At 38.5% G+C, this 70,418-nt stretch overlaps 7 protein-coding genes and 2 pseudogenes across 17 annotated transcripts in view; 8 read left to right on the forward strand and 1 right to left on the reverse strand.

Moving 5' to 3' along the window:
- Nucleotides 1–3,825, forward strand: part of LOC115680810 (F-box/FBD/LRR-repeat protein At1g13570-like) — a 3,973-nt gene extending 148 nt beyond the window's left edge. The window contains exons 1-5 of one of the 2 annotated variants that reach the window (XM_056311800.1): nt 1–242; nt 893–934; nt 1,823–2,662; nt 3,014–3,169; nt 3,357–3,825. The exon at nt 1–242 is cut by the window's left edge and continues 148 nt beyond it. In XM_056311800.1, coding sequence (XP_056167775.1) covers nt 932–934; nt 1,823–2,662; nt 3,014–3,169; nt 3,357–3,635 — 1,278 coding nt within the window. In that variant the 5' untranslated portion in view covers nt 1–242; nt 893–931 and the 3' untranslated portion in view covers nt 3,636–3,825. Of the gene's footprint in view, nt 243–892; nt 935–1,798; nt 2,663–3,013; nt 3,170–3,356 lie in introns of both variants that reach the window. The other variant, XM_030604649.2, reaches the window with a different exon arrangement.
- Nucleotides 3,826–13,159: 9,334 nt separating this feature from the next.
- Nucleotides 13,160–16,025, forward strand: LOC115680815 (F-box/FBD/LRR-repeat protein At1g13570-like; annotated as a pseudogene).
- A 1,175-nt stretch (nt 16,026–17,200) lies between these two features.
- On the forward strand, nt 17,201–20,052 carry LOC115680809 (F-box/FBD/LRR-repeat protein At1g13570-like). Of its 4 annotated transcripts, none has more exons than XM_056312007.1 (4): nt 17,201–17,323; nt 17,931–18,780; nt 18,913–19,068; nt 19,658–20,052. In XM_056312007.1, the coding sequence occupies exons 2-4, from the start codon at nt 17,962–17,964 to the stop codon at nt 19,949–19,951; spliced, it is 1,269 nt and encodes a 422-aa protein (XP_056167982.1). In that variant the 5' UTR covers nt 17,201–17,323; nt 17,931–17,961; the 3' UTR covers nt 19,952–20,052. The 4 variants fall into 4 exon arrangements, with proteins under 4 accessions (XP_056167982.1, XP_056167981.1, XP_056167983.1 ...); XM_056312006.1 differs by having other exon boundaries at nt 17,206–17,323; nt 17,450–18,780; XM_056312008.1 differs by having other exon boundaries at nt 17,219–17,323; nt 17,950–18,780.
- A 3,399-nt stretch (nt 20,053–23,451) lies between these two features.
- LOC115680817 (F-box/FBD/LRR-repeat protein At1g13570-like) lies at nt 23,452–25,171 on the forward strand. Its single transcript, XM_056311309.1, is given in 3 exon segments — nt 23,452–23,736; nt 24,098–24,924; nt 25,055–25,171. Coding segments are annotated over 2 exon segments (933 nt in total). The 5' UTR covers nt 23,452–23,736; nt 24,098–24,108.
- Nucleotides 25,172–29,996: 4,825 nt separating this feature from the next.
- Nucleotides 29,997–31,596, forward strand: LOC130138313 (uncharacterized). 3 transcript variants are annotated; one of them, XM_056312016.1, is made up of 3 exons: nt 29,997–30,283; nt 30,681–30,759; nt 31,023–31,596. In XM_056312016.1, the coding sequence occupies exons 1-3, from the start codon at nt 30,028–30,030 to the stop codon at nt 31,030–31,032; spliced, it is 345 nt and encodes a 114-aa protein (XP_056167991.1). In that variant the 5' UTR covers nt 29,997–30,027; the 3' UTR covers nt 31,033–31,596. The 3 variants fall into 3 exon arrangements, with proteins under 3 accessions (XP_056167991.1, XP_056167988.1, XP_056167990.1); XM_056312013.1 differs by lacking the exon at nt 30,681–30,759 and having other exon boundaries at nt 29,997–30,289; XM_056312015.1 differs by lacking the exon at nt 30,681–30,759.
- A 4,418-nt stretch (nt 31,597–36,014) lies between these two features.
- Nucleotides 36,015–40,450, forward strand: LOC115680811 (F-box/FBD/LRR-repeat protein At1g13570-like). Of its 5 annotated transcripts, XM_056312009.1 has the most exons (7): nt 36,021–36,504; nt 36,574–36,653; nt 36,844–36,914; nt 37,523–37,642; nt 38,174–39,023; nt 39,157–39,312; nt 39,850–40,436. In XM_056312009.1, the coding sequence occupies exons 5-7, from the start codon at nt 38,205–38,207 to the stop codon at nt 40,126–40,128; spliced, it is 1,254 nt and encodes a 417-aa protein (XP_056167984.1). In that variant the 5' UTR covers nt 36,021–36,504; nt 36,574–36,653; nt 36,844–36,914; nt 37,523–37,642; nt 38,174–38,204; the 3' UTR covers nt 40,129–40,436. The 5 variants fall into 5 exon arrangements, with proteins under 5 accessions (XP_056167987.1, XP_056167986.1, XP_056167984.1 ...); XM_056312012.1 differs by having other exon boundaries at nt 36,015–36,653; nt 39,184–39,312; nt 39,850–40,450; XM_056312010.1 differs by having other exon boundaries at nt 36,021–36,653; nt 36,844–37,008.
- Nucleotides 40,451–43,821: 3,371 nt separating this feature from the next.
- LOC115680814 (F-box/FBD/LRR-repeat protein At1g13570-like) lies at nt 43,822–46,654 on the forward strand. The gene is given in 5 exon segments (XM_030604655.2): nt 43,822–43,931; nt 44,545–45,372; nt 45,535–45,648; nt 45,650–45,691; nt 46,266–46,654. Coding segments are annotated over 4 exon segments (1,290 nt in total). The 5' UTR covers nt 43,822–43,931; nt 44,545–44,556; the 3' UTR covers nt 46,584–46,654.
- Nucleotides 46,655–59,174: 12,520 nt separating this feature from the next.
- On the forward strand, nt 59,175–62,215 carry LOC115680813 (F-box/FBD/LRR-repeat protein At1g13570-like). Its single transcript, XM_030604654.2, has 4 exons — nt 59,175–59,343; nt 59,882–60,712; nt 60,845–61,000; nt 61,635–62,215. The coding sequence occupies exons 2-4, from the start codon at nt 59,894–59,896 to the stop codon at nt 61,911–61,913; spliced, it is 1,254 nt and encodes a 417-aa protein (XP_030460514.1). The 5' UTR covers nt 59,175–59,343; nt 59,882–59,893; the 3' UTR covers nt 61,914–62,215.
- A 988-nt stretch (nt 62,216–63,203) lies between these two features.
- On the reverse strand, nt 63,204–64,539 carry LOC115680819 ((-)-germacrene D synthase-like; annotated as a pseudogene).
- Nucleotides 64,540–70,418: the final 5,879 nt, after the last annotated feature.

Raw genomic sequence — 70,418 nt, forward strand, 5'->3', positions numbered from 1 at the left:
TGTACCCCTTTTCTCCTTCTCGGCTTCAGGTGCGAGACTGCAGAATTTCGGGGATTGGAACGGTAATTTCACCCCCTCTCTTCTTTGTCAAGGGCCTTTCGCAGTTGCTTGCTGGAGGGTGTGCGGGTCGCTTTCGGATGGCGTCTTCGACTTGAATCGGACTCAGCGGCCAAAATGAGTAAAGCTTGAATCGGACCTTGTCGAAATCCTCGACACCCCATTTCTTTTGCGCACCTCCCCAGGTAATTTGTGCCCATTTCTATGAGTCTGTCGATGGTCGCAAATTTTGGTTCAATTCCCTGTTTTGCTTGTCGAAATTTGTTCGTACCCTTAAAGAAGGACCACCTGAAATTCTTCTAGGGTTGCAGTGGCAGTTCATTATCCCGGTGAACACATTCTATCCGCTGATGGGTTTGTGATTGGTTGTTTTTTTTTTGTATGTACTTGACCCAAAATTTTCTTGGCATGTATGAGTTGTTATGTCCGAGGTTGAATTCACGGGTTTGTCAAACGGAAAAAAGAAAGTGTAATGACTGAGTTTTAGGTATACGGGTGAAATGAGGGTGCCCAATTTGTCCACAGTCGCCTTTTGCTGATGATTTTGAGCTTATGATGCTTCTGTTCATTTCAAATGTAAGCAGATGTTTTAGCCGGTGAAGTTGAATTCACGTGTTTGTCAAACGGAAAAAAGAAAGTGTAATGACTGAGTTTTAGGTCTACGGGTGAATTGAGGGTGCCCAATTTGTGCACTGTCGCCTTTTGCTGATGTTTTGAGCTTATGATGCTTCTGTTCATTTCAAATGTGAGCAGATGTTTTAGCCGGTGAAGTTGATTCATGAGAAAGATTCTTGCTTTATGTTTTTCACTTGTTTTTTTTTTTTTCCAATTTCAGGAAGGGCAAGGTTTTTGGAAATAGCTGGAAGAAAGCAAGATGGTAAGCTGGATTTTTTTTTCTGTAGCTGTCATTGTTCTTTTTCTTTTCCCTTTTTCATTCTGAAGTGATATAGATGTCATTTGTTTTTCCTTTTCATGGACCAAGTTGTGAATTGGTTTACGAATCATGTGAAATTCAACAGTTATATCTTTGCGAACTGGAATGCTCCATCAGATACTAGACTTGTTGATTGTTTGATGTAATTAAAGGCAGTCTGTTTGAGGTGCTCTAGTACACTCTTGACACTAGGAAAGTAAAATGGGTTAAATTCAAACGAATTGCATTCTTCTGCATGAAAAAGATTACTTCGGGGAAGAGGGAAAAGCAGATTCACTCCAGTGGTGCTTCTGAGTTCTGATCACGGCAATTAGTAGGAGGTATCTAGGGATGCCTCGAGGAGTGTTCTTGCAAAGTACAAGCCACAAGTGGTCATGCTTTTCATGCTGGCATGCGTGCGAGCAGCAGCTCAATGGCATGCGTACATGCACCATATATTCTTAAGAATGATATTCATTAGAAAGATTCTGATGTTGTAGAGGGATTATGTTCTATATGGTGAAAGCCGGAAAAAGGGGGCATTACTTTCTGACGAAGTTGGATATGTTATATTTTGGAGATGCTTTGCTTGTGTTCATACACTAACCTCTGTTTTCTTATATCGAGTAGTTTCATTGGTTCTCCTGTTGATCTTACATGTTCTATGATAGACTTAATAGACGACGTACTTCTAGAAGTAGTAGTGGAGATGTCTGCAATTTTTTATCTTGATCCATCATGCTACGTGTTCCCCCGTACTCTGACTTCCCGTGTGAGATGCACTTTGAGAAAATCTTACCTTTTCTTTCTTTTGATTTAAATTCTTAGTCAAATGATGGACGAATCTTGCAGCAGAGAAGAGAACCACCCAAAAGTCCTTGCCAGACGGAGATCGAACTGGATAGGTTCAGTAGCTTGCCAGGACATATTATAGATCAAATCTTGTCTCAGTTGTCAATAAGGGATGCCGTAAGAACAAGTGTTCTGTCAACAAAATGGCGGTTCAAGTGGGCCACACTTCCAAATCTTGTATTTGACAACCATTGTATTTCACTTACTTCCCAAGACCAGGCAGTCATCAAGAGTAAGCTCGTGAGCATTATTGACCATGTTCTCTTACTTCATACTGGTCCTGTGTACAAATTTAGGCTTTCTCATCGAGAGCTTGTTGGTGTCACTGATATCGACCGGTGGATTCTCCATCTGTCAAGGAGCCTTATCAGAGAATTTGTTCTTGAAATATGGAAGGGCCAAAGATACAAGCTGCATTCTTGTTTGTTTTCATGCCAGAACTTGACACACTTGGAGCTGTTCAATTGTTTGGTCAGACCTCCATCAACGTTCCATGGCTTTAATAATTTAAAGAGCCTTGACCTGCAACACATTACAATGGGGCAAGATGTGTTTGAACATCTCATAACAAGCTGTCCTCTTCTCGAAAGACTGACGTTGATGAACTTTGATGGTTTCTCACATCTTAACATTGATGCACCAGGCCTTTTGTTCTTTGACATTGGAGGTGTTTTTGATGATGTAAGTTTTAAAAATACGTTCCAGTTAGCTCTAGTTTCCATTGGCTTGTATGCCAAAGATAAGATCAGCAAACGGCCTGGTTGTAGCAGCAATTTGCTCAAGTTCTTTGCTCATTTGCCCCATATTCGAAGACTTGAGATACAGAGTTACTTTTTGAAGGTAATGGTTTTTCACGCCACTTAACAGGAGCTTATGTGTGTCTACAAAATGGATAATTATTGATGTAACGGATCTATATGACTTTGAAATATCTTTTTTTTCCTTTTCCATAATATCTTTAGCCTTTTTTTTCCCAGTGAGAAATTGAACTGTGAAATCATGAAGGGTTGTTCCTTACTTTCATAGTATACAGTATAGTGTGTACTAATTCCTCAATTTAAAAACCATTCTCTTGACTATTATACTTTTCCTTATCTTGATTCTATGTCCCATCTCATTGGCTTCCACACTACTCTATGCACATGTTCGCTGGTGATTAGTGGCTTTATTGTATTTATTCTTTTTATCCAGTATTTGGCTGTTGGGGATGTGCCATCAAAGTTGCCTAGCCCATGTGTTGATCTCGGTTACCTTTCCTTGCGCATAAACTTTGATGACTGGGAAGAGAATAAAGCTGCTTTATGCCTATTAAGAAGCTCCCCAAATTTACAAGAACTTGAGATATTGGTTAGTCTTCTGGACCCCTCCAACTCAGCTTAGTATTTCAAACGAATTAGCATTCTTGGTGCTGGCCTTTTACCTGTACATTCTGCTGATTTAAACATGCACTGTCCCCGGTAAATTAGCAACGCTTGACTTGTATTCTGGAATTGATGACTTCTGGGATATTTGATGTCATCAAAACTTGGTGTAGGCTCGGCCCGAAGAAGTTCCTACAGAGAGTTTTGTTAGCTTTTGGGAAGGCGAGCATTGGAGTTGCATGTTTGACCAACTGCGGCTGGTGAAAGTTTCTGGAATATCTGGAACAAGGCTTGAGCTGGGTTTCATAAGCTTCCTGCTTTTGGCTTCTCCTGCACTTGAGAGGATGACCTTGAAGCCTGCTTCAGCCAATGGACAATTGCTGATGTTGAAAGAGTTGCTGCGGTTTCGGCGAGCATCCGTCCGCGCAGAAATTGTCTATTTGGATCCATGACATCTTGGGATTCCGCAGCTGCATCCTCTGGCAAGTACTTTGGTTAGCAAAGTGACTCACCGTGTCAACACATGGATTCTCATGGTTTTTTGAGCATTTTTGTTTGGAGAGTTCACTTGATTCAATGTGTGCTTGAGCACTAAACTGCATGTATTGAGATCAGTGGAATTGGCCATGATATTGTGGACTATGCTTTATATATCCGTTTCGGGAATACTTACACATTGCGATATGGGTGTTTGACTACCAAAGTAGTTAGCTGGTTGAGAATCGTGGAGTATTCACAAGTTCTATTTTAGGGGATGTTCATTATCTTATCGCATGTAGTCATCTCCTAGAGGACATCATCGTGCTGTAAGTTAAGGTCTTGGTAGTAGTATAAGATGTACCATCTTGATTGTTAATAATGTAGAGAATTTTTATTTATGTGTACTCTCTACCTGTAGATGAGTATTGTTATGATGCACCAGAACTTTTTAAGTTCTGCTCGATTGTCTCTTTCGTGAGGTTAAATTGTACTGCGAAGGTCCTAGCTACTACTTTATCATATGAGATGGAAGCTTGAACTTTTGGTATTGGTGTTTAAAAATTGCTTTAAAGAGTCAAATTTGGAACAAAAGTATGTTTTCTTGATTATTAAATGTATTATTATATAGCTTATCCCTGGTTTTGCAAACCTTTTCAGATTCATTGCAAAAGATATTTAAGTCAAGAGAGTATTTTGCAGAGAGTCCCTAGTTGCTTTCCTCGTTAATCAAGCTTGATCTGTTAATTACTTAATTTTCTATAAAGGTCTCAAATAAAAGAATATATCTCCCATTTAGTAATCGGCCATTTTCTTTTAATATTGGGTTAATACCGCGAAAAACTCCAAACTGGTACATTTGTGACAAATTTACTCAGAACTAATTTTTTGACCACTAAAAATTTTAAGTTGATACACCCGTGACAAATTTACCAAAAACTAATTTTTTGACCATAAAAAATCTCAAACTAGTAGACATGTGATAAATTTATCCCAAACTAATTTTTCGAACATAAAAATCTCAAATTGGTAATTTTGTGATAAATTTACCCTTAGTTAGCGGACCAATTTGGGATTTTTTTTGTGGTATTTACCCTATATATTTCCATATGGACTTGCCATGTCACCATACCATATCACCATGTGTCATCCACGTCAGTAAATTTAACTGGAAAATTCGACGGAAGTTAACGGAGGGTAAATTTGTCATAGGTGTATCAGTTTGGGGTTTTGCATGGTCAAAAAATTAGTTTAAGGTGTACCAGTTTGAGATTTTTCGTGGTCAAAAAATTTATTTTGGGTAAATTTATCACAAGTGTACCAGTTTTGAGTTTTCGTGGTATTAACCATTTAATATTACCCATTAAATTCATGAAAGATTTTCCTTATCATGGTACGGTATGAGGGGTTTGTTATCAAGTTAAAGAATAGATGCAATCGACATGTTTATCTTATGACACATTTGACATCACTGGTTATCAAAGTTTCATTGGCAATGCAATTCATTGCATTCTTTGATGATTGTCTTATTCAGGTTTTTGAATGAGTGGAGGAATTATCTGCTTGATGGAATGTCTTACAATATTTGTTGAATATTGAAAGAGTTTTATTTATTTATTTCAGTACTCACTTCATTAGTCTGTAAATTCAAGTTATTTATTATTTTTCCATGCGCCAAATATATATGCTGACTTATACGTTTTTCCAAGTACAGGCTAGCAATTTTAACTATTTTTTGACGTTTCATAATTAATTCCATCTCGAAGGCACTAAAAGACAATTGAAATAAGGTTTGGCTTATTTTCTTTTAGGCTCCTTTAGTTTCATGAAAAATGAATAATTTGAATTTTTTTGTTTAGAAATGATTATTTGTATTACTTAAAGTAAGGATAAGTACACTAGAAGTCCTGAAACTTGTCGCGAAAGTGCTGAAACCTAAAAATTTCAAAAAATCAAATCAAATCCTTCCGCTAACACCATCAATTTGGCTAATAGATAATGCTATCGTGGCATATTTTCTCTCTCCCACATGGCCTTTTTTTTTTCTTCTCGAAATCTTATTTAAATTAGATTAAAAAACTAAAAAAAGCTAAAATTTTATTTTAAAAAAATGAAATTGGGAAAAAAAAAAAAAGAATGGCAAGGGGCCTCACCGGTGGGGTGTTGTTGCTACCCACTGACAGTGGGGTTGGCAGAGGTCGCTGGCCTAGGCAAGGGCGATTGGCTCGCCAGCCTTGGGGAGGGTCCCCAGACTGGTGAGGCCTTGTGTGGGGCTGGCAAGGGTCGCCGATCCCAGTCGAGGGTGCCTAGATTTGGGTGAGGCAAACTTGGGCTAGCCTTGCTGGCCCTTGCTCGAGGTTGGCAAGCTGGCCATCCTTGCCTAGGATCGACGACCTTCGTTGGCCCCTTTGGTGATGAGCGGCGACGGCACCCCACCAACGAGGCCCTTGCCATTCTTTTTTTATTTTTTTCCTAGTTCTATTTTTGTGGAAAATAAAATTTTATCCTTTTTTTAGTTTTTAATCTAATTTAAATAATATTTTGAGAATAAAATAATAAAAAATGCCATGTTGGTTAGCTAGATTGATGGTGTCAATGGAAGGACTTGATGCACTTATTTGAAAAGTTTTAAGACTTGATTATACTTTTTGAAAATTTTAGGACTTAATTGTACTTTCGCGACAAGTTTTAGGGCTTCTCATGCACTTATCCTCTTAAAATAATTAGTCAATAAAGAATGTTTTCATTAACAAAACAATTTATGTTTAAATATATACGTGGATGATGAAAAAAAAGTTCATTATTTTTGTAATAAATACAAGAGTTCATCTTCAGAATTTTTTTTTCAAATTATTAATTTTCCATGAAACAAATAAAGTTTTAAAGAATAATAAGAATCTTTTGGTTCATACAATTGTCGTGACCTACCTTTCGAGGACCAAACTCGATGAAGCGGGTTCAGAGGTAAGTATTCATGAAACAGTCCGAATGGCACATCATAAAAGACGGTTTACTGATGTATCGATCTTTTGTTCATCGATAAGGTCCATTGATCATGAATGTGGAGTTTCTCTAAATTCATACCTCGCATGACAGCGGTTGCTTTTATCTTTTTTAGCAAATAGGAGTCGCCACTAACCTATGTTGGGGGTCGATTACGATACCTAACCAAAATGCATGAATTTCGCTTCGGTTTCTACGAAAACCAGAGATCATGAGTTCAGGGACTAGCTTACGTTAATATTTCCACTAAAGCCCTTTTGGTACTGCTAAACTTAACATAATTGTTATTTACGTTGTCATGCATTTTGTTTTTTACCATTTTCATGCCAAAATCTTAGTCCACTAGGTGATTATGCATTTTGTTTTTCTGTTTTCCATTTAGAATTCTAAACTAACCCTATCTTAGTCTAGAAAAGAGATTTTAACAAAATTTGCATTGAAAAGGCGATGCGTAAAATAAACACACAAGGTATTGAAATAACGAGCTATTCTAAGTGCGAGAAAAGAAAAAGCCCGCAACTCGTCAGGTGTTTAATACAACATGAATAGAAAGACCCGAGACATAGTCGGATAACATGAATTGTGTACAAGTCGAGACCGGATTGGACATCGGTCTTTAGTCACCATCTTCGAAGTTGTTTGGTCATCTTCTCCATGGACCGCATCATGGGTATTGGTTTTACATTCGTACCATACATTCAAGTGGCACTCAAACAAGATCAAGCACGAACATTCAAGCATCAACTCAAGAACGGGCCTCGGGGTCGATCTTTGTTTTACATGCATTCCGATCATGCCACCTACTTAATCAACTAGTCATTGATTGATTAATGGTTAACGATAACGAACCACCATTTGTATTCACAAAACAATGGCTCATATCAGTTAACCCCTAAAATAAGGTCTAAATGTTCACTGTGGGCTACCCAACGATCATACATTGGGCCTAGATATACATTTAACAATCACATGCGTAACAATGAATAAAGCATGCATTTAAGCTCATAGGCCTTGTTGATTAATCAATCAAGCAATGGAAAGTGGGCTTCATAAGAGGACTGCTTATTAAGTTATTATTATCAAATTCGGACCCCTTTTGTTCAAATGTGATTAATCAGATTAATAATGTCTAAATTATGCAAATAAGGTGTCTTTAGAAAGTTTAGATCGTGAGGATTAAAAGTCAAGAAGACCATTTTGCCCAATTCTCGCCCAATTTTTTCAAAAACAAAGTTTAGTCCGAAATGACAGACTGGACCCGATTCTGTTAGGGATTTCAAAATAAAGTTGGGAAAAATAACAAACGTTATCCAAACCATGTGAAAATTTCTAGGCAGTTAGAATTTTCTATGTGTAACAACTTTTGTATTTTGATCTTTTGGTAAAAAGTCCTCTAGTTTTGTTTTTTTTTATTTATAAAAATTGGTTTTCACCGATGACTCATTTGCAAAATGGTTTTGAGGCCGAGAGGACTATATCCGGAATTTTTAGCAAATTGACCCTCCAAACGTTGCTATTAGGTCCCCAAAATTTTCAATTCACATAATGAGGCCATAATGAACAACTTTTAAGTTTTAAGTTTTTCCTAAAAAGGTCCCTAACTTTATGAAAATTGCAAAACCAATTCGGTCACTGAAACTGGAAATTTTTGGATCAAAACACAGAATCTGGACGTCTTCATCAAGGACCAATTGGACCATCCAAATCAACATGGAATTGCATGAAATTTTGAAGTTTTGTAGATCAAAGTGTGTTATATAACTTTCATGAAGAAAGTTTTTCCAAATAATGATCAAAAAAATTTATAAAAATTATGAAACATGCAAAGTTCAATTTGAAACCGATTATCGCAGATTAGATGACGTGGCTTCTAGCATTAATCGTGTATACTAAACCAATATGGAATTTTCTGAAATTTTTATACTTGATAGATCTAGATGTGTTCTACGACTTTCATGAAGGAAGTTTCTTCAAACAATAATCATAGAAAATTAGAAAAATTATAGAACAGAACAATGTCAATCAGGAAATCACAAGAAGAGAATGTAAAGTCATTATTCTAGATTCTGATCCTAATTTACGAAGTGATTTTCGCCCAGCAAACGAAGCCCGATCTAAGTATACGACCTATCAAGTTGAAGCTCATGAAGTATAGATCAAATTTCTAGTTAAACACTTTTTCAGATTCTAAAATTTTCGAGCTCAAATCAGTACTGAAGCATGCGGGTTCCTCAGTACACGATTTCACCAGAGGTGGTGGTTGGTCTTGCGACCAGCCTTGGGATGCCAAGAGGGACAGCGGCGAGGCAGCGTTATGCCGAGAACCTGCCGGCAAGTGGTTGGACTAGGCGGGAGAAGATCTGGCCGAGAGAGAGAGAGAGAGAGAGAGAGAGAGAGAGAGAGAGAGAGAGAGAGAGAGTTTAGTTGAGAGAAAATGGCCCAAATTGTTTCCTTAAGAGTAAAAAATATTTCTTAAAGGTTAATGATAGATGACATGGCATAATGGATAGCTATGATGTACTCTTAATGGATGGACATGATTGTTTGCTTATCCCTTAAGAAAATTGGTTAAAATTTGATTATAGGGGCATTTTTGTAATTTTACTAGGGGTATTTAGTAATTTTGGGCATAAAGGGACTAGTTGGCCTTGGCTGGTTGGAATGGACTGCCGGCCGCCGAAATTTTGGCCAGGGAATGGTCGGCTCGAAGGGGCCGGTTCAATTTCGATCAAACCGAGTTGAACCGATTTGACCCGAGTTTGACCAGGTTGAACTGGTTCGGTTTTTGGCTTAATTTTGTTCCAATTTCATCCCTATTATGATTGATTGACCCAATTGAATTGAATTTGATTAAATTTGATTGAACCAATTTGAAATACAAATACAAATTGATTATATTTAACTTGTTTGGCCCAATTGCTCTTTAATTTGAGTTAAATTGCATCGCCAAACTAGACTAATGAACTTAATTGAAGTCCAATTAGCCAAATTGAACTTCAATTCATCAAATTGGATGTTAGTTTAGAATGAGCCAAGTTGAATTGCACTAATTTGACCAATTACTCTTGGATTTCTCAGTTAATGGATCATTAGATTGGTCAAATTGACTCAAATTCATGTGAATCTTTCAAAATTGATTTCGAATTTGAGTTTCATATAAGAAATTAGGCACATACGTGTCTCAATTATGCAAATCATGAAGAACTGACCAGAACCCCTAATTAGGGCTCAAATTGGAGATTTTCACTATTGGCTTGGAATTCTAAAATTGATTTGAAAATTGAATGTAATATGATCTCTAAATCAAATGTCGTGAAGGAAACTATCCTAAAAAATAATTAAAAATGAAGTAATTTTATTTTTGGTCGATTTGAACCAAATTTCGCAAATTGGGGAAAAGTTTATTCTAAACTAATTTTTGTAAAATTGATGATACCAAAATGAAATTAAGCTGAAAATGAGATGATTTAAGGGTTTTGAATTTTTTCAATTTTTTTGTACAAAGTGTTGACCAAAAGTCAACATTTTAGTACATATTTACTAAAATGTCAATTAATGGGTCAAACTTTGAATTTTTTGAAATTGATTGGGCAAAAGTGAACTTGACATTATTTTGGGATTTTTCATGATTTGACTTTGGGTTGAAAGTTAATGTTTTGATTTTTTTGATTGAGAATCGGGTTTTGTCGCGATCAGAAACCCTAATCTCAAAATTTTTACCTTTACGACGCATCAGCTAAAAAACAGGTGTCAACAACAATACACGAGGAAAAACAATGTTTTCCTTTTGCAATTGTTGACTGATTTTGATTGGATTATGACACAGCAAGTACCATTATTTTTCTCAGTTTTACAATCAAGTATCTGAACTTTTTTTTGTTTTAATCAAATGCCTCAACATTTCAAATTTGGTTCAATGTGAAGTCCCCATTAAATAAACAATCATGCTATGTGATTTTTCTCGCAGCTTGCTTACTTAACAAAAGTTAAGCCCAAATAGTGACGTGCTTGCTTATTTAGCAAATATTTTGTCATCTCCATTTAGGTTCTGGTCATAAGGTAAGATAATGTGCTGACTTGGACAATTTTGACCTCCAAGATTTATCTGTTGACTTAACATCATATCAAGAGGTCATATATAATCTTAATGTAACTGTTAATGATTATTTAGCGGCATTAGTGCCCAACTCACCATTTTTAATTTGCGATTTTAATATACCTCTCACATTCAAAAAGTTCGGTACTTTATATAACAAAAAAAAATTAGATATTCAATTGTAAAATTGGCAAGAGTTCATATATTTGTTCTATCATTACCCTGATTTTTATTTGTATCAATTACTTCAATATTCATTCGTATTACATATGCTTATTTGTAGTGAATATCTAGTTACAATATATGTGCTAATCATCATTATGAGTTGATTGGTATATCATGTTTAAATGTGCACATTGCCAAGGCTAGTACATAAGATTTGGGTACGACGGTTTTATCAAAAGGATATGTCTCAAGAATGACACCATATAATATTACTGTAAGTTCAAGGTTAAAACAGACTTATATGGCACAAGTGCCAATTTGATTTCCTTGACTTCTTATAAAGTATGTAGTTTCCACAGAAATCATAAGAGGACCGGACTTGAAAAGAGCATGATGTTAGATCACCTTAGAGAATGCTGTTTTCTGCTACACTACCACATTGACCCATGACGGCTGAATTGCTTAGCATTTGTAATAATTGTTGCCAGACAACAGACATCCATTGAGAGATGTCATGATGGTTTAGCGTTGGTGATTTTGTTGATCGGGGGTTGTTTCTCGAGGGCCATTTTATCAAATTTAAATTTTCTCAAAATAGTTTGCAGTTAATGTGGCCAAAGTGGGAGAATGTTGGAAATTCTTATAAATGCAGCCTAACATGTTATAGAATTTTAAATTGTGAATAATATTTTGCTATAAAGTAAGTTAGATACATGAGACATGGTAAATACCCCGAATGTAGTTACATGATCAAGTTATAGTGGGCTTAGCACATCTTGATTTCATTATTACAACGTAATTGGACTTTCATAGTAGGCTAATTATTTTAAAAGTGACCTATTATGGATGAGATTATTAGAATGCGCACTATACATAGACTATGGTCCCCTCTCCATCCCCTCATTCCGTCCGGGACTTCTAAGAGAGGAAAATGAGAGAATGACCTAGTTCTTGATTTATACGACTTCGTTTGTATTGATTGATTCAAAGACGAAGAAGATTGACTAAAATCAGAAATGCAATTTCAATTATAATATAGGTATTCTAAATTCTATATAAGATTTATATGGTTCCTCATCTTGATTTTATATATATATATATATATATGTATAAATTAGACGATACAACACCTAGAATAGAGATTATATGCTGGAATTTAATTAATCACGCGAATCGAAAAACTACAATTAAAAAGATAAGGTGCAATATATGATAGTAAAATACCGAAACGATAATAAATATATATGATTTGTGCAGAGTACTTTTGTTTTAGCTTTATCATGATATAGGAGCAAAAGGACTGGTTTCTTTATGACTTTTGATAGGCCTCTGGTCTCTGCAGCATCTAATACAGTGACGAATTCTCATCATGCGAGTCTTCCCAGTGGGTAATATAACTCATAGGGTTTCTGTACAACCTAGGGTTTTGCATACTTCCCACTTTAAAGAGGGACAGCATCAAGAAACATGAGCCACGAATTGAAAAGTAGCTTTTTAATTTTTATCCTTAGGAGACTTTGTATTTATCTTTTTAACTGAAGATTAAAGGAGGGCCCGGGAAATTCTTGCCTGTCCTCGATCCGTCATAGACCGAATGCCATTACAGTGAAGTGGTTTAGGAAAGTATGTCCATTACTGATCACAAGATTGACATGACTTAATTTGTGTTTGAATTTTGAAATCTATTGCTTGGCTTCCTTTTTTTATTGTCACTGTGATGTGATGCGATTGCTACATAATCACCTTTTCCTGTTAGAGAGAGAGAGAGAGAGCCATGGAGATAGTGGGAGAGCGGAGTGGCTGCGAGATTATTATAATATCCTTAAGTTGTAGTGTAGACTGGGGCAAAACACGAAATCTTATGGCTAACTTCGAGAGTAAAAGCCGCCGTCTACTTATATGTAATGAAGAGTAAACCCTAATTACACTTGCATGCAGAATACGAAGATTAAATCTACACATCATGCTCATTTTATTTATTGATCAAGCTATTTACATGTTTTATAATTACTCACTCCATCCACTTCATTAATTAACCACTAAGTTCACCTTTCTTTCGTACACAAACACACAGCATCATGGGGGCGCTTTGGCCGTGCTTTAACTTTAGTATCTACACATTTAAAAAGGCAACAGAGCTGAGAAAAGGGTTGAACACACTGTCACTTGCTTCTTGGCAAAGGAGCTTCTCGGCGAAGGAGTCTCATAACTAGTCAAGAGGGACAAAGACTTCACTGGCTCCATTTATATGCTAGAAAACCATCGGCTCTCCTTGAGTCTCCAAGTTCACTATTCACCTCTTGCAAATGCACTTCACTCTGCCCCGTATACTAACACCTTCAACTGGGTTTTACTGATCAACAAGCTCTCTCTCTCTCTCGTGGTTAACTAAATGCAGTTTGTTGCAGAAAGGTCGATAAATTGCTAAGCAAGAACAGTACAGTCACTTCAACAAATCCTCCGGTGAGCAACATAGTCGAACTTTACATCGTATTTATGCAAAAGATATATCGATTCTAACTTCTGTCTCGGGCCTTGGGCAAGAAGGTTAGATATAGTAGTAGTAAATGGTTTTTTAAGAGGACGAACTTGGTTTCACGGCTCCACATGAGTCCCACATAATCCATTGATCGAGATTTATGGGGGGTTGAACATGGATCCTGTGCAATCATAACACTTGCTTCTTTAGTGAGTTACCACGCATTTTGGGGAATTCCAATTAATGGCCAAAAGAAAGGAAGATTGATGCAGAGCGTACATTTATAAATATGACAATTTGTTTTTCATTTCCTTATCTTCTTATCTTAGAAATTACGTGAGGATATCAATGATGTTTTTCAATTTTGAGTAGTTATCCATTTATATATTTAAGATTTAGTATGTTCGTAGTTTATATTTTCCTTATTTCAAACTTAGAATTTCATTATGGGATTTTTTTAAAAAAAATTTATTTGTCTAGCTGTTTCTAATGCATTAATGTTTGTCAGAAATTCCGGAGTATCACAAGTGAGAAATAGATGGCGAATGAGTTGGACAAGATTAGTCAGTTACCAGGGAACATAACAGACCAAATCTTGTCCCACATGCCGATTAAGGATGCAGTGAGAACTAGTATTTTGTCGAGAAAGTGGAGGGACAAATGGTCCTCTCTTCCACAGCTTGTGTTTGATGACCAATGTACCAACGCCACATCTCCGATGAAAACTTGGTGAAGATAATTGACAAGGTCCTCTTACTTCATATTGGCCCATTACAAAAGTTCAAGCTTTCTCACCCGGGATTTTGCGCCACGAGTGATATTGACCACTGGATTCTTTATCTATCCAGAATCTCCGTCAAAGAAATTGTATTGGACATCTGGAATTTGCAGAATTACAAGATTCCCACCTCCTTATTCAATTGCCAAGACTTGATTCATTTGGAATTGTACGGATGTTTGGTGAATATCCCGTCGACGTTTGAAGGCTTCAAGAACTTGGAAAGTTTGGATCTTCGGTGCATTGATTTGTCTCCAGATGGGCTTAAGGCTCTGATTTCTCGGTGCCCCCTGCTAAAACGTTTGGGGTTGAATCATTTAAAGACGATTACTCGAATTAAAATCAAAGCTTGCAACCTTGAGTCGCTTGATCTTAATGGAGCTTTTCCGGACATTGCTTTTGGTCTTATGAAACGTTTGAAGTTGGTCAGTATAGGTTTGTCTGATGATTTCAACAAACTTGGACTCAACATTGTCTACTTAAGCAATTTGCGCAAATTCTTCCGACGTCTGCCCATAATTCATAATCTCAAGCTTGAAAATGACTCACTAAAGGTACATTTTAAGAGCATAGGTTCTGAAATTCGTTATTATTATTTTTGAGATGCAAATGTGTTGGTTCAGTTACTAAATCGTTCGAATCTATTGACAACTGATTTTGGCTGACATGTGCAGTATTTGGCTGCTGGAAATGTTTCACAGACACGGCCTTATGCACTCGATCATTTGAAGTACCTCTTCACATGCATAGACTTCAATTGTAAGGAGGAGATTTTGACTGTTATGTGCCTGATTAAAAGGTCTCCTCAGTTGAAACAAGTAGACTTTCAGGTGAGTATGATTGTTGAGATTATTGTCTAGCGGACTAATCTAGTACTTCTTTGAAACTATTATCAGATCTAATTTAGTTATTTATGAGATTTATCCACATTTTTTATTAGTTGGCAAAAAAATTGAAGCACATAAAGAACCAAACTTAAAGTGACTTATCTATGTAGTGCAAGTGGATTTTGCTAAATAAGTTGTATGCTATATAATATATCATGATGAAATAAATCGGTGAATCCTTTTCTATTTAGCAAAATCGTACGTCATTATTCTTCCTTTGTATCAAGTTTATATATATGTTGGGTAAATTTGATTTGATTTGATTTTCGGTGATCATGATGTTACAATGGTGCTTTTGATCATTGGTTTGAGGAAAAAGAGAGTTAATTTGTACTTTATAGTGATTAAATTATGCATTCTCAGAATGAATGATGGTATAATAATCTGCTTCAGCCACTAAAAAAAAAGCTATTGTAATACAGGGATCATAATAAAGAAAATAGACAAATCAAGCTCTTTGTCTCTTGATAAAAATGACTAGATTAAGTCCCCACTCTACCCATCTCTGTGTTAAAGTCGCTCTTTGATGATAAAAAACACAGAATCGTGCCAAGTATCAACATACAGCAAGGATTGAGACAGTGGCTGACTTTCGAGAAGACCACAGTGCGTGTTGCCAAGAACAAGTACAAGTTGTATCGATGAGTGGGATTTTTGGCAATGAACCAGAGCTGGAATTGGTGAAGTTTCTGCTTGCTAGCTTGCCCAACCTACAAAAGATGACGATCCAGCCAATTTTCAAGCATGGAGAAGGCAAGTTGCTCAGGGAGCTGCTACGGTTCCGGCGAGCCTCAGCGCAAGCGGAGGTGATCTTTCTGTGATCTAGTCGATCCGGAAGCCAACCTACGTTAAGATTGAATCGCACATGGGAGTATCAGTCATTGCAATTATTTTGCTATGCTGAGTTGAACTTGAATGTACTATTATACCATTTTTGGGTATTACTAAGAAAAATGAAAATCCTTTATTCATTATATTAGCTAATTGGATCCGTTTGTTTTGCGAAAAAAGTGACATTTTTAGAAATATTTTCTAGGAAGCCATTTTTCAGGAAAATGATAATATTTTCTGGTGTTTGGTTGAAACTTGAAAATGAACTAGAAAATATTTTTCACCGTTTGATATTTGATTTGATTTTCTGGGGAAAATCACTAAAAAATTCGACTTATAAATATTTTTAATTAATTTAATTAATTTTCTCTTTTTTTTCCTTCTCTTTCTTTTTCTTTTTGCTTCTTCCTCGCCGATCGTCGACCACAGTGACGGATGGCCACAGGGGAGCTCGAGCCTCGCCTAATCTGACAAGTTGGATGAGGCTTGAGCCTTGCCCGAGGTTGCCAAAGGTTGGCGAGGCTCTAGCGACCTCGAGCTCGTTGACCTTGGGCGAGCTCCCTCAGGTAAGCTCGACCTCGCTGTATCAGGTGTTTTTTTTATTGGCGGAAAATGTTTTCCTTGACTACTTTATTTTCCGTGAACCAAATGCTGAAAAATTCGAAAAACGTTTTCTTGAAAGTTATTTTCCGTGAAATAAACGGAGCCTTAAAGCTTCCTCGAGCAGATCTGCAGAAGATGACAGACGCAGATGATGCATCTTCTACAGAGGACAGTGACTACTAAATTGCTATGCATCTTCACGTTGTCAAAAAGCTTGTGGCAAGAACTTTTCAACAAGTTCAATATTGACAGGGTAAGTTCCAAAGATGATGAAGCCAAGAGTTAGGTCTACGTCGAGGCGGTCCTCGCAGGTGGGGTCATCCGACTTCATTTCCGCAATATTAAGTCCTTAAAAATCATTTTTTGACCATGATTAGAGGTCCTAGAACTCACTTTAAGGGAAATGAGGGGCGCCACTTTCGGAGCAACATTGATGAAGAATTGAAGTTGGAGGGCACGCACCGCACACCATGGAATTTCAATGAATAATTATGAGAAAAGACAGCCGATTCATTCTTGTAATAGACAGAGGACATGCTAGGAGCCAAGTAGAAGGCGACAGAGTTGGAAAAGGGGTGGGACACTGTCAAAAACTTGTTGACAAAGGAGTTCTAATGTAACTTGTTACACAAGGGTTTGCCTTGGCTTTATTCAAATTTTCCACTTTAAAAAAGCAAACCGGCTTCCCTTGCTGCCCTGTCTCTCTACTTCACCACACTCCCCTTCTTGTATTCAGCACTTCGTCTTGCTCCATGCAATTGCACTTCATCTCTCTCTCAAAGCTCGACCAACTACATCGCTAAGCAAGAACAATTCCTCCGGTGAGAAATGTACCCGAACTTCGCATGTTATTTTTTTTTGAGCCGAACTTTCCATGGTATTTATTTATGCAAAAGTAATATCTATTGACTCTAACATCTGTCTTGGACCTTGGGCGAGGCGAGAAGGTCCGAAAGTAGTAGTGGTGGATTTTTTTAGAGTACGAACCTTCTGAACTCCGAGCATCTACACTCACAGAATTTAGACCCTTGGATTTCGCGGCTTCTTATGAGTCCCACTTGATCCAAGGATCGAGATTTCAAGGTTGAAAATGCATCCTATGACTCATGATAGTCACTTCTTTAGTAAGTTACCACGCATTGTAGGGAATTCCAATTGATGGCCAAAAGAAAGAAAAATTAATGCGGCGTGTACAACTTCGAATATTACAATTTTATTTGTTTCCTTATCGTTTTATCTTTAAAATTACGTTAGCACAATAGGTGATTTTTTTTTTCAATTTTTAGTAGTCATTCATTTTTATATTTGAGATTTAGTATGTTCGTTTTCTTATCAGCTTATATATTTATTATTTTATACTTAGAATTTTATTAGAGTTTTTTAAAATTATTCGCGTCTAATCGTTTCCAATGCGTCAATGTTTTTGAGAAATTCCAAATTATTACAGGTGAGAATAAAAATGACGAATGAGTTGGACAAGATTAACCAATTACCGGGGCACATAATGGACCAAATCCTGTCTCACTTGCCAATTAAGGATGTAGTGAGGACTAGTATTTTGTCAAGAAGGTGGAGGTACAAATGGTGCTCTGTTCCACAACTTGTGTTCGATGACCAATGCACTAGGGCCACAAGAATTCCTTCTCTTCAACCATCTCTGCACGAAGACTTGGTGAAGATAATTGACAAGGTTCTCTTACTTCATAATGGCCCAATACAGAAGTTCAAGCTCTCGCATGAAGAATTTTGTGCCGCGAGTGACATTGACCACTGGATTCTTCATCTATCCAGAGTGTCCATCAAAGAAATTGTACTCGACATCTGGACATGGCAGTATTACAAGATTCCCTCCTCCTTATTCAATTGCCAATACTTGATTCATTTGGAACTGTACAGATGTTTGGTGAAAATCCCGTCGACATTTGAAGGATTCCATAACTTGGAAAGTTTGGATCTTCAGCACGTTCAATTGTCTCTGGACGGGCTTGAGGCTTTGATTTCTCGGTGCCCTCTACTAAAACGTTTGAAGTTGAGGAACCTAGAAGGGATTAAGCAAATTAACGTCGATGCTGGCAACCTCGAGTGGCTTGATGTTGAAGGAGCATTTCAGGATGTCGCTTTCGGTGTTATGAACAGTTTGATGTCACTCATGGTTGGTTTCTCTGATGATATTGCTAATAAACGTGGATCCAACTATGCCAACTCGAACAATTTGCGTAAACTCTTCCGAAATCTGCCCAAACTTCATAGTCTCATTCTTGAAAAATACTCACTGAAGGTACATTTTAAGCGCAAAAATTCTGAAATATGTTAGGACTTTATTCACTATTATGTTTAAGATCAAAATATTTTGGTATTATAACTATATCCTTGGTATCTATTGACACTTGATTTTGGCTGATTTGTGCAGTATTTGGCTATTGGAAGTGCTCCGCAGACACTGCCCGATGAACTCGTTCATTTGAATTACCTCTTCACATGCATAGACTTCAATAGTGTGGAGGAAATTTTGACTGTTATGTGCCTGATCAAAAGCTCTCCTGAGTTGAAACATGTAGCCTTTCAGGTGAGTATGATCAATTGAGATTAGAGTTTAGTGGATTGATTTAGTATTTTTTTCAGAAACTTTTATCACATATTTTAGTTATTTGTGGGATTTTCTCCACATTTTAATTACTTGGCTAAAAATTTGCAGCACATAGTGAACCAAACTTTAAGTACAATGATCCATAATTGTAATTGTAGTCAAGTGGATTTTGCTAAATAAATTGCATGCAATAACATATCATAATAAAACAAATCGACGAATCCTTTTCTATTTTGCAAAATTGTTCATCATTTGAAGAAAGATGAATCGGTATCAGAAGATTGTTGCCGCCTTTATATCAAGTTTTAGAATATCTGTTTAGGTATATTGAATTGATTTTTCGGTGATCATCATTTTACCTTGGTGCTTTTAATCATTGATTTGAGGAAAAAGAGAGCTAATATGTACTTTATATTGATTAAATTTTGCATTCTCAGAATGAATCATGGTATAATAATCCGTTTCAGCCAAAAAGAAAAGAAATCATTGCCTCCCTTGATAAAGTGACCAGATTAAACTCTCTATGCATCTCAATGTTAAAGTTGGTCTTTGATCGTTACAAACACAGTGTCGTGCCAAGGATCAACAGACTACACGGATTGGAAAATTGGCAGACTTTTGGGAAGACGCAGCATGTTGCGTGGAACAAGTACAAGTTGTATCGATGGGTGGGATTTCTGGTAGTGAGCCAGAGCTGGAATTGATGAAGTTTCTGCTTACTAGCTTGCCGAACCTAGAAACGATGACGATCCGGCCTAATTCCACGAGTGGAGAAGGCAGGTTGCTGAAGGAGTTACTACAATTCCGGCGAGCCTCGGCACAAGCGAAGGTGATCTTTCTCGACCCTCTTGTTCCAGAGTAAGGAGTCACTGCAATTGTTTATACTATGCTTTTTAGAACTTGAATAAATTGGGATACGGAGTCGTTACTTAGAGAAATGAGAATCCTCTTCGTTCATCTTCCGTTAGTCTCTTGCAAGGAGTTTCTCATTCCATGTCTGTCTTAACGGTCTGCAACTTTCATTATCATTTGGAAGCAAAATGGTTGCTTTTCTTATGGGCATGATTGGCCCTCTGGCCTTTGCAGCGACCTTTATCGTATAAGTTTTCGCACTGAGTAACGTTATCTATAAGTTTTCCTCTGGGTTGGGTCAGAAGATATCCACGTACTACATCTTTCGGATTCTCAAATTTACCAAAGGTAATCGGAAACAATTCTGAGCCATGAAAAGTAGTGTTTTTGGTCATTTGATGACTTCTGACCTTTTAATTTTTTCTAGGTACAATGCCACCAATTGTTGACAGTCGAATTTTGCCGACAAATTAGGCATGTAATGTTTGTAAGAATATAGAAAATGAATAAAAATGGCGTAATGATTCATAAGTTCGAATCAAACCCGCTTTCGGTTCAAACCCATTTGTCTCCGCTCAAGTCGATACTTTAGCTTCAATCCGGCGGCCAAGATACATTAAACCCGCCGAATTTTAGTTTTGGTGAGCTCGATTCATGACACCACAAAAGGAGCAAAAGAGAAACAAATTGAGCCTAGAGCGAGTGAAAGCCCACAACAAAAGAGAAAAGGTCATGCGACTAAACAAAGAAAGCCAGCTCTATCTCTGACTCTTTCCCTCGCGTCTGCAAAATGGAAAGCAAAGGAACGCAAGCGCGAGAGAACGGACGAATAAATTGAGCGGAATTCTAACGCCCACCAAAAAGAACGCCAGGCGGACAATTATAGAATTCGCTGATCTAATACGCTGTTTGTTCTACAAACATAGGGAATTGTAAACTGTTGTGGGCATATCAGCAGGACAAAAAAGGTTAGTTCTTTTGTGGGGGCATGAATAGAGAAACTAGTAATCGCGTAATATTTTAATTTATGAAAATCATACCGTTCTAAAGTAAATTAGACATATGAGACATATGCGATCGAGTTAGAGTGGGCTTAGCGCATCTCGGTTTCAATATTGCAATGTGATCGGGTGGTTAGTATAGGCTAGTTCGTAAAAGTGACCTATAATGGATAAGACTATTAGAATACCCACTATAAATAGGTTATGGTTCCCTGTCGATCACCTCATTCCAGTCAAGTATAGATAACCTAGTTCCTAGTTCATACGACTTCGTCCGTCTTGATTGATTCAAAGATTTGGACCGCCTAACACCAGACATGTGATTTCAATTCTAATGTAGATACTCTGAATTCTACAGATATTCTAATTTTTTTTTCAACTTTATCATAATATAGGAGCAAAACGGTTGGTTTTCTTTATGGCTCTTACTGACATCTGGCCTTTGCAGCATCTAATACAGTGACGAGGCCTCATCATACGAGTCTTCTTCCCGGCGAATAATATAATTCGTAGTGTTATTGTACAACCTAGGGTTTTCACACTTCCCCCTTTAAAAAGGGAAAGCATAAGGAAATATGAGCCACGAATTTAAAAGTAGCTTTTTTTTTCTCTATCTTTTGAAGACTCTGCATTTATCTTTTTAACTGAAAGTTGAAAGGAGGGGCCGGGAAATTATTGCCCAGCCTTGATCCGTATGGATTGAGTGCAGTCTCTGGAGTGGTTTAGGAGAGTATGTCCTTTATTGATCACGAGATTGACGTGACTGAGATAAGAATAGCAAGGGTGCCATAACTTTCGTACGACGCTTACTTGAGTGTCATAATTTTTTTTCTCATTCATTTAAGTGTCATATCGGAGTAAAATCGATCATTTAAGTGTCATTTTTAGCAAATTGTCGTATGTAAAATTAGAGAGATGAATTTATTGCTATGTACAACATAAAAGAAAAGAGAGAAACACGAAGGGAGAAAAAGAAAGAAAAAGAAAAACTTAAGGAGAGAGAGAGAGGAGCTGCCATGGCCGCTCAAGCTCTAAGCTTCGGGCCGCCATGGCCGCTCGAGTTTCAAATCATGATGGCCACTGCGAGCAAAATGGAGATGGGGATGCCAAAAGTCGGAGGTCATAGGAAACGATTTCTCGTAGACAAACAGCCAATTAGGTGCTCACCCATTTTCTCCGACTGGGCAAAGGTGTTCGTCGTGAGCTTGAAGCTTGATAAGCCATGGCAGCCAAGAGCTAAAGCTTGAGAGAGAATGGAAGGAAGGCTCTCTGCATCTCTTGACTTCTCATTTCCGCACCTCAATCACCACCCGTTTCCATCCAAATTCACAAGCCTCATTACTCATTTCAATTCCCTCATTTTGCCTCTGCCCTCAAGACCCCCCGAGACCGCTGCACATCCCGCCGCCGCCTTCAATTTCTCCTCCACAACCCTCTATTTTGAAAACCCTAATTCCCCTCTTAATTACTCCAAATTGATCAGACGCACCTCAAGAAATAGTCCTAAAGTGCAGTCCCTCATGAAGAACCTCTCCATCTTTGAGCAAGCCCTGATCGAAGTAGCTGGAGGTAGGATTGCCAGCGCGTTCACTTACGTGTGCTTGCGCCCGCTCGACACTATCAAGACCAACCTCCAAACAAAGGGCACCTTGGAGCTATACAAGAACATGTTCGACTGCTTCTCCTGGGTGATGGCAAAAGCAAAGAAAAAAAAGGAAAACAAATAAAAAATAAAAAGATTAAAAAAATAATTAAAAATAAAAAAGTGTACACATCAGCACCAGCGATGCCACGTATGATGATCAGCATCCACGTTGGATTTTCCAGCGAGAAAATCGCTGATTGCACTTAATTGATCATTTTTTTAAATTTGTGGCACTTAAGTGAGTGAAAAAAAAGTTATAATACTCCTACTGTTTTTATCCTGATGTGACGTAACCGATCTTTTGTACAGTATCCTCAAGTTACATTTCTTTAGACCAAGTAAAAATAGAAATCTTATGGCTAAACTTTGAGAATAAAAGCTGCCAGCTACTTATATTTGATAAAGAGTAGATACATCTAACGATAATATGGGAAAAGAAAGGTATGTTTCACTTTTTTGATATTTTCATAATTACTACTGATAAAAAAAATATAAAGATCGAACTAACCATTATGCTTATGTCATTAATTGTAACTCAATTTACATGTTTTATAATTACTCGCTACGTCCACTTTATTCCTCCCAAATTGATTACTTTTTGTTTTTTTACAATTTTCGTACACAAACACTCAGCATCGTGCTGGCGCTTTGGACGTGCTTTAGCTCTAGTATCTACACATTTATAAAGGCAACAGAGATGTGAAAAGGGTTGAGCACACTGTTACATGCTTCTTGGCAAAGGAGCTTCTCGGCGAAGGAATCTCGAAACTTGTCAAGGTCAAGAGGGAAGACTTCATCGGCTCCTTTTACATGCTACAAAACCAAACTACTCTTCTGCTCTCCATGTGTCACCAAGTCCACCATTCACCTCTTGCAAATGCACTTCACTCTGCCCCGTATACTAACATCTTCAGCTGGGTGTTGCTGATCAACAAGATCTCTCTCTCTCTCTCTCTCCGAGGTTAATTAAATGCAGTTTATAGCAGACATCCGTCTCGGGTCCTGAGCAAGAAGGATAGAAAGTAGCAGTAACGGGCTTTTTAGAGGATGAACTCAGGAACTCCGTGCACGAGCACGTGCAAAATTTAGACGCTTGGATTTTACGGCCCCACGTGAGACCCACTTAACCGATGGATTGAGATTTTGCAGGTGAGCATGCATCCTACGCAATCATCACATTTGCTTCTTTAGTAAGTTACCATGGCCAAAAGGAAGAAAAAGTGATGCAGAGCGTACATTTTCAAATATGGCAATTTATTTTTTATTTTCTTATCTTCTTATTTTAGAAATTACGTGAGGATATTAGATGATTTCGAGTAGCTACCCATTTTTCAATTTTGAGTTGTTACCCATTTACATATTTAAGATTTAGTATGTTGGTTTTTCTTATTAATTTTATATATTTGGTATTTCAAACTTAGAATTCCATTAGTATCTCTTTTTCTCTTAATTTACTTGTCTAATCGTTTCGAATGCATCACTGTTTGTCGGAAATTCCAGATTATTGCAGGTGAGAAAAGAATGACGACTAAGTTGGACAAGATTAGCCGGTTACCAAGGGACATAACGGACCAAATTCTGTCGCGCTTGCCGATTACGGAGGCAGTGAGGACTAGTATTTTGTTGAGAAAGTGGAGGTACAAATGGTACTCTGTTCCACAACTTGTGTTTGATGATCAATGTACCAGTGCAAGAGGAGTTCCTTCTCTTCTCCCATCTATGCATGAAAACTTGGTGAAGATAATTGACAGGGTTCTCTTGCTTCATACTGCCCCAATACAGAAGTTCAAACTCTCTCACAAAGAATTTTGCGCCCCGAGTGACATTGACCATTGGATTCTTCATCTATCTAGAGTGTCCATAAAAGAAATCGTACTCGACATTTGAAAAGATTAGTATTACAAGATTCCCACCTCCTTATTCAATTGCCAGGAGTTGATTCATATGGAACTGTACAGATGTTTGGTGAAAATCCCGTCGATGTTTGAAGGATTAAAGAAGTTGGAAAATTTGGATTTTCAGTATGTTGAGGTGTCTCGGGACAGACTTGAGGCTCTGATTTCTCGTTGCCCCCTACTAAAACGTTTGAAGTTGAGGAACTTAGGCATTACGCGAGTTAACATCAAAGCTCGCAACCTCGAGTTGCTTGATGTTAGAGGAGCTTTTCAGGACGTTGCTTTCGATTTCATGAGACATTTGAAGTCAGTCACGATAGGTTTCTCTGATGTTATTGCTAACAAACGTGGACTTGGCCATGCCAACTCGAGCAATCTACACGAACTCTTTCTACATTTGCCCAAAATTCAGAGTTTCAAGCTTGAAAACTACTCACTCAAGGTATATTTTAAGTGCATAAATTCTAAAATTTGTAAGGACACTGTTCACTATTAATTATGGGATGAGAATGTGTTGGTTGTATTTTTAATCATTCGTATTACTGATCCTTGATTTTGGTTGATTTGTGTAGTATTTGGCTACTGAAAATGTTCCACAGACACCACCTAATGAACCCTTTCATTTGAATTACCTCTTCACATGCATAGACTTCAATAATGTGGAGGAGATTTTACTGTTATCTACCTGATTAGAAGCTCACCTCAGTTGAAACAAGTAGACTTTTAGGTGAGTATGATCATTAAGATTATTGTCTAGCGGACTAACCTAGTACTTCTTTGAAACTATTACCACAGATCTAATTTAGTTATTGTGATTCCTCCACATTATTTATCTATTTTTATTATTTTTATTTTTTAGTCAGATCTCCAAATATTTTATAAGTTGGCAAAAAATTTGAAGCACATGGTAAACCAAACTTAAAGTACATTGATCTATCACTGTAGTGCACGTGGATTTTGCTAAATAAGTTGTATGCTATTGTTGGGGAAATTTCAACATTAATTGGGAAGAACAATGAACTCAGACTTTGAGGCGTGATAATACTCTCTTTAAGGAAGTATTTACCCCACAACGTACTAATGGTTATCAGCAAAAATCCTCTAGGAAATAACAAAGTCTCAAATGAGAATACCAGATAATAATTTTGGTATTTCTTTAGGGTTTTTCTAGGGAAACAATTGAAAAAGATGGATGTATAGTTTTAAGAAGGAAGTATCAAAAGTAAGTTAAGTGGGTCTGAAAAATATGAATATATATATATATATGTATTAGTCTTTTTGAACCGAAGGCAACCTTTCAGGAGAAGTTGCATTATGAACAGATGCCTTCTCAAAAGACATATTAAAAATAAAAAATTCGGATTAAAAAAATAATAAAATAAAGTAAAATAATAATAATTATTCTTGTTTTTTATTATTCCGAATTTTATAAATTCTAAAAAATTAATCTTTGAACAAATACAACCTTTCAAGAATGAAGGAGTTATGTCCAAAAAGACACAATTCTTCCAAAGATTGTAAGAGTGCCTAATAACTGTTAGGCAAAAATGATAAATTTCGAAATTAATTAATAAAAAAATAACCATAATTCTATTGTGAACAGTCACACTATTTCAATAAAATAAAATGATTATTTTATAATAATAAATTCGAAATTTAATAAATAAAAAATAATGATCGTTGATTAGTGCTAAATCTCCTCCACATGTGCACTCACATCTTTTCGATGTGGGACAAGGCACCTCTTAGTTTGTTACCAATAGGTATAACATATCATATAAGAAATAAATTGACGAATCCTTTCCTATTAAGCAAAATTGCTCATCTTTTAAAAAAAGATAAATGGGTATCAAAAGAGTGTTACTTCCTTTGTAACAAGTTTAAGAATATATGTTAGGGAAATTTGATTTGATTTGATTTTCGGTAATCATGATGTTACCTTGTACTTTTGATCATTGGTTTGAGGAAAAAGACAGCTAATCTGTACTTCATAGAGATTAAATTATGCATTCTCAAAATGAATAACGGTATAATAATCTATTTTAGCAAATAAAAAGAAGAAGATATTGTGGCGGGGATCATAATAAAGGAAATAGACAGTCAAGCTCTCCGTCTCTCTTGATAAAATTAACAAATTAAGCTCTCTCTCTCTACGCATCCCTGTGTTAAAGTCGTTCTTTGTTCGTAAAAAACACAGAATCGTGCCAAGGATCAACAGACTACAAGAATTGGGACAATGGCCGAAGACCACCATGCGTCTTGACTAGAACAAGTACAAGTTGTATTGATGGTTGGGATTTTTGGCAGTGAGCCAGAGCTGGAATTAATGAAGTTTCTGCTTACTAGCACGCCGAACCTACAAAAGCTGACAATCCGGCCTAATTCCACTAGTGGAGAAGGCAAGTTGCTCAAGGAGTTGTTGCGGTCTCGGCGAGCCTTAGCGCAAGCAGAGGTGATCTTTCTCTGATCCTGTTGACCTGGAAGCCAGCCTACGTTAAGAATGAATCACACATGGGAGTAATAGTTGCTGCAGTTGTTTTGCTATGTTGTGTTGAACTTGAATATACTATTAGACAGTTTTTTGTATTACTAAGAAAAATGAAAATCCTCTTCGTTCATCTTGCGTTAGCCTTGGAGATTCTCATTCCATATATAGTCAAATTTGGAAGCAACTGGTTGCTTTTCTTATGGCCTTGATTAGCCTTTGGCTTTGATTGTATGATTCTTCACACCTGGGTTCAGTCAGAATATATTAATGTACTGCTACATCTTTCACATTCTCAAATTTACAAAAGGCAATTGGAAAGAAAGATGAGCCATGAAGGGTAGTTTTTCTTTGGGCAATTTGAAGACTTCTCAGCATTTATTTTTGAGAAATGCGAAGAAGACGATGCTGTGTCCTTATGGAAAGTGATGGCCTACTATTGGCCGCAAAGTCATTCCCTAGGAACAGAATGACTTGTTCATCCAATTTCTATGGAAGTGAACTTTAAAACACCAGGTTATTTACCCAAGATTACACATAGTTATGCAAAAACAAAAAAGGATTACTAAATCATAGACCTTCTGTGAGTTTAAAAAGTATTATTTTGCTTAATATTTGTTAGATTGGAATTCCCAAGGTTTGTGTCATTTTATAATGTTGCTAAAGCATTATAATATATAAAAAGCCAACATAATCATTTACATGACTCCTATACCACAGTTTATGTTTAAATTTCCTCACTCGAGACTGTCACTGGCACAATATTATTTGCTCTAGTCATGATCACCTCAGTTTCACAGTTTTAAAACATGTGGTACTAGCTGGGAGTTTTAGTGAAACTAGCTAGTCTACAAAAGCAACAATTAAAAAATGAGCAACATGTAATTATAGACGTGATTGGAATCAAAGCCGAATCCGACTCCTTCCATTATACAATTTTACTTGAACAAATTTTATCTTTTACTAAGTTTCTATGCATTTTCTCATATTTCACCCTATATAAATTGGAATGTACAAAATATTTTGTCTCATTTTTTAGGCTGTGATTCTTCATTTACCAATGTGAAGTGTACTGTCACTGTACAAACTAAGTCCGTCACATAGCTAGCAATACATTGATGTGACTTTATACTTCCCAAAATCAATTAAAATTTGCATTTCCTTCTTGGAAATTGTGCACCATATTTTACTAATTAATTTTAGTGTATAGCACGAGACCCAAAATAAATATGAATAACGGGTTTAGCTTTAGTGGTTTTACGGCATAAGGGCCATTTTTGGCAATTAGCTTTAAAAAATTTTATATGGTTGCCAAAATGAGTCCAGCTAGCATAATATGAGAATTGTGGTCACAAGAGCAGTTCTAAGTTCAGTGTAATGGTGCCGTTAGGCTTGCCGCACTCTTCAATTTTTTGGGGGGTGATAATGCCCCTTATGGCTTTGTAATCCTATTTAAAAATTGAAAATCAATCCCTTTATCTTACTTTAAAAAAAATGGCCTGTACACTTCTTTAAATGGTCCATGATAGGCATTTTATTAATGTGGCGTCTCTCTGTGTTCGCCGGTCTCTAAGCTGCTCTGAAGACAAACTTTTTCTTAAAATTCCACGCCATCGTTCTTTATTTTCTCACGGCTCATCATGTCAAGCTTATGTAGACTCTTACAAATGCGTACTTTCATGTCTCACATCTGCATTAATATTCATTAACTTCGTGCATTGCATTATTCCAGAAAATTAAAGGTTTGTGGTCTTAGACATTAAATATTATCACAATCCTCCCTAATGGGTTACTTAGGGGGAAGCAGGTTTAGCGGTTTATCGAGTAAAAACGGGCGATCCTTCTAGTCGAGGTGCTCGCTCTCGCTTGGCACAGGTTCTCCTAAACCTTATTGTGCGTGACGTTAGTTTGATTTGAATACACGATGATAACTTTATCTAACTTGGAGTCACCACTTGTCTTTTTTGGGCTAAGTAGGAGCCAGGTGGATAGGTGGGAACATTAAGAGAATGTTCTATTTCCTAAGAGCCAAAGATCTAGGGTTGAAAATGTTGCGGAAGCCAAGCGATTGAATAATAAATTTGACAGAACAAGAAAATATATCGGACACTAGATTTACGTGGTTCGGTCATAATGACTTATGTCCACGGGGAGAGCAGTAACGAATTTTACTATAGATCAAGCGATATAACGGAGATTACAATTACTCTGGAGTCACTCAAACTTTTTAAGTGTTTCTCAAGCGCTAATTACGCCCAATAACGCATGCAGTGTTTAGCTCCATAATTTCTCACGAAATAATCTGTCAATCTCGCGAAGAAATTATACATAAATTTTACCACCAGATTGACTTAGCTTGAACACTAAATTATTGATGTAATTGCACGAACGAAATCAATGCCAAGCGCTCGCAAGAAAAACGGCACTTCAAAGACCTCACGTACAGAGGCGTTGCTTCAAGATTTCATAGACTGCACGAAGACCACGCTGCCTTTTATCAACAACGGCGTATCGGGACTCCTCTGTCCGAATATTTATATGCGTATAAAGGGGACCCCTTCTTCTTTACCGACTTCATCAAGGAAAGATAATCCTCATATTTTTATTTCTTCCTTTTTCTGACCAATCAGCAAATTCACAGAAGCCCACTTTCCACGGTCAAAGTCCAACAAATACTTTTGGACTTATTAATGGAAATAAGAAGCCAGAGTCCAAGTCGGACTTTCCTGTTTCACGCCCAAGACTTGATAAAATTGAGGGAAAATTCCAAAAAAGGACCCAAAGTGGACCTATTTTCTCAAATAAGTACCCAGAGTGGACTTTGTTTCAAAGAAGGACCTGAAGTGGATCCATTGTCTCAAATAAGGACCCGGAGTGGACTTTGTTTCAAATAAGTACCTGAAGTGGCTAAATCAATCTCAAATAAGGACCTCAATTCCCGGCCGGTGAAATGTTTGCCGGCAGACATTTTCTGGCAAGGGGCAATTTTGTCCCAAATTTGTAATTAGCTAAAAAAATAGGAAAATTCCCGAATGGATTAAGTTTAGGTTATTCCTCTAAATGTTTACGTTTTCTTCTTCTTCTCCCACGCTGCTCCTCAACCAAATCGCTGCCTGGTCCTCGCCAATACTCGATCGATTCTCATCGCTTCTCGCGAGCATTAGTCTATTGTTCGCCGTCGTCTCTTCTTTCCAAGGTTTCGTTGTCCACAAGCTTCAAGTTCGTCGCCGTTCGAGTGCACCGCTTGGGCGACCACGGCGGCGAGGGGTTGTCTCTTTAGGAGGCGCTTCCGTCGATCGCTATTGTCGGCGGCCAGGTAACGGTGACTGCATTTTAGTCACATTTTGCCTGTCGATTTCTGTTGCGGATGCTTGCTTTAATCAAACGGTGTGCGTTTTTGTTGTTGAAAATCTTCAATGCTTGAGAGCGTGGTTGGGAGGGATTTTCTGCCTCGTATTTCTGGTAAATTTGACTTCCGTTAGCAATACAAAGATTGCTAGTTCTTGGAGCTTGAGAAGGGTGAATTCTTTCTTGGAAGTGTTATGAATGCTTGTTGTTACCAAGTAATGATATTGCTGAGAGAACGAGATTTGCAATTGATTCGTGATATTCTAGTTGAAATCAAAACTCTAGCTGTCTGTGGTGATCAGCTGAGAATTCAACAAGTATTGGCTGATTTCTTGTTAATATGGTGAGACCTGCTCCATCTCCAGAGGGTTGGGTGGAGATTCACGTTCATCCAAGTCTGAAGCAGACTGCTGGAGGAATAACTCTTGTGCACAACCAATTCAGGTATTCCTTTTATAGGTTTCCATCTGTTTCAAGTATGTTCTGTGATAATGCATTGTCCTATTCTGAGATAGTTCCCTGATGCGGCTTTCTTTCCAAAATTTCGTCCCTGTTAACTCTAAAGTGCTTGACTCTTGAGGGTTAATTGCCCTGTATTTTTTGGTAAATGACTAGACTTAGCTTGTCTACCACATGGTTCCGTTAGCATGTTGCACAATATTTTACTTCTCATCACTCATCAGGGTTCTCTATTTTTATGAATTCAGGCTTATGTGATGCAAGACGATGTATTGATAACAACGCTAACTGTGAGAGACTCCATACCGTGGACACAATTCCCAGACTCCATACCAGTATCCGAGAAGAAAGAAAGAGCAAAAATGGCAATAAGGGAAATGGGACTGCAAGATACCATATGGGCACAAGAATTGGAGGTTGGGGGACCAAGGGACTAAGTGATGGTCAAAAGAGAAGAGTTAGCATTTTCCTGGAAATTGTTACCCGCCTGAGGCTTCTCTTCCTCGACAAACCGACCAGTGGACTTAACAGTGCAACATCCTATCAGTCATGAGCAGAAAGCTTGGACCAAAGAGATGAAATCAGAAGAACTAGAATCGCATCAATTCATCAGCCCACTGTTCAAGTCTTCCAACTTTCATTGGGTGCCTTAGATTGGTTGTAGTAGGATGGGCTGTGAACACTGCATATGATCAGTGGGAGGTTGTTTTGTAAACTCATTTGTTGTCCTCTCTTTCTTGTAGCGTTGTGCGCACATATTAAAGTTGTGAACTCGTATGTTGGTGTCTCTTTTTGTAATGGAAATAATGTAGTTCAATTCAAGTGTTCAATGATGATGCTTTTTGGTACTGCAAGCTATCTTTGGTTTCATTTATATCGGCTATTCTGTATTTTGTCGTGTACAGAGCTCAAGCTTTGACAGAGCCCATTGATGTTCTATATTTTTTCTTTGGCCTATAATACAGGGCATTTTAACTTGGTGTGTTGCTGGACTGTTGTCCTCATTGCTTTTTGCAAGTCATTTTTTTGATGTTGCTGTTCTATATTTTCTTGTTGGACTGATGAGCTCATTTAAACTTGTTGTTAGTACGCCTGTACTACAATGAAGTGCTGGGACATTCCATATCAAACTAAATAGCATTAGATAAACCTGAATTGATTCACATTATATGATGGCAAAGAGTAACATCCCAACACAGTTTACCTATACATAATTTAACTTTAAGATGCTTCCAAAACAAATTCATTCATATCAACTAATAGTGAAACAAAAGGAGTTTGAGTTGTTCGTCTTGTTGCTTTGCATATCTCAAAAAAGTTGCTCGTCTTCGACCACTTTCATATTGAGGTCCTCATATCCTCCTCTTTACCTACGGTTAAATCACAAAATAAATCATTAGTCAAATCAAAGTCAATTACAAGTAAAAAATAGTTTTATGACAAAGTCAAGCACAAATGAATACTTACATCTTCTCACTTCCCATAGATGATATTGAGCTTGAAATGTTGCTGAAAATTGACACAAGAAATTCAATCATCTTAGGTTAGGATGTTGGACCTGAGGGAGTGTTTTCTACCACATCCTGTGAGCATGAGGCAACTATAAAAGCTGATGGGGCTGATGCTGCTATTGCTGATGTTACTAGTGGGTTCTTACAATGATACCTGTTATGGCCTAACCCACCACATTTTCCACAAGTGATTGTGGTATTTTGTCTCTTCAACTTTGTTCTCACGGGCTCTTGCACAACTTTTTTCTTTCTTGTCTTCAATTTTTTATCAGTTGTTTCATTCACTGATTTTGTTCTTTGTTTCTTCTTTCTGCCAACTTGCTTGGGCACATCTGGTGGGAGTAATGGCTCTCTAACAGGCCACGTGTCCTTAGAATCTACAACATGCACAACATGACTATAAAGCTGCATGAATGTTTCCTTACTGAAACTTGTGTGAATCCATTTTTCAGGCTCTTCCCTCGTGTATATAAGAGCCGCCACAGCATGACAGCAAGGAATTCCGCTGATGTCCCATCTTCTACAGCTACAAGATCTATGTCTAATATTAACAACTCGCTTGTCTCCATATGGCCCACTCAATTCAAAGTCATCCTCTCCATTCCAAGTGGGAATCCATGATGCTGAAAACTGTTTTTGAAGATCTAATATCTTCTAGATATTAGGACAGATCACACCAGTGTACTTGGTCATCCCATCCCTTTGCTTATGAATCCTTTCCATGAGCTGCACTCTTATAGTTTCAAGCATTGTGATGATAGGCCTGTCCCTAGCGTCAATGATGCTTTTCTTCTTCTTCTCCCACACTATTACTAATGAAAGAAAACTAGTCACACTAGTGACTACGTACCATACTTTTATTGGATACCGTTTGTCACAAAAAAAAAATTGTGCATCATGGACTTGAAATGTTTTCAATGCTAGTTAAGTGGTAATATACATTCGGACTCATGTGGGCACAAAAGTGCTACTGCTATGGTGATGGATTGTATCCCAAGTACGGTCAATTACCTCAATGGTTATGTTTATTAGGCCTCCAATGTAAGAGCATCATCAAAAAACAACATCTTTTATTGCTATGCAGAGTGATTTTATCATTGGTATGATCAATGTACTATAGCTCAAAAACCATCAAAAACCAACATTTAGATTTCAGGAATGCTACGTGCTCTGGCCGTAAATGACAAAATATACACTAGAAAAAAACAAACAAAAAAGCATTAAAAAATTGCAAAAAAGGGACCACCACCACCAGCACATAGGACCATGACGGCAGCATATCCAATTAAAAATACACAGTAAACGCAGCTCATATGCATTCATTCGAACAAAAGGAGACATTCACTCATAAATCCGTCAAAACAAACAAAAACAACACATAAAACAAACTCTCTCCTACCATCGCTGTCATCGCTGCCATCCGTATGATATTCCACCACATGCCTACACCTTGTTGCCATGTTGCGTCAACGAGCCACAATCGCTTTCTATTGGACGAACGAAGGATCGGCTGCACCAATTTGAACGAAATTGACCTCGGTTAAACGTGAGTGCATAACGAAATAAATGGCAAAACTGGGAAAAGATGATGGAGAATCGGGCTTTGTACACGAGCTTTGTCTACATTTTGTTGGTTTAACGTGAGTAAATTCTAAGAAGATGGGAAAACTGACCTCGATTGAACGTAAGGTGGGCCTCGACCGTTCACGAACAGAGAAAAAACGAGTAGAGAATTTGGGTCTCCACGAACAAAGGATGAAGCGCTTGGGGTTTCTTGGTGTTTTTCAATTGGCGTCTCCACGAACAGAAAATTTGGATCTCAAACATCGTAGTGAATGGGTACCGAGGAACAGGGAAGAACGTAGAAGAACCAGGGTTTTTTTTGTTTGTTTTAGGATTTGTTAATCTTTTCCCATATTTTTTTTGGACAAAATTGCCCAAACTCCGGTAGTAAAAATGTCACCCGCTCGCCGGCCGGCGAATATTTGGCTGACCGGAGAGCTCAGGTCCTTATTTGAGATTGATTTAGCCACTTCGGGTCCTTATTTGAGACAATGGGTCCACTTCAGGTCCTTATTTGAAACAAAGTCTACTTCGGGTCCTTATTTGAGAAAATAGGTCCACTTTGGGTCCTTTTTGGAATTTTCCCTAAAATTGATGTCCGTGTATTTCCTCCCTGCAGCAGATTTCCTTCTTTTTTTCTTTCTCGAAATTTATATTTTCGCTTCGGGCTCAAACTCGAGACATATTTTCAACAGAGAATTTGGTTACGCTAATAGTCTAATTAGCGCCATTTTGGTATATAACTCATTTTTTTTTATCGAAAATGTGAATCATGCGGTTTTATTCATTTTAAGTCTCTAGCTAAGACCTACTAACTGTCCACGCGTGGTTATTTTTGAAAATATTTTTCTAGTAATCATATGAGGCAAGAATCATATCAAATCAAAAGTAATGAAAGCCACACGTATTAAGAACAAAAGTAAAGACGACGAAAATAAGACGCGAGAAAATAAATCCAATATGAGTTGCGTAAAGAATATTACATTACCTTGTTATTAAGTCCACTCGTAAGCCAATTGTCAAGATCACAGTTAAAATCTAATTTCAGCTAAAGGGAATCATCTACCAAGCCAAACATTTACTAAACAATATTAAAAGCGAAAACATGTATTGAGGTATTCCCTAAATGTAATCCTAATATAAACGCAAATGGGATTTTTTTTACTTTTTACCCTTTATCATTTTTTTTTATCATTTTATCCATTTTAGCTAAAAGAAAACACCATCTAAATTTCAAATTTATTCAAAAGTTTAAGAAAAATGACTCCCTAAACTTGATGCATCCTCTAACAAAAAAAGAAAAAAAAACTAGATGAATCCAAACCGATTGAAATTCAATTAAAGCTATTTCTAAGTTGCAACTGTCTAACTGAGACTTGCACTTTCCTATGTTTTAATTAATTTTATTTTTTTGTTTATTTTTTTATTTAGTTCTTAAAATCAGTTAAATTTTCATTTCCCTGTTATAAAATTGTGCATGACTTTTTACTTAATCGTTTTAGTATAGGCTGGGTTTTATGTTAATTTTTGTTTGCTACAAGTGTTTAATATTGTGCTATTTATAAGATTCAGGTTTGTATTATCTTCAGCGGATTCAGCTTTTGTGGTTTTACCGCATAAGGGCGATTTTTCAAATTAGTTTGCGGTTAATATTGCTCAAGAGGGAGAAATGTTGGAAATTCTTATAGATGTGGGCTAACATTAATCATATAATATTTTAATTTATGAATAAGATACTGCTATAAAGTAAATAAGACATATGAGACAATGGTAATAGTCCATGCACAGTTATGTGATCAAGCTATTGTGGACTTAGCACATATGGGTTTCGATATTACAATGTGATTCGAACGTCAGTGTAGGCTAATTTTTAAAAGTGACCTATGTGGATGAGACTATTAGCAATTAGAATGTCACTATAAACAGGTTACGATCCCCTCTCTACCCCCTCATTCCATACAAGTACCATTTATCCTTTGGGTCCTCTAGGAGAGGAGAAGGAGAGGATGACCTAGCTCTTGGTTTGTACGACTTCATCCGTATTGATTGATTCAAAGATGAAGACCGCCTAAAACCAGATATGTGATTTCAATTCTAATATAGATACTCCAAATTCTACAGATATTCCACTCTTTTTTTCAACTTTATCAGAATATAGGAGCAAAACGATTGGTCTCTTTATGGCTCTGATTGGCCTCTGGCCTTTGCAGCATCTAATATAACTGATAATGTTAATGTACAGCCTGAGGCATTCACACTTCCCACTTTAAAAAGGGAAAGCATAAAGAAAAATGAGCCATGAATTATGAAGTAACTCTTTTATCTTTAGGAGACTTTGCGTTCATCTTTTTGACTGAAAAAGAAAGGAGGGCCCGGGAAATTCGTGCTTCACCTTGATCGATGTGGATCGAGTACAATCACAGTGAAGTGGCTTGGGAGAGTGTGTCCATTATGGATCACAAGATTGACATAAAGTAATCGATTTTTCGTATAATATGCATTCCAACTAAGGCTTCCTTTTTTCAATGTCATTGTCACGTGACGTGACTGCTACAAAAAACAAACTGCTTTTTAACTCTCCTCATGTCTCAAAGTTCACTATTCACCTCTTGAAAGTGCACTTCACGCTGCCCCGTTTCCTGACGCCTTCAACTGGGTGTTGCTGATCAACAAGCTCTCTCTCTCTCTCTCTTCTCTGAGGCTATCTAAATGCAGTTTGTCGCAGAAGTTCGATAAATCGCTAAGCAAGCCGAAGGTGGAGTTGCATGCCCACCTCAATGGGTCCATCAGAGACTCCACGATCTTGTGAGTCTGGCTTTCTGAGTTTTTCTTTTTTTGTATGCCCTCCATGTGTTTGATGTAGTGCCTGACAGAATACCGAGTTCGAGCTCCGGACTGCCCTGGCGTTTTTTAGTGTTCCCCTACTGTGTTTTCGAAGCTGTGTTTTGATTGTTGTTGTTGTCGAGGAGTATTGATCTTGGTTTTGCACTTGCAGAGAGCTTGCTAGAGATTTGGGTCAGAAGGGTGTCATTGCTTTCTTGGACGTGGAGCACGTTATCATGAAAAGTATGCATTCTAGTCTGTTCTTCTGTGCTTTTCTCTGCTTCGGTGCTGTGGACTAGGAGGGAATAGAGTCAAAATTTGAACTTTGAATTTTCGTGTAAGCCCATTATCAGGAAATTTTCCTTTTTTGTCCGTGAATTCAGCGAAAGATTTACGGAGTGATGTGACTAGGTAGAGCACCTTGTGCTGAATATGTTACAATGTTATGGGAATTTGACGGAAAAAGCAATTGAAAGAATGCTATTCAATATAAATTCAAAGGGCCAGAGACCAATAAGACTGATTGAACCATACTGTTAACTGCTATAGTATAAGCATAACATGAACTACAACTGCTTATTGTGTAAGCACATTGAAAATGCTGGAGAGTCCATGCCCATGTACTCGTATCCATGGTCTCAGTGCAACTTTCACTGACGTTTTCTTTCTTAGAAGTAGCACCTGTTAGTGGACATGGAATGGGCTCTTGTTTCCTAAGAAGGAAGCTATAGCAACAAAAGCAAAGTATAACATTAAATCTGGTCCCATTTGCGATGTCTATCGTCTACAGCCTTAACTGATTATTGGATATATTAACATCATTCTTTTTTCTGAATTTCTTTGTGGTTAAGATGATCGTTCTTTGGTTGAAGTGTTCAAAATGTTTGATCTCATTCGTGTTATTACAACCGAGCACTCTACCATCACGAGGATTACCAAAGAAGTAAGACCATTTGGCAACAAATCCTCCGGTGAGTAACATAGTCGAGCTTTGCATGGTATTTATGCAGAAGATCAATGGATTCTAACTTCTATCTTGGGCCTTGGGCGAGAAGGTTAGATAGTAGTAGTAAATGGTTTTTTTAGAGGACGAACTCAGCAAAATTTAGCCTTGAATTTCACGGTTCCACTTGAGTCACACTTAACCCATGGATCAAGATTTCGGTGGGTGAACATGCATCCTTTGCAATCATAACACTTACTTCTTCAGTAAGTTACCATGCATTTGAGGAAATTCCAATCAATGGCCCAAAGAACGAAAAATTGACGTACATTTTAAAAAATGACAATTTTTATTTATTTCCTTATCCTTTTATCTGGGAAATTATGTTAGGATATTGCGTGATTTTTTTTTTTAATTTTTGAGTAGTTATCCATTTATATACCTAAGATTTAGTATGTTCGTTTTTCTTATTATTTTACCTATTTTATGCTTAGAATTTCATTAGACTATTTTTAATTTACTCGCATCTAACCGTTTCCCGTGCGTCATTGTTTGTCAGAAATTTCAAAGTATCGCAGGTGAGGAAAAGAATGACGAATGAGGTGGACGAGATCTGCCAGTTACCAGGGAACATAACGGACCAAATCCTATCGTGCTTGCCGATTAAGGACGCAGTGAGGACTAGTATTTTGTCGAGAAAGTGGAGGTACAAATGGTGCTCTATTCCACAACTCGTGTTTGATGACCAATGTACCAAGGCCAGGGGAGTTCCTTCTTTTCAACCATCTCTGCAAGAAAACTTGGTGAACATAATTTATAGGGTCCTCTTGCTTCATACTGGTCCAATACAGAAGTTCAAGCTCTCTCACAAAGATTTTTGCGCCACGAGTGACATTGACGACTGGATTCTTCATCTATCCAGAGTGTCCATCAAAGAAATTGTACTCGATATCTGGAAGGGGCAGAATTACAAGATTCCCTCCTCCTTATTCAATTGCCAATACTTGATTCATTTGGAACTGTACAAATGTTTGGTGAAAATCCCATCGATGTTCGAAGGATTCCATAACTTGGAAAGTTTGGATCTTCAGCACGTTCAACTGTCTCTGGACGGGCTTAAGGCTCTGATTTCTCACTGCCCCCTACTAAAACGTTTGAAGTTGAGGAACTTAGAGGGGATTAAGCAAATTAACGTCGATACTGGGAACCTCGAGTGGCTTGATGTTGAAGGAGCTTTTCAGGATGTCACTTTCGGTTTTATGAACCGTTTGAAGTCGATTAGGGTAGATTTCTCTGATGATATTGCCAACGAATGTGGACTCGGCAATGCCAACTCGAGCAATTTGCACAAATTCTTCCGAAATCTGCCCCAAATTCAGAGTGTCGAGCTTGAAAATTACTCACTGAAGGTACATTTTAAGCGCATAATTTCTGAAATTTGTTGGGACTTTGTTCACTGTTAGTTTTGGGATGAAAATATATTGGTTCTATTACTTAATTGTCGGTATATATTTACACTTGATTTTTGGCTGATTTTTGCAGTATTTGGCTATTGGAAATGTTCCACAGACGCCGCCTAATGAACTCTGTCATTTGAAGTACCTCTTCACATGCATAGACTTCAGTAGAGTGGAGGAGATTTTGACTGTTATGTGCCTGATTAGAAGCTCTCCTCAGTTGAAACATGTAGACTTTCAGGTGAGTATTATCATTGAGACTGGTGCCTAGTCGACAAATCTTGTATTTCTTCAAAACTATTATCAGAGATCGTATTAAGTTATTTGTCTGATTTTTCCACATTCTTTTATGACATGGCAAAAAATTTGAAGCACACGGTGAACCAAACTTAAAGTACATCCGTCACTTTAGTCTAAGTGGATTTTACTTAGTAAGTGATTTGCTATAACATATCATAATGAAACAAATCGACAAATCTTTTTCTATTTAGCGAAATTGTTCATCATTTGAAGAAATATGCATGGGTATCAGAAGGGTGTTGCCTCCTTTGTATCAAGTTTTAGATTATACATAAGGTATGGTTTGATTAGATTTGATTTTCGGTGATCATGATGTTACCCTGGTGCTTTTGATCATTGATTTGAGGAAAAGGGGACTAATATGTACTTTATAGTGATTAAATTATGCATTCTCGGAATGAATGACGGTATAAGAATTCGTTTCAGCCAACCCACGCATCTGTATGTTAAGGTTACTCTTTGATTGTAAAAAACACAGAATCGTGCCAAGGATCAACAGACTACAAGGATTGGGACGATGGCTGACTTTTGGGAAGACCACCTTGCGTGTTGCCTAGAGCAAATACAAGTTGTATCAATGGGTGGGATTCTTGGCAATGAGCCAGAGCTGGAATTGATGAAGTTTCTGCTTACTAGCTCGCCAAACCTACAAAAGATGACGATCCAGCCTAATTCCACGAGTGGAGAAGGCAAGTTGCTCAGGGAGTTGCTGCGGTTCCGACGAGCCTCAGCGCAAGCGGAGGTGATCTTTCTCTGATCCTGTTGATCCGGAAGCCGACCCGCAAGATTAAATCACACATGAGAGTAATAGTCACTGTAATCCTTTCAAATATTGAAAAATCAATCCCTTTATTTTACTTTTTTTTAATGAAACTATGGTCTGTCCACTTCTTTAAATGGTCCACTGATTGTCCTTTTATTTATGCGGTCGGACGGAATGCTGAGTGAAGAAAAGGGTCAAGTTATTATTAGCTCAGCTTTCTTATGTGCCGGCTGAAATGCTGAGTTGGACGCCTAGTGTCGAGCTTGCAGAGTGGATATTTTTTACTTTTTACTTTTTATCCTTTTTTCTGTTATTATTTTTTTTATCATTTTATCTATTTAATCTAAAAAAGAAAACACCATCTAAAAATTCAATTTATTTTAAATTTTAAGAAAATGACTCCCTAAACTAGATGAATTCTCTGATCAAAAAAATGAAAAGGAAAAAAAACTAGATGAATTCAAACCGAATGAAATTCAATTAAAGCTTTTTCTAAGCTACAACTATCTAACTAAGACTTGCAGCATCCTAATTTTTAAATTATTTTTTATTTCTTCTTTTACTTTTGTTTATTTGTTTATTATTTAGTCCTTAAAATCAATTAAAACTTTCCTTTCCCTTTTGTAAAATTGTGCACGACATTTTACAAATCATTTTAGTAGAAATCACGAGACCTAAAATAAATACGAAAGGCTGGGTTTTGTTTTAACTTTTGTTCCCTGCATGTATTTAATATTGTGCCAAACGTCAAGATTCTGGCTTTTATTATTCTTTAACGGATTCAGCTTTTGCGTCTAACTGCAAAAGGGCCATTTTTGGCAATTAGCTTGGAAGTTTTATATATTCCGGTTCCCATTTAAGAAGCACGGACACTCTCCGGGCCTTCCATGTCGGTGTCGGACATGTGCCGGACACCGACACTCGTCCGAAACTCTTTTTTTTATTATTTATTTATTTGTAAATTTGAATTAAATTAATTTGATTGAAATAATCATAAAAATGATAATTTATCATGTATATATATAAAAATGCACGTGTCGGAATTCTCTATTTTTTGAGAAATGACGTGTTGGCGTGTCATGTCGTGTCGAGTGTCGCGTGTCGGTACTACTTAGATTGCCATTACACTGAATTTGTAATAGTGCCATTCGGCTAACTGCACTCTTTAACTTTTTAGGGGAAGATAATGCCACTTATGACTTTGTAATCCTTTCGGAAATTGAAAATCAATTCAACTACTCTCTTTTTCCAAAATGGCTTGTACACTTCTTTAAAGGGAAAAGTACAAAACAAAATTTTCAACTTATTGTACGTACTTGTGCCAATTTAGTCATAAACATTACAATTGTACCAGTTGAGTCTTATACCTTTTGATTATTTGTCGATGGAGTCCATCTGGCTAACCATCTGGCTTGGACAAGTTTATAAAATTTTTTTTATTATTTCTTTTCTTTTTTCTATTTATTTTCTTTTTTTTATTGTGGCTGGTCGTTAATGAGTGGTGTGGTCCTTGCTAGAGGATGGTGAGGGCTCACAGACTCTAACCCTGGTGACTCTCGCCGGCCACAATGAAAGAAAATAGAAAAAAAGAAAAAGAAAAGGAAAAATAATACAAAAAATTCAAAATAATGTTAGAAATTTGTAAGATTTGTTTACGTCAGCATCGGTTGTGTCATGTAGGATGGTCGGCATCCATGTCAGCGATTTTTGATCAAAATTGGCCAAATAGATTATATTGACAAATCGTTGAAAGATTTAAGTTTAAGACAGATTTGACATAAGTGTAACATGTTTAAGACTTTTTTTTGCTACTGTTTCCCTTGTTTAAATGGTCCACTGATAGGCCCTTTATTAATGTGGTCGGACGGAATGATGAGTGAAGAAACGGGTCGAGTTATGATTAGCTCAGCTTTCTTATGTGCCGGCTCAAATGCTGAGTTGGACGCCAGGTATGTGTTACATCGGCAAATAAAAGTAATTGGAAATTTGGGATGAAGGGAGGAGGGAGGGAGAGAGGGGAGTCGATCGAATTGCTGCACATACGTGAACTTACGAACATGTATATTCCTTTTGAGGAGTCTGAAATTTGCGACTCTTACTCTTGAGATTTGAGAGCTTGCTCGTAAATCTTCTCTAAACAGAACATGGATGAGTGTGAGAGAGAACAGGGATTATCATTGCAAGCGTTCACATAAGCTGTTTGTTCTACAAACACGGAAATGTAATTTTGTCAAAGTGTTTGACGAGGGAATTTGTAAATCCGTTCGTGGGATCAATGGAGAACATGAGAGCTCCGAAACTGTTGTAGATTATTATATTTGGGACCTTATATTTGGGATCAAAGTCTCGTGCTCAAGATTTCAGGAAGTGTTTTCACTTCAGAGTCAAAGATCAAATGGCAACCATTGACGGGACAAGCATGAATGAAGGAAATTCAATCACGCGCCCACCTCTAGTTGATGGTTCTAACTTTTGATATTACGAGTGCCAATATGACTGTTCTTATAAAAATCCGTGAATTATGAGCTTGGGGGGATTGTGCAAAATGGGTGATTTCTTCCTATGACTGCAACAGAAGGAACATCATCGTCTCCGAAAGAAGAAAAGAGTTTGTTGTGGATGATTGTAGAAAGACTTCTTTAAATTTCAAGGCTATGCATGTTTTATGCTGTTCCTTATCTCCAATCGAATTTAATCAGGTTTGCTCATGTGCCTCAGCAGGAGAAATTTGGAATAAACTTCATTGTGACACATGAAGGTACTACTTGTGTAAAGGGGTGTAGAGCCAATATCGCGGATTACGGGCTCTGCAAGACAAAGTTAGACGAGAACAACGTACAAAATGTTCAAACTAGATTCGCGGATAGTGTGATGGGTAATTGCACTTGGAAAACCTTTACAAGCTAGTGAAGACAATTCTAAGGTGTTGACCGAAGTAGAGGATACCCAAGAAGACCGTACTATAAAGCCCAAAGATCTATCGACTCTCTCACTAGATTAGCTAATTGGATCCTCCATGGCATACGATGCTGAGATTGAGCACTCACATGAAAAGAAGTCTAAAAAGGAAAAGATCATTGCACTTAAAGCTTAAGCAAATCTGCAGAAGATGACAGACACAGATGATGCATCTTCAACACAAGGCAGTGACGACTAAATTGCGATGCATCTTCACGTTGTCAAAAAGCTCGCGGCAAGAGCTTCTCAACGAGTTCAATATTGATAGGATAAGTTCCAAAGATAATGAAACCAAGAGTTTGGTCTACATCGCGGCAGTCCACACGGGTTGGGTCCTCCGACTTCGTTTCCGCAATTTTAAGTCCTGAAGAATCATTTTTTGACCATGATTAGAGGTCCTACAACTCACTTTAAGGGAAATGAAGGGCGCCACTTTCGGAGCAACGTTGATGAAGAATTGAAGTTGGAGGGCACGCACCGCACACCGTGGAATTTCAATGAATAATTATGAGAAAAGACAGCCAATTCATTCTTGTAATAGACAAAGGACATGCTAGGAGACAAGTCGAAGGCGACAGAGTTGGAAAAGGGGTGGGACACTGTCAAAAACTTGTTGACAAAGCAGTTCTAAACTAAGTAACTTGTTACACAAGGGGTTGCCTTTGGCTCTATTCAAATTTTTCACTTTAAAAAGGCAAACCGGCTTCCCTTGCACCCTGTCTCTCCACTTCACCAGTCCCCTTCTTGCATTCAGCACTTCCTTTTGCTCCATACAATTGCACTTCATCTCTCTCTCAAAGCTCGACCAACTACATCGCTAAGCAAGAACAATTCCTCCGGTGAGAAATGTACCCGAACTTCGCATGTTATTTTTTTTTGAGCCGAACTTTCCATGGTATTTATTTATGCAAAAGTAATATCTATTGACTCTGACATCTGTCTAGGACCTTGGCCAAGAAGGTCAGAAAGTAGTGTTGGCGGATTTTTTAGAGGACCAACCTACATAACTCCATGCATGTGAACTAGCAGAATTTAGACCCTTGTATTTTGCGGTTTCATATGAGTCCCACTTAGATCCAAAGATTGAGATTTCTAGTTGAAAATACATTCTATGCACTCATGACAGTTGCTTCTTTAGTAAGCTACCATGCATTGTAGGGAATTCCAATTGATGGCCAAAAGAAAGAAAAATTAACGTGGAGTGTACATCTTCGAAGATTACAATTTTATTTATCTTAAAAATTACGTTAGGATAATAGGTTTTTTTTTTTTTTTTTTCAATTTTTAGTAGTCATTTATTTTTATATTTAAGATTTAGTATGTTCGTTTTCTTATTATTAGCTTATATAAATATTGTTTTATGCTTAGAATTTTATTAGAGTTTTTTTAATTTATTCGCGTCTAATCATTTCCAATGCGTCAATGTTTTTTAGAAATTCCAAAGTATTATAGGTGAGAATAAGAATGACGAGTGAGTTGGATAAGATTAGCCAATTGCCGAGGCACATAGTGGACCAAATCCCGTCTCACTTGCCGATTAAGGACGCAGTGAGGACTAGTATTTTGTCGAGAAAGTGGAGGTACAAATGGTCCTCTGTTCCACAACTTGTGTTCGATGACCAATGCACTAGGGCCACAAGAATTCCTTCTCTTCAACCATCTCTGCATGAAAACTTGGTGAAGATAATTGACAAGGTTCTCTTGCTTCATACTAGCCCAATACGGAAGTTCAAGCTCTCGCACGAAGAATTTTGCGCCACGAGTGACATTGACCACTGGATTCTTCATCTATTCAGAGTGTGTGTCAAAGAAATCGTACTCGACATCTGGACATGGCAGTATTACAAGATTCCCTCCTTATTCAATTGCCAATACTTGATTCATTTGGAACTATACAAATGTTTGGTGAAAATCCCATCGATGTTCGAAGGATTCCATAACTTGGAAAGTTTGGATCTTCAGCATGTTCAACTGTCTTTGGACGGGCTTAAGGCTTTGATTTCTCACTGCCCCCTACTAAAACGTTTGAAGTTGAGGAACTTAGAGGGGATTAAGCAAATTAACGTCGATACTGGCAACCTCGAGTGGCTTGATGTTGAAGGAGCTTTTCAGGATGTCGCTTTCGGTGTTATGAACAATTTGATGTCGCTCATGGTTGGTTTCTCTGATGATATTGCTAATAAACGTGGATCCCACTACGCCAACTCGAACAATTTGCGCAAACTCTTCCGAAATTTGCCCAAACTTCATAGTCTCATACTTGAAAATTACTCACTGAAGGTACATTTTAAGCGCATAAATTCTGAAATATGTTAGGACTTTGTTCACTATTATTTTTAAGATGAAAATATTTTGGTATCATAACTATATCCTTGGTATCTATTGACACTTTTTTTTTTTGGTCTGTATCTATTGACACTTGATTTTGGCTGATTTGTGCAGTATTTGGGTATTGAAAATGCTCCACAGACACTGCTTGATGAACTCGTTCATTTGAATTACCTCTTCACATACATAGACTTCAATAGTGTGGGGTAGATTTTGACTGTTATGTGCCTTGATCAAAAGCTCTCCTGAGTTGAAACATGTAGCCTTTCAGGTGAGTATGATCAATTGAGATTAGAGTTTAGTGGATTGATCTAGTATTTTTTCCGAAACTTTTATCGCATATTTTAGTTATTTGTGGGATTTCTCCACATTTTTATTACTTGGCAAAAAATTTGAAGCACATAGTGAACCAAACTTTAAGTGCAATGATCCATAATTGTAATTGTAGTCAAGTGGATTTTGCTAAATAAATTGCATGCAATAACATATCATCATGAAACAAATCGACGAATCCTTTGCTATCATCATTTGACGAAAGATGAATCGGTATCAGAAGATTGTTGCTGCCTTTATATCAAGTATTAGAATACCTGTTTAGGTATGTTGAGTTGATTTTTGGTGATCATCATGTTACCTTGGTGCTTTTGATCATTGATTTAAGGAAAAAGAGAGCTAATATGTACTTTATAGTGATTAAATTTTGCATTCTCAAAATGAATCATGGTATAATAACCCATTTCAGCCAAAAAGAAAAGAAATTATTGCCTCTCTTGATAAAGTGACCAGATTAAGCTCTCTCTATGCATCTCAATGTTAAAATTGGTCTTTGATCGTTAAAAACACAGTGTCGTGCCAAGGATCAACAGACTACATGGATTGGAAAATTGGCAAACTTTTGGGAAGACGCAGCATGTTGCATGGAACAAGTACAAGTTGTATCAATGGGTGGGATTTCTGGTAGTGAGCCAGAGCTGGAATTGATGAAGTTTTTGCTTACTAGCTCGCCAAACCTACAAACGATGACGATCCGACCTACTTCCACGAGTGGAGAAGGCAGGTTGTTGAAGGAGTTACTACAATTCCGGCGAGCCTCAGCACATTTTTCTCGACCCTTTTGTTTTAGAGTAAGGAGTCATTGCAATTGTTTATACTATGCTGTTTAGAACTTGAATAAACTGGGATACGGAGTTCGTGTGTTACTTTGAGAAATGAGAATCCTCTTCGTTCATCTTCCGTTAGTCTCTTGCAAGGAGTTTCTCATTCCATATTTGTCCTAACGGTTTATGTTGTGGAACAATACCAAGAGACGCACAAATCGAAGCACAAATAGCAAGGATGAAAGCAAAATCGAACCACATGAGACACAAGATATACATGAAAATCCAAAACGGGAAAAACCACGGGAAGAGAGAGGGGTTTCACTATCTTCAACAATAAGTACAATCGAAAAGCTCAAAAAACCACTTGGTGAGCCAAAAGACCTAAAGATCAAACAAGAAAATAGAAAAAACAGAGAAGGGAGAGAATGTGGAAGCTAGGGTTAGAGATGCATTGCGCAAGACATCTCATTTATAGTCCCCCTTCAAAAAACCTCTAAAAAATAAATGTGCATGGTCCAAAATACCCTTGTCATCAATTTGAAAGTCAAAACTCAACAAATCTCTACCTTGACTTCAAATCTCCAAAAGAGTGTTATATCAAATGCCACAAGACCTCTCTCCCTCACCACCAAGAGCGACCACACAAGACCACCCCAAAATAGCGGAATCGACGACGTTCACTCCTTAGCCTACGTGAGTGTACTCGGTGTAGAAAATAAGGGATGAAACACCACCAACTCCACCTCGGCAGCTCAAATGGTGAAAACGGCAATCAAATCCAAGCAATGCTTGAACTTTGTCAAAGGAATTGGTTTGATCAACATATCTGTCGGGTTATCTGCCGTGGGTACTTTCTTCATCGTAATTGTATCCTTAGAAACCTCGTCACGCACAAAGTGATACCGGATGTCGACATGTTTCATTCTCTCATGACACATCACGTTCTTGGTCAACTGAATCGCACTTTGGTTATCACAAAAGATAACAGAGGCTCTCTCCCGCTTCACCCCAGGTTCTGTAACCAAACGCTTCAATTAAAGAGCTTCTTTTATCGCTTTCGTCGTTGCCATGTACTCTACTTTGGTGGTAGACAAGGCAACTGTGTCTTGCAAGGTTGCTCTCCAACTAACTGCGGAACCACCAAATATATAAACATAACTTGTCAAAGATCTCCTTTTGTTAAGATCGCCTGCATAGTCAGAATCAACGAAACCATATACAAAATGTCCTATATCACAACTTCTATCAAAGACCAAACCCACATCTGATGTACCCCGAATTTATCGAAGAATCCATTTCACGGCTTGCCAGTGAGCTTTACTCGTATGTGCCATATTCCTCCTCACAACACTAATAGCTTGGGAAATATCTGGATGAGTGCAAACCACAGCATACACGAGACTAGCCATAGCGCTATAATATGGAACTCGAGACATCTCATCTTCCTCTTTATTGGTTTTAGGCGACAAAGAAGCTAAAAGCCTAAAATGGGACGCCAAATGAGTACTTATCGGTTTGGCATTCTTCATGCCAAAGCACTTAAGCACATTCTCAAAATACCTCTTCTTCGAAAGGTATAACTTCCCAACTTGTCTATCTCTGCGAATCTCCATACCTAGAATCTTCTTGGCAGCTCCAAGATCTTTCATCTCAAACTCTCTGCTCAGTTGCCTTTTCAACCGTTGTATCTCTAACATGTTATTTGCTGCAGTAAGCATGTCATCCACATACAATAGCAAATAAACAAAAGAATCGTCATGTAATCTCCTATAGTACACACAATTTTATGCGCACTCCGTAAGTGGCCAAACCTCTTGTACCATTGCCGTGGAGATTGCTTGAGACCATACAAAGAGCATTTCAACCTACAAACGTGATCTTCTTTACCCTCAACAACCAATCTCTCGGGTTGATAATATAGATTGTCTCCTCAAGCTCACCATGCAGAAAAGCGGTCTTGACATCAAGTTGCTCAAGTTCTAGATCATAAAGGGTCACCAATGCGAGCAACACACGAATGGAACTATGTTTCACAACTTGAGAGAACACTTCATTAAAGTCGATCCCTCTCCTTCTAACTAAAACCCCTCACTACCAAACGTGCCTTGAATCTTTCATCTTCAACCCTTGCAATTCCGTCCTTTCTTTTGAAGACCCACTTGCATCCAACAACTCTTTTGCCCTTAGGCAATTTCACAAGATCCTAAGTTTGGTTCTTATGAAGAGACTCAATTTCTTCATTCATCGCAAAAAGCCACTTCTCAGATATAGAACAAATGGTAGCTTCACGAATTGTAGAAGGTTATTCAATACCAAGCTCTTCAGCAACTGTAAGAGCATAGGCTACCAAATCAACAAAGCCATGTCTTTGGGAAGGCTTAATTTGCCGTTTAGCTCTCCCTGTAGCCAAGGTCTGAGGTTCCTCAACTTCTTCAACGTCATCTTTGACCGAATCCGAGTCTTGTTGCTCACTGTCACTTTCCAGCTGAATAGGAACATCTTCAAATATTCTCCATGGATGCCCCACGAGAAGCTCCACCTCTTTCCCAACATTTTCCTTCTGAATACCTGTAGACTCAATAACAACCTTTCCCTGATTAAGCATGGAATATTCATCAAAAGTAACATCCCTATTGATTATAAACTTTGGTGACTGGGGATTAGAACAACATAACCTATATCCTTTAACCCTATCTACAAAACGAAAAACATTTCTTGGTCCTAGGTTCAAGCTTACCATCTTTTACATGATAATAAGCGGGACATCAAAAAACTTTCAAATTAGACTAATCAGAAGGTTTACCTGACCATACCTCATTTGGAGTCTTACATTCAATCGCGATAGAAGGAGAACACGCACTGTATTCATGGCTTCGGCCCAGAAATCTTTCCTTAGTCCTACATTAGAGAGCATATGCCTAGCTCTCTCTAATAGTGTCTTGTTCATGCGCTCCGCCACCCCATTCTGTTGAGGTGTGTGTCTAATTGTTCGATATTGGACTATCCCTGAATATTCACAGTAATTGTTGAAATCATCTCTGCAAAACTCAAGACCATTGTCTGTTCTGAGACGCTTTATCTTCTTCTCAGTTTGATTTTCAATCAACACCTTCCACTTCCCGAACGTATCCAAAACATCATTCTAACGCTTCAAGAAATAAACCCAGACTTTCCTAGAAAAGTCATCAATAAATGTCAAAAGATAAACTGCACCACCTTTAGATGTAACTTGTGCAAGTCTTCACAAATCAGAGTGAATATAATCAACTATGCCCTTTGTTGAGTGCACCCCAGTACTGAAACTAACTCTGCGCTACTTCCCGAAAATACAATGCTCGCAAAAGTCAAGTGAGACCATATGATCCCCACATAGTAAACCGCATTTACTCAAGATACTCATTCCTCATCCGCTCATATGGCCCAACCGCATATGCCATGATATTGATTTCTCAGATTCTGAAGAGGATGATAAATTCGAAGAACCCATAATTGTACTTTCGTGCAGAACATAAAGGCTATTTTTCTTGTTACCTCTCACCACAATCAAGGAGCCCTTTGAAATTTTCAAAACTCCACCTCTACCTCCACCTACATACATGCATCCAGTGGAATCTAAACTGCTCAACGAAATAAGGTTCTTCTTCAAATCTGGGATATGCCTAACGCCTATCAAAGTTCTTACTATATTATCATGACATTTGATCCGCATCGTACCAATACCCACAATCCTGCAAACTGCATTGTTGCTAATCAAAACTGAACCACCACTTACTTTCTCATACGTGTGTCGCGCCGTGCTTTTTGCACGCTGAGGAGGTACTTTCATTCATCACGAATGAGGAAACTGTCCCCGAATAGGCTACTAAGGTCCAAAATAGATATTTCGTCCAAATGTCCCATAGACATCCCATCACTAAACAAACGAGGGTCTCTCCCAGACCATATCTCATGAGACAGTGAGTATTTATTTTTTAATCTTTTCTATTTAGCCTAAGTTTTAATTTGGAGTCGCCACTAGTCATTATTAGTAGGTTGACTAGAAACCTAATCGAGGTATGAGAGAAATACCACGATTCTGCAAACCAGAGATTACATGAGTAAGGGGACTTGGTTACGCTAATGATCTCGAATCTATATCTCTAATGCCCTTTCGGTACCTAAAACGATACGATGTGTCTAACGTGTCAAGCAAGTTCGTAAGGCCTATCCACTAATTCTAACCATTCTAATCGGAAGAAATCAATCAATCGATGGGTAAATGCGCAATCAATTTCAATCAAACACAATAATTTCTAAAATAGGCTCTAAAATGAAAAATCAATCACGACACCCAATGCCTAATGAAGCCCTAATGACTTATTTATTCAATGAATTGTGTTGTTTTTGGGTTTTTTAAGGGATGAGACCCCTTTTAGGGGTTAGATCCCTTTTAATTCCTAAATTGAGGAGCTCCTAAAAAATACCACTTAGGCACCTCAAAAAATTTCAATTTCAATTAAGGTGGGTGGCCACAAGGTTTCTAAGCCATTCTGTGAATTTTTTTAAATTTTTGATTTTTTTTTCGGGAAAATTTTTATTACTGAAAAGATTAAATTTTCATTTTTTACATTTTTTTAATTTTATAATTTTTTTAGGATTTTCTGGATTTTCTGATTTTTTTATGAATTTCCTAATTTTCCGAATTTTTATGATTTTTCTAAATTTTATAATGTTTTTTTTTATGATTTTTCTAAATTTTTTGTGAATTTTTTTTTTATTTTTGAATTTTCCCGCCGAACATCAAACCGGGCTGAACCGGTTTGGATCGGTTCGACCAAATCGGACCGGTCGGCACCGGCTCCAGCCATTGCTCCGGTGAGCACAGCACCGAAATGACGCCGTTTGGCCCCTTTCTCTCTGCGGCATTGCACCGAACATGTGGTGTGCCTAATACTAGGTTTAACATTCTCGAGGCCACCGGTTCAAGTTCAATTCCGATGACCTTTCGGCGAGTTTTTTACAATTTCAATTGGTTCTGAGTTGAGTCTATATCATCATCTATCAACCTAACCTAACTAGTTCGCCGCCGGACTGCCGCCGGCCGGTAAAAATCCGATCTAAAAATGCTAACTCAAAACTGATCGATTCAACCTTTCTATCATTCAAATCCCTAAATTGATTGCCCTAGCTGTCTATATCTATCAAAACATCCATCAAAACATGAATCAAAGTCAGGAATCACTAACTTGAGTGGTTTAAACCACAAATGGCACTCCGGTGAGGGTTTCCAGGCTCCGATGAAGAGAAATAGGAATGGCCGACTCGGTCAAATGCAAAAATGTTATCCAAGTTGCATCAAACAATGAAAAAACATGATCAGAAACACGTTTTGAACATCAACAAACTCATAATCATGAAGGAAATCGCATGATCAAGCAAGATTAAGCTCAAACACATGTTCTGGAATTTTATGAAACCGTAATCATGAGCCAACTTTACCTTCTTCAATATAGGTCAAATTTGAATTTCCGAGCCAAACGGTGATTGTAGGGCGATTCCTCGATACTTGTTCTCTCAATCAATGGTTGCCACCTCGTCGGGAAAGTCTAGAGTTCTCCGGCCGAGCTCAACTTTTAGGTCTCTTGATCAACTTTGTTGTAGGTTTTCCGATGAGGAGGTTCACCGTCGAAATCGATTTGCAGGCGCTTTTCCGGTCTGAAAGCGCCAATTACTCGATTTAGGGAACCTCTACTCACTCAATGGCTCAATCCCTCTTTTCCTCTCTCTGGTTCTCTCTCTCTCTCTTTCTAGAATTTTCTCGAGCACCTTTTCCCCGCAGATAATGACTTTTTCCTCTCTTTGTAGCTCGATTTCCCGCCACTTTCTCACTCCAATCGACTTCCGTGTTTGTTACAATTGATAATCGATGACAGCTGGAGATTCTCTAACTATTAGATTTGTATTTTTCACGTGTTTATTATGGGATCAAGGTCGGTGAAGACGCAACCCCGAGGAGATATTTTCTCCTTTCCTTTGTGGGCAAGCTGGTCAGGTGGAGAAGATGACCAACCCGGGTCGGGTCGGGTCGATCTGACTGACCCGGCAGAGCTGGGTAGATATAAATTTGCAAATTATGCTCGATTTTGACCTAATTTTACGAAGACACTATGGCTTAAAAATGACTCAATTGAATTTTTGATTTAATTAGGGTACAAATTTACCCAATTTTGGGAAAAACGTATCCCCAACTGAAATTTTCCAAAACTAAAGTTACTGTGATGAAATTGGAATTAAAAGAAGGCTAATGGCTACTTTTGTAGAATTTTTGAGTTCCATTTGATATTTTTCTTGTTTTTTCACTCATTTTGGCCAAAAGAAAATAAGGAAAAATTCATGATGTAACGCCCCCACCTTACCTCGGGGTTATTAGTGTGGTGTCCCGTTCGTTATTATCTTTGACTAATCACAAGCGGAAGCAATTAATTCGGGACAATCACAATCAGAACAAACAATGTGATTATGACAAGCATCATGAGCAAACATTATATTAATATGTAACATCCTTATCTTATTAGGGAAAGCATAACAGGCAAGACACTTATTGCTATTTTACTGAAACATATTTTACAAGCCCTTTTCTATGGGCCGTTCTACGTACAAACCATATTATAAGTGAAGGCCGAGGTTAATCCTAGCTCCTCTATGCATCCTCCATCTTACGGACCTGAAAAGGAAAAATAACGGGGGATGAGTTGGGGAAACTTAATGAGTAAATTCACTAATACTCGTGCAGGATGATGTCTCGCCGTTGTACTAACGCATACAAATATTTTCCCTGCTTTATGTCGATGGCAAATCAATAGCAAAGACTTTGTCCTTGCCCTTGTTATGTATACATGGAAGCTCACCTTTATCCGGTCACATAAAAATGTGCAAGAAAATTTATAGGTGAAGCATCCTCCAGAATCCTCCGGCTTATCAATAAGCACACGTATGGACATACATATAAGATTCATTTATCATCATCCTGACTCAACTAGCGCATCCAGCTTCACACTAGGCATCTTGGCTCAACCAGGGCATCCCGGCTCAACCAAGGCATCCCGGGGCTAGCTCACCCGACGCATCCAAGTTCAACCAAGGCATTCTAGCTCAACTAGGGCATCCCGGCACTAGTTTACCGAGGCATCCGGGCTCAACCCAAGCATCTTAGCTCAACTAGGGCATCCCGGCACTAGTTTACCGAGGCATCACCGCCAACGCTATATGATGATGGTCTTCTTCTTTCATTTAGTGATCACATATCATGGGTCACACAAGCCGGTTTATTATCTTAATTTTATTAGTCCATGCAATCAAGCCCAAGGCATGCCGTGCTTGTGTAATCATGATCTCTAGAACATTCGCCTAACATGCGGGTCGCGGTTGAGGGCACGTGGTTCGGTCCGCCATGCCAAGCGCCAGCTCGGAGCCGAACTTGGCCTGGATCTACACATCCCAATGTAAACCCGCACCAAGCCGAACTCATCTCGTGACGCCACAACATGAGTATGAGACCATACGACACTCCGCTTCGTGACTCGTACATGCCTTGACTTACAATTATGAAGTAAAACAAGAAGCATTGATGCAAACATTGAGCATCACAGACACGGTCACTACACAAGCCAAACTCGTAACACTACGTCCTATCCTCTTATAAATCAACAAGCATGGTTGAGAACATCAAGCATGGTAACAAGCGATGCGTGCAACATCGCGACAAATAACAACACCAAGTCTCAACAAAGGTTCGGGTGAGAACTCAAGCCAATAGCGCATCATAACTTCCTATCCCGAGAATAGGGAATCCACTTACATGCTGCGTTCCAACTACGTAACACACCGCCCTATCCAAGTGTTAGGGAATTCACTCACCTAGACTCACAAGAAAACTTCTACGGTGGTCGACGACGGCAAATGGCGAGAGAGAGAGATGATTGGCGTGATGGTGAGGGAGAGAGAGAGACGTGAGAGTGAGAGATGAGAGAGGAAGAGGAAGTGGAGTGTAGTAACTAAGGGGAGAACCAAGCCTATTTATAGGCGAGCCAACTTGCTCCCCAAACTTTGACCACTTGCTCACCAAGCTTTGCCAACTTGCTCAACAAGCTTTGACCAATCTTGCTCACCAAGTTTTGCTTTCTAGAACCCTCCTTTTTGTCTCTCGGCTCCCTCTCGGTTTCCCCCTTCATGTGACCTCCAATCAAAGCTTAGAATATCTCATTTGAAAGCTCAGAATGAGCACATTAAATCACCAGAAGACATCATGTCGAGATTCAAACGTTCTCATATAGAAAATGATGAATCTTTGAAATCTGACAAAACCGGCAGTTTTTGCACTATTCTAGAAATCGGGCTTAAAAACATAGTAAACGAACTCTGAAAATTCTCAAATTTGAATATTTCATAAAAAAAGACATTAAGAAACATTTTCATGAACATGAAATCTGAATCTTTCTGTAAACACAACTTTTAATAGCTCAAAGACAGGATAAAACCTGTTTTCCGGAACAGAATCTTTGCTTTTCAAAGTAAGCTCTGTTCAAAATCTAAATCATCTCAAAAAATTCCAAAATTTATATATATTATAGAGAAATAAGTCCTCAACAACTTTTGTGAAGGGAGTTTGTTCAAAATCTGCCCAGAAAAGTTTGTAGAAAATCGAGAAAGTGTAAACATCACAGAAATACCCATTCTGGGCAGTTTTACACGGTCCAAAATTAGGCTATTGTACTACTCATATCAAGTCCAAAAATTCTGAAATTAAAGTATGTAAAACGTCAAGATGTTTGGAGAAACTTTTAAGAAGGAAGTGTTTGGAAATTCGGATCACAAAAGTCTCCACAAAAATAACAAAATGAAGGGGTACAAAGGATCCGAATCTGGATTTTCCAGAACAAGAGTAAAATTTGCTCCGATTGGAAAACCACCAAACTTAAACCATGGCCATTTTCTAAGGACTAAAATTGAGGATGTTACACATGAAAATTCTAAAAAATTTATTTTTGGTTTAGAAATAGGTTCCTAAGCATGGCCAAGGTTCCTAATCCTAATTTTGTGATTTTTAGGAAAATTTAAAAAATAGACCAAAAATCAGGCGTCAACAATGTGTAGAACTAATCTTTATTTGGACACATGTGGTGTGAACATGCTGAATCTAAAATCCATTCGTCATCAATACGACAATCCGAAGACGAAACAATAAGAACATTATTTGCCTCAGCTGACTCGTTATCTTTCACTAGACTACTCGATGTGGAACTTTCCATGGACTTCTTCTCCTTAGCCTTGAGCAAAGGACATTCATTTTTGTAGTGTCCGAATTTGTGACAATAATAACATTCTACCTTACTCTTGTCTCGGCCTGACCTAGACTTTGAACGTCCTTTACTACTACTGCGCTTATCATAATGATTCGACTTTCCCCTAACAACTAAGCCATCTGCTTTATGACCATTGCCACTCGCATTCAACTTTGCACGCATCTCCGCAAAATTCAACGAGGCCTTCACATCCTCAAGAGTTATGGATTCCCTCCCATACAACATATAATTCACAAAATTCTCATACGAGCTTGGTAGTGAGCATAACACAATTGAGGCTTGGTCTTCATCATCTAACTTCAAATCTAGATTTTTCATATCCATCACAATCTTATTAAATTCATCTAGATGTTCTTGGATAGGAGTATCTTTTTGCATGTTTAACGTGTAAAGACGCTACTTCAAGAATAATCTTGTTGTAAGAGATTTCTTCATGTAGAGGCTCTCGAGCTTATTCCACAATCCTGAAGCCATTTCTTCATCGGCGACCTCTCGAAGCACCTTGTTGAACAACGATAATTGGATGGTGCTATGCGCCTTCTCTTCCATCTCCTCAATCTTAGCCGTAGTCATGTCGTCGGGGTACTTTCCATCCAAGGCTCTAACCGAACCTTCGCGACGCAACTCCTTCATCTTGATCCTCCATAGCCTGAAATTGTTTTGGCCATCGAAGGGCGCCACTTCGAACTTGATAGATGCCATCTCGAACAAAAGACCGAAATTCCTGCACTTTGATACTAATTTGTTGCGGAACAACACCAAGAGAAGCCCAAATCGAAGCACAAATAGCAAGGATGAAAGCAAAATTGAACCCCACGAGACACAAGATATACGTGGAAACCCAAAACGGGAAAAACCACGGGGAAAGAGAGGGATTTCACTATCTTCAACTACGAGTACAATCGAAAAGCTCAAAAAATCACTTGGTGAGCCATAAGATCTAATGGTCAAATAAGAAGATAGAAAGAACAGATAAGAGAGAGAATGCGGAGGCTAGAGTTAAAGATGCATTGCGCAAGACATCCCTTTTATAGTCCCCCTTCAAAAAACCCCTAAAAAATAAATGTGCATGGTCCAAAATAAACTTGTCATCAATTTGAAAGTCAAAACTCAACAGTTTGCATTTTCATTATCATTTGGAAGCAAAATGGTTGCTTTTCTTATGGGCATGATTGGCCCTCTGGCCTTTGCAGCGACCTTCATCGTATGAGTCTTCTCACTGAGTAACGTTATTCATAGGTTTTCCTCTGGGTTGGGTCAGAACATATCCACGTACTACATCTTTCGCATTCTCAAATTTACCAAAGGTACTTGGAAAGAAATCTGAGCCATGAAAAGTAGTGTTTTCGGTCATTTGACGACTTCTCCGCTTTTAATTTTTTCGAGGGACAATGCCACCAATTGTTGTTGACACTTGAATTTTGCCGACAAATTAGGCACGTAATGTTTGTAAGAATACAGAAAATGAATAAAAATGGCGTAATGATTCACAAGTTTGAATCAAACCCACTTTTGGTTCAAACCCGCTCGTCTCCGCTCAAATCGATACCTTAGCTTCAATCCGGTGGCCTAGATACATTAAACCCAACAAATTTTAGTTTTGGTGAGCTCGATTCATGACACCACAAAAAGAGCAAAAGAGAAACAAATTGAGCCTAGAGAGAGTGAAGCCCACAACAAAAGAGAAAAGCTCATGTGACTAAACAAAGAAAACCAGCTCTATCTCTGACTCTTTCCCTCGCGTCTGCAAAACGGAAAGCAAAGGAACGCAAGCGCGAGAGAACGGACGAATAAATTGAGCGGAATTCTAACGCGCACCAAAAAGAACGCCAGGCGGCCGATTATAGAATTCGCTGATCTAATACGCTGTTTGTTCTACAAACATAGGGAATTGTAATACTGTTGTGGGTATATCAGCAGGAAAAAAAAAAGGTTAATTCTTTTGTGGGGGCATGAATAGAGAAACTAGTAATCGCATAATATTTTAATTTATGAATAACATACCGTTCTAGAGTAAATTAGACATATGGGACATATGCGATCAAGTTATAGTGGGCGTAGCACATCTCGGTTTCAATATTGCAATGTGATTGGGTGGTCAATATAGGCTAGTTCGTAAAAGTGACTATAATGGATAAGACTATTAGAATACCCACTATAATTAGGTTATGGTCCCCTCTCGACCACCTCATTCTAGACAAGTATAGATAACCTAGTTTCTAGTTCATACGACTTCGTCTGTCTTGATTGATTCAAAGATTTGGACTTCCTAACACCAGATATGTGATTTCAATTTTAATATAGATACTCTAAATTCTACAGTTTTCGACTTTATCATAATATAGGAGCAAAACGGTTGGTTTTCTTTATGGCTCTTATTGACTTCTGGCCTTTGCAGCATCTAATACAGTGACGAGGCCTCATCATACGAGTCTTCTTCACAGCGAGTAATATAATTCTTAGTGTTATTGTACAACCTAGGGTTTTCATACTTCCCACTTTAAAAAGGGAAATCATAAGGAAATATGAGCCATGAATTTAAAAGTAGCTTTTTTTTTTCTCTATCTTTTGGAGACTCTGCATTTATCTTTTTAACTGAAAGTTGAAAGGAGGGGTTGGGAAATTCTTGCCCGGCCTTGATCTATATGGATCGAGCACAGTCTCTGGAGGGGTTTAGGAGAGTATGTCTAATATTGATCATGAGATTGACGTGACGTAATCGATCTTTTGTACTATATTCTTAAGATGTATTTTTTAGATTAAGGCAAAACACGAAATCTTATGGCTAAACTTTCAGAAAAAAAAAGCAGCCAGCTACTTATATTTAATAAAGAATAGATACATCTAATGATATAATAGGAAAAATAAGGTATGTTTCACTCTTTGATATTGTCATAATTACCACTGATTAAAAAAAAAAAGATCGAACTAACCATTATGCTCATTTCATTAATCGTTACTCAATTAATGTTTTATAATTACTAGCTACATCCACTTTATTAAATGACCATCAAGTTCCTCCCAAAGTGATTGCTTTTACATATATATATATATATATATATATATATATATTCGTACACAAACACTCAGCATCATGTTGGTGCTTTGGACGTGCCTTAACTTTAGTATCTACACATTTAAAAAGGCAACAGAGCTGAGAAAAGGGTTGAACACACTGTTACTTGCTTCTTGGCAAAGGAGCTTCTCGGCGAAGGAGTCTCATAACTAGTCAAGAGGGTCAAAGACTTCATTGGCTCCATTTATATGCTAGAAAACCATCGGCTCTCCGTGTGTTTCCAAGTTCACCATTCACCTCTTGCAAATGCAATTCACTCTGCCCCGTATACTAACATCTTCAGCTGAGTGTTGCTGATCAACAATCTCTCTCTCTCTCTCTCTCTCAGTGGTCAACTAAATGCAGTTTGTTGCAGAAGTTTCATAAATCGTAAGCAAGAACAGTAGTCACTTCAACAAATCCTCCGGTGAGCAACATAGTCAAACTTTACATGGTACTTATGCAAAAGATGTATCGGTTCTAACTTTTGTCTCGGTCTGGGGCAAGAATGTTAGATAGTAGTCGTAAATGGTTCTTTTAAGAGCACGAACTCGATTTCACAGGCTCCACATGAGTCCCACTTAACCCATGGATCAGGATTTTGGGGTGTGAACATGCATCCCGTGCAATCATAACACTTACTTCTTTTGTAAGTTACCTCGCATTTGAGGGAATTCAAATCAATGGGCAAAAGAAGAAAAATTGATGCGGAATGTACACTTTCAAACATTACAATTTTTATTTATTTCCTCATCTTTTTATTTAGAAATTACTTTAGGATATTACGTGATTTTTTTTTTCAATTTTGAGTAGCCCATTTTTATATTTAAGATTTACTATGTTCGTGTTTCTTATTAGTTAAGATATTTCTTATTTCATGCTTAAAATTTCATTATAGTTTTTCAATTTATTCGCGTCTAACCATTTCCAATGTGTCACTTGTCAGAAATTCCAAATTATTGCAGGTGAGAATAAGAATGACGAATGAGTCGGACAAGATCAGCCAGTTATCGCGGCACATAATGGACCAAATCCTGTCACGCTTGCCTATTAAAGACGCAGTGAGGACTAGTATTTTGTCGAGAAAGTGGCGGTACAAATGGTCTTCTGTTCCACAACTTGTGTTTGATGACCAATGCACCAGCGCCACGGGAGTTCCTTCTCTTCAACCATCTCCACAAGAAAACTTGGTGAAGATAATTGACAAGGTCCTCTTGCTTCATATTGGGTCGATACAGAAGTTCAAGCTCTCTCACAAAGAAATTTACGCCTCAAGTGACATTGACCACTGGATTCTTCATCTATCCAGAGTCTCCGTTAATGAAATCGTAATTGACATCTGGAAAGAGCAGAATTACAAGATTCCCACCTCCTTATTCAATTGCAAGGACTTGATTCATTTGGAACTCTTCAAATGTGTAGTAAAAGTCCCATCAACGTTTGAAGGATTCAAGAACTTGGAAAGTTTGGATCTTCAGCATGTTGAACTGTCTCGAGACGGGCTTGAGGCTTTGATTTCTCGCTGCCCCCTTCTAAAAATTCTGAGGTTGAGCAACTTAGAGAGGTTTAAGCAAATTACTGTTGAAGCTGGCAACCTTGAGTGGCTTGAAGTTGAAGGAGATTTACAAGATGTCACATTCGGTGTTATGAACCGTTTGGAGTCGGTCATAATAGGCTTCTCTGATGATATTGCTAACAAATGTGGACCCGGCGATGCCAACTTGAGCAATTTGCACAAACTCTTCCAAAGTCTGCCCAAACTTCAAAGTCTCAAGCTTGAAAATTACTCACTGAAGGTACATTTTGAGCACATAAATTCTGAAATTTCTTAGGACTCTATTCACTATTATCTTTGTGATGAAAATATTTTGGCTCTATAATTAAATCCTTGGTATCAATTGACACTCGATTTTGGTTGATTTGTGTAGTATTTGGCATTTGGGAATGTTCCACAGACACCACCTAATGAACTCGTTCATTTGAAGTACCTCTTCACATGTATAGACTTCAATAGTGTGGAGGAGATTTTGACTGTTATGTGCTTGATTAGAAGCTCTCCTCAGTTGAAACATGTAGGCTTTCAGGTGAGTATGATCATTGAGATTAGTGTCTAGCAGACTAATCTTGTATTTCTTCAAAACTATTATCACATATCGTATTAAGTTATTTGTCTGATTTTTCAGCATTGTTTTATGACTTGGCAAAAAATTTGAAGCACATAGTGAACCAAACTTAAAGTACAATGATCTGTCACCGTAAGCTAAGTGGATTTTACTTATTAAGTGGTATACTATAACATATCATAGTGAGACAAATCAATGAATCCTTTTCTATTTAGCGAAATTGCTCATCATTTGAAGAAAGATGAATGGGTATCAGAAGAGTGTTGCTTCCTTTGTATCAAGTTTTAGATTATATGTTACGTATAATTTGATTTGATTTGATTTTCGGTGATCATGATGTTACACGGTGCTTTTTGATCATTGATTTGAGGAAAAGAGAACTAATCTATACACTATAGTCATTAAATTATGCATTCTCAGAATGAATGATGGTATAATAATCTCTTTCAGCCAAAAGGACAGAAATTGTAATACAGGGATCACATTAAAGGAAATAGACAAAGCAAGCTCTCTGTCTCTCTTGATAAAATGACCAAAGTAAGCTCTCTCTACGCATCTCTATGTTAAAGTTGCTCTTTGATCGTAAAAACCACAGAATCGTGCCAAGGATGAACAGACTACAAGGATTGGGACAATAGCTGACTTTTGGGAAGACCACCGTGTGTGTTGTCTAGAACAATTACAAATTGTATCGATGGTTGGGATTTCCGGCAGTAAGCCAGAGCTGGAATTGATGAAGTTTCTACTTACTAGCTCGCCAAACCTACAAAAGATGACAATCCAGCCTAATTCCACAAATGGAGAAGGCAAGTTGCTCAGGGAATTGGTACGGTACCGGCGAGCCTCAACTCAAGCAGAAGTGTTCTTTCTTTGATCCTGTTGATCCGGAAGCCAACCCCCCTTAAGATTGAATCACAAATGGCAGTAACGGTCACCGCAATTGTTTTGCTATGCTACGTTGAACTTGAATATACTGATAGACAGATTTTTTTTTTTGTATTACTAACAATAATGCAAATCCTCTTCGTTCATCTTGTGTTAGCCTCTCGTAAGGAGATTCTCATTCCATGTATAGTCATTAATGAAAGCATCTGGTTGCTTTTCTTATAGCACGGATTGCCCTTCTGGCTTTGATTGTATGAGTCTTCACACTGAGTAATGTAATTCGTAGGTTATCTTCTGGATTGGGTCAGAATATATTAATGTACTACATCTTTCACAATCTCAAGTTAACAAAAAGGTAATTGGAAAGAAAGATGAGCCATGAAGAGTAGTTTTTTTTGGCTAATTTGAAGACTTCTCAGCATTTGTTTTTGAGAAATGCCAAGAAGACGGTTCTGTCACCTTATGTAAAGTGACGGTCTACTCTTGGCCACAAAATCATTCCTTAGGAACAGAATGACTTGTTCATCCAGTTTCCATGGAAGTAGCCTTCTTTAAAACATTAGGTTATTTACCTAAGATTACGCATAGCCATGACAAAAAGAAAAAAGAAAAAAAGAATGCTAGATCATAGACAATCCTTCCGCGAGTCAAAGAAATATTATTTGCTTAGTATTTTCTAGATTGGAATTCCCAAGGTTTGTGTCATTTTATAATGTTGCTAAAATATTATAATATATAAAAGCCAACATAATCATTTGCATGACTACTATACCACGTTTTATGTTTAAATTTCCTCACACGAGCCTATCAGTGGCACAATATTCTTTTCCCTAGTCATGGTCACCTCATTTTCACAGTTTTAAAACATGTGCTACTAGCTTGGAGTTATGGTGAGACTAGCTAGTCTACAAAAGTAACAATTAAAACACGAGCAACGTGGAATTAGAGAAGTGATTGGAATCAAAGATGAATCTGACTCCCTACATTATACAATTTTGCTTGAACCAATTTTATCTTCAACTAAGTTTCTACGCATTTTCTCATATTTCACCTTATAAATTGGAATGTATGAAATATTTTGCCTCTCTTTAGGCTATGATTCTTCATCTGCCAGTGTGAAGTGTACTATCCCTATACATCTGATGTCTGTCGCATAGCTGGCAATACATTGATGTAACTTTTTACTTCTTAAAATCAATTAAAATTTGCATTTCCCTTTTGCAAATTGCGCCCGACATGTTTTATTTTATTCGAAATCCACTAGAAAAAGAAGGGGGCTCTCAGGCCAGAGAAGAGCGAGGATCGAGTGTTAACACAATTCAAATTGGACGCAAAGCAGATTTGGAAATGTCTAACGCAATCGATGATGGCTTGGTACTTCATCTTGTTCTTCCAATCCATCACATTGGCAATGGATTGGCGAGCAGACAAGTCACATACTCTTTTAAATTAGTTCCAGCATTCACGTAGTGATCTGTGCCATCTCCCTATACCGCATTCATGGATCGGGCAAGATTGATGATTCGCATGAGGAGTACCCTGGGAACGATGTTCGGACGGCACAACTCTTCGTTAATGTCCTTCCACACATTGGCCACTTGTTTGCCGAGTTCCTCCTTTGCCTTTCCTCCGTAACTCCATATTGTTTCATGAAACACTCCACCGAAGATGCCACATGACCTCTCTCTTGCTCAAACTATAAAAAAAAAAAATATCGTTGAAACTCTTTTTTCTCCTATTGATAAAACCTATGAGACAAAATCTTGATAAAATGTTGATTCACTGGTATAGCTTTTGTATACCTTGTGTCCAGCAATGTCATTCATGAGCCAGCAGATTACTTGCGAAGCCTTCACTATCTTGGGATCGCTGAATAATAACCAGTCAAAATCATCTTTTGTTACATCTCCCATTCCCAGAAACGCTGTCACAAATGTCAATTCACAGCCAATGGTTGTTAATGCAATGGGCATGTACTCCTCCATCGTTGGTACGTGGCCTTGGTGGAACCATTTGGCTTCGGCCAAGTACGCTCTCACTTGGACTTTCATCTGAGAATTCATTATCGAACGTAAAGCTACATCAATATTCGAGCTTTAATGTATTTGGTGGATTTAGATGTATGACAGTCTCTCATCCTTATCCAAAAGATCGATAATTCTGTTTTAAGTGGATAAATTAAAAATTGTATTTGATTAATGTATTGTCGAATGGCTTACCGCTTCTTTTGCAAAGAAGAGGCAGCATGATCTTCCTTTTCTGGTCAGTTCGCAGCCAATTTCATTATACAAATCAAGAAGTGTCTTGTAAAACACTTGCACGCACTTTGGCAATCCTTCTTTGGCATCGACATCCCACCTGAATTCAAGTTTAGAAAATATAAAACTTGATCATAATTAACAGTTGATCAAATTACAATAAGTAAGTTTAGCCGAAAAACTGAGAAAAGCCTCCAAGAGCCAACTGTACCTTTCAACTGCTTCTGCTAAGAGTTCTAGTTCTTCCAATGTGCCATGGACATCGTAGATGTCGTCGAGAATGGTAATAGTGACCATCATTTTGGTTAATATTCCTCTAGCAATCTCATACTCCGGCTCGAAAGAAACTCCTAACATCTAGACATACAGCTCCCCAAGCATATCTCTAGTAAATGGGAACTCCCTCTCTATATCTAAATCCTTCCACCACCTAAGGAAAGGCGAATTAGAATCATTCAAGGGTATTCCAAGCTTTGGGAAAGGCGAATTAAGACTTCGTTGCGCGCGACCAAAGCATTCAATCATGAATTGACAATTCGACCATAAGGATCGTTGAAGGACAACCATAAGCCATTTCAAGCCGATCCAGGAATGGTTATAGATCGATTTGACAATAGTATAGAATCGGATTGCGGGTGATTCCGCATGATTACTATATTGATTTCGAACGACACTAAACCAATCCTTAATGACCGTATGCTTCGAAACGGGTTATTAACCCCTCACGATTACATGACAAACGAGGGTCATTCATGGATTGAGAATGCTTAAACACGGATTGATTTGGAATCAATTACGGGTTAAACGCATGAAACCCCTAAAAGCCGCTCATTGTTCTAATTATACGAAAGACGCATTTGAGTGATTTTAACCATAAATTCCAATCCAGTTGAGGATATTGGACTCTAGAGGATTAAGAGATAATTATTAGAAAAATTCTGGGAATCGCTTATTTATCAGTAAACCGAGAAACCTTGGAAAAGTGAAATTTGGGCCGGAAATTGGGCCCGCGAATTTCTAAGAGCCCAATGGGCCTCATGGATTGTATAGTCGGCCACGAGGGCCCAATGGAAGGAAAATTACGGTTTTGCCCTTTTAGGCCCAAATTAAGAAGTTTTGAGAATTTGTGCAAGAAAAGCTCGAGAAGAGAAGCCCGTAAGGAACTAAGCCCAATGACAGGGCCCAAGGAGGATTTCGGCCCAAGAAGAATGAGCTTAACCCAAGTTTAAGCCCACTGAATCTTTCAAGCCCATTTCAAGCCCGTTTCTCTTCAAATTGGACCTGTTCAAGCCCAAGCCCAAGTTTGTTGACCCGAACCCAAGCCCATGTGAATAGTGCACATGAATAGTGCCGTGAATAGTGTCAAGAGCTGAAATTACCAAAATAGCCCTCTCATCTTCTCTTAATTACCAAATTGCCCTTTTAGAAGCTTTTTGCAAGATTGATTCCTAGCCATTGGATCTTGACTTGTTGGGCAAGGATGGATCTTGGCCATCCATTTTGGGGTGTCTTGCAAGATACTTTCTCTCTCCTCCTCATTTCTCTCATTTTCTCTCTATCTCTTCTCTCTCTCTCTCTCTCTCTCTCTCTCTCTCTCTCTCTCTCTCATGTTTTTCTCTCCCTCTCGGCCTCACCATTTTCTGCCACCATCACCGCCCCTTTTGGCTGCTGTTTTGGCCACCGTTCACCCCCATCTCCGCCCCCAAGCCACACCGTGAGCTGCCCTTGCCGAGCCACCACCGTGTGCGGTCCGTCCGAGCTGTTTCCTCGCCGATTCGCCCTCACCGCGAGCTAAAACAGCCCACAGAAGCTGTGGTGCTGCTGTCCATGCCGTCGTCGCCACCTCGTGTTGTTTCCGGACCGAGCCACGCGCAGCCCTCGCCGCCGCCGTCACGCCCGTGTCGTCGGAATCGTTTCCGGGTGAGTTAACGCTCTAATCCTTGATTAGTACGTTAAACTTGCTTAGGGTTTGATTAGACTAAGTTAATATTGCTTAGTGATAATTAATTAAGGATTAGTTGATAAGTTATCGCGATAAATGATAAGTGGACTTAATAAGTTATCGAGAAAATGCGATAAGCTATCGAATTTTTAGTGATAAGCTTTTGCCGATATTGCGATAAGCTATCAAGGATTTGACGATAAGCTATCGAGAATTTGATGATAAGCTATCGGATTATTTTATTATTAAGTAAATTAATTTTCGGAATTTAAATATTAATATATTATTAATATTTTTGTGTAGAGTGTAATAATAAATTGTGATTGTTTTAGGCTTGAATTGTGATGTCTATGTTAGAAATTGCCATATAAATTAGCTTGTGTAGCTCAATGAATTGTATTGCCATTTTTAAGGATGGAATTGCGGGCATGTGAACAGTAAATCTCGAGGTGTCAGGTTTGTATGTCGGGTTTGTATGTCAATTTTTATGAGCTAAATAGGGCGTGGATGTTTGAATTGGGAAGTATGCAAAGTTTGATGGATTAATTATATGTTTGTGATCACGTGTGAATTTATTACCGCATTTTTATGTGTGGAAGTTGCAGTAATTTGTTGTGTGAGCACGAACCACGTTTGCATTTGGCTAAATGCTGAGATATAAATGAGTTGTATGTTTGTCGTGCTCGTGTGATCACATAAAGGAACCTGTCACTCAGCGGGGGTCTAGGGATGCAATGTGTGACATTGTGCGAAAAGTGAGTGCAATATGTGACATTGTGCATAAGAGAATAGCACATCATATACCCTGTTGTATTGGCTAAATTCAAAGATAAAGAATTGGCTTGAGTGGTTAGTGTGCCTGCATGGTCACATGAAAGTTCGTACAGGCGGGGGTTCTAGACGATGCCCGGTGAGGGTTCAGATGCCGTCTAGGCGGGGGTTCTAGACGATGCCGTGTCGCGGTTGAGGCCAGATCGATACTCCTTATGGAATGACGTCTGGACGGGGGTTCTAGATGTTGCCGTACCCGACGGAGTAGGACGACGCCCGGTTATGCCAGAAGACACCGGCGGGGGTTCGGTTGTGGCCTTGAGTGGTCGTTTAATAATCTGGACTATTATAAGTGCAACGTGCATGGATGAATGCATTGTGCCTGAAAGAGATAATTATATGTGTCTGGATTATTAAATTGATGCTGTGCCTGCTTATACACTATGATATGCCTCTGGTTTATGCAATCATGTGATCTTATTATATGCTCATTGGAGCGATTGCGGAGTTATGATGGTTAGTGAGGGCCAACCTGATGCGAATAACGCGGGTTGTGCCGTGGCTCTGTGAGTGTCACGCCCCAAATCCTACGGCACGCGACAACCCTACCGAGGTCAATTCAGTACGATGTCCCAGGACGTGTCGCCGACCCAACACCCAACACAGAGAACAATGCACAAGCGGAAGCAAACAAACACCCGTACAAATTAAAAACCACATGACCAGGAATAGCAGTAATACCATAAATACAACTTGCACTAACATCTGGAAACATATACAAAATCCATTTACACCCAAAATATGCACCACCAATAAAAAAAAACGGGTCAACGGCCACTACTAGCAAAAAGGGGTAAGTGGCCCGGGCGATTAGACTACTACCTAAGGTGGAGCTTCGATCAAAACGGTACTGGCCCGACCTATCTGAGACTAAGGCTAACCCTACGGAACCCAGTCCGGGTCGGATCCCGAGGACTCAGAGGAACTGTCAGATAGCTCGACCTCAGAGTCTAGGGAATCCAGCTCGAACTCGGCCTCTACCGGCTCCTCCTTAGACTCGCCCTCCTGCTCGGGGTCCTGATCCATAGGCTCTGCCTCCTCATCCGACTCCATCGGCTCCGGGTCAAAGTCCCAATCCACCGGCTCCTCGTCCATCGGGTCAAACTCGTCAACCTCCCCGATAACAGGCCGGTGGACAGAACTAGAACTCCCCTCGAACGTGTACTCGGGGCTCGCTTGGTCTCCATCTTGACACTGGGGATCTACCTCACCTAGTCCGTTAAACGGGACGTCAAAAGTCCTGAGGGGCCCGAACGTCCTAGAGTAGTCTCTGAAACACCAGGCTATATACTCGTGGGCCTGAAAATGCTGCGTGCCCACGTCGACCCATAATGTAGTAAATTGTCTAATATACGTATCCCCGTTCCCTACGGGGTACTCGGTCACGTCCCGATTTATCCGAGACGGAATCCCAAAACGTATAGGAACGTCAGACATCTTCAGGGCCGGGGGTCTGAAACATTGGGTTTTTAACAACAATGAGAACGAATCTTAGCGAGTAAAACCCCTTAAACCTAAACTAGGCTAACATGCACCTCCTAACAGGCAAACAATCACATGAACAGATCAAACTCAATTGACCTAGGCCCTCGGGCCCAGATCGAGCACACAAATGACCATGCAGGTTAGGCATATAATAAACATAATAATGGCACATACGCGACAGGCTTAGTCATACGTACGCCATACACATGCTCATGCTCATTAATGCCTGCATTGCACACAAGTCACCGACACTCACATGCTTGCACACTTGCCAATGTACTCTTGCACACATATGCCATCAATATGTTCACGCTCATGATCAGGCTCAAATATGCATACTGGCACACTGCTCAATTACTCAATTAGAGTTCGACCCGCGTAAAACGTATCAGGTCTGACCCGCGTAAAACGCATCAGGTCTATCAATCCATACCAACACTTCATGGCCCACGTAAAACGTATCAGACCCAATGTCTCTAGCCCGCGTAAAACGCATCAGGCGCAACACCGATCTCCTTATACAAACCAAAACCCGCGTAAAACGCATCAGGCTGGCTGTCTTCCGGCAATCCAGGCATCGTCCCGCGTAAAACGTATCAGGACGGGTTCAATACCCCGCGTAACACGCATCAGGGCTTATAGTGATCACACATATACACACACCAATTTTATCTGAACACCGCGTAAAACGCATCAGGGCAGTTAGGTGATCACATGCTCATGTCAGGCACGCATACTCGCACAATCCTCATATCATGCCAATGCTCCGCATACGAAATGCGTGGCCATGCACAATGAGCATTCAATTTCATATAGGCATGCAATCAATTAATGCAAATTCAATGTGTATCTCAACATGCTCAATACCACAAACTAACTTGCCCAACTCATCCAATAATTCAATTCAGCCACGATATGGGCAACTCACAATTTAGCATGCTTAGAACATCACATTGACATGTCCAATTAATACAATTAGTCCGATTCGAACACGGCTCACCATTGACACAATTTCCATGCGATTAGTCAGGTAAATCACATAATTAATGGCCCATTAACTCCTTGCTATTCGTCCACATTAGGCACGTGACATGGCATCACGAAATTGATTATAATTAAGCACGAAACAGCCACCACATGGACAATTCAAGACATGCTAGGAATTCCACAATTGAACCCTAAATTTAACCAAACTCGGGCCAATTAATACCTATAATTCCAGCCATCAAACGGCCCACTCTTGGACACTTAACCACATTGAAATCCATATATTAGACTCCCAAATCGTCACATAATCCACCACTAATCAACAGCCCAATAATTAGCCCTAGATCACTCTAATTAACCCCTAAGTTACCATAAACCTATCTAGAAATGCTTAATTATCCTAATTAGGGTTTAGGAGTAATTACTCACTTAGTCCTAAGCTCCAAAGGCGGCTGAATAGGTGGAATAATGGGCCGGCTGAGTTCGTCTCACGGCGGCAGCGATTGGCCTTGACGAGCGGCGATGGCGCGTGCGGCGGCGCTCCAGCGAGGGCTGATCACTCGGCCAAGAGGGGGAAATGAGAGTGAGAGGGAGAGTGGCGAGACGGGATGGTGATGGCGAGGCTAGACGGAGCGGACGAGTGGCGCTCGGCGGGCGACGTGCGGTGACGGCTCCTCCGGCGGTCCCGGCAGCTCATGGCCGAACAAGGGAGGAGAGAAGGAGAATGGCGTGGGAGGAGAGGGGGAGAGTGGCCGGTCACAATGAGAAGTGAGGGGGGGGAGAGAAAGAGAGAGGGAGGGAGGGAGGGAGGGAGGGAGGGAGAGAGAGAGAGAATATAGGCTTGAGGAAGATAATGGGGTGGTTGACCAAACATCTAAAAATGACCATCTTGCCCTCATCATCAATGGCTAGGATCAAGTCTATCCAAAATATCTAAGGACAAATTATTTCACTAATTCTAACAATAAAAATAAGGCTGAGCAAGACCATA

This window comes from Syzygium oleosum, unplaced genomic scaffold (genome assembly GCF_021117445.2).
Source record: "Syzygium oleosum isolate NSW1041296 unplaced genomic scaffold, Sole_v2.1 Sole_v2.05, whole genome shotgun sequence".
NCBI lineage: Eukaryota > Viridiplantae > Streptophyta > Magnoliopsida > Myrtales > Myrtaceae > Syzygium > Syzygium oleosum.

Bases quoted from the DNA above. Each gene is read 5' to 3' on its own strand.
- LOC115680811 (XM_056312011.1), top strand. From the start codon at position 38,205: ATGACGAATGAGGTGGACGAGATCTGCCAGTTACCAGGGAACATAACG. The intron at 39,024-39,156 runs GTACATTTTAAG...TGATTTTTGCAG, and splicing joins TTGAAAATTACTCACTGAAG to TATTTGGCTATTGGAAATGT. The intron at 39,313-39,849 runs GTGAGTATTATC...TAAAAAACACAG, and splicing joins TGAAACATGTAGACTTTCAG to AATCGTGCCAAGGATCAACA.
- LOC115680813 (XM_030604654.2), top strand. From the start codon at position 59,894: ATGACGAATGAGTCGGACAAGATCAGCCAGTTATCGCGGCACATAATG. The intron at 60,713-60,844 runs GTACATTTTGAG...TGATTTGTGTAG, and splicing joins TTGAAAATTACTCACTGAAG to TATTTGGCATTTGGGAATGT. The intron at 61,001-61,634 runs GTGAGTATGATC...TAAAAACCACAG, and splicing joins TGAAACATGTAGGCTTTCAG to AATCGTGCCAAGGATGAACA.
- LOC115680809 (XM_056312006.1), top strand. From the start codon at position 17,920: ATGTTTTTGAGAAATTCCAAATTATTACAGGTGAGAATAAAAATGACG. The intron at 18,781-18,912 runs GTACATTTTAAG...TGATTTGTGCAG, and splicing joins TTGAAAAATACTCACTGAAG to TATTTGGCTATTGGAAGTGC. The intron at 19,069-19,657 runs GTGAGTATGATC...TTACAAACACAG, and splicing joins TGAAACATGTAGCCTTTCAG to TGTCGTGCCAAGGATCAACA.
- LOC130138313 (XM_056312013.1), top strand. From the start codon at position 30,028: ATGTTTACGTTTTCTTCTTCTTCTCCCACGCTGCTCCTCAACCAAATC. The intron at 30,290-31,022 runs GTGACTGCATTT...TTATGAATTCAG, and splicing joins TTGTCGGCGGCCAGGTAACG to GCTTATGTGATGCAAGACGA.